Source organism: Nerophis lumbriciformis, linkage group LG16 (genome assembly GCF_033978685.3).
Source record: "Nerophis lumbriciformis linkage group LG16, RoL_Nlum_v2.1, whole genome shotgun sequence".
Taxonomy (NCBI): Eukaryota; Metazoa; Chordata; class Actinopteri; order Syngnathiformes; family Syngnathidae; genus Nerophis; species Nerophis lumbriciformis.
In genome coordinates, this window is record NC_084563.2 from 38,735,984 (window position 1) to 38,808,072 (window position 72,089).

Consider the following 72,089-nt stretch of genomic DNA (forward strand, 5'->3'; position numbering starts at 1 on the left):
AAAGACGAGTTAAAATGTAAAGACTGGAAAGCGGTAGAAATAACAAATCCAGATTTACTGAAATTTCTCGATGACTGGATATCAAAACATAAATTTACCGGATGCCTCAAAGTAGGTGATATTCTAAAGTTGCGAGAATCAATAATAGAAAAATGCGGAAGTAACAGAAAAAAGCTAGCCAGAATGGGGTGGGACCACACGGGGTGCTGGATGAGAATGGCTCAAAATAGAGAAGACGGAGAAAGACAGAAAAAAAAGGAAGAGCAGGAAGAAAGGAAAATAAAAGAAAGAGAAGAGGAAAAAGAAAGGGCTAAGAGAGAAAAAAAGCTAATGTTTCATAGAACAGAAGATTATGAAACAGGGCCAGTTAGGACAAGAAGTAGGCAGTTTGTAAGGGAAGACAGTGAGAATGAGTCAAGTGAGGAAGAAGTACAAATAGAAGCTGACTCACACAGCGCGCCAACAACAACAGAACACCAATCAGCGATATATCCAGACCTAAACAAAATACAGAATCCACCGCCATATAATGAAAGTGTAACGACACAACTAACAGTAAGATCAAAAAGGGACCCAAAAAACTCAGACCTGAAATGGTCCAAAAAGCAAGGGGTAATGTTTTCGCCCGAACCTAAAAAGCCAACTCAAGGCTATAATCTTGACGATGGGGAATTATATCCATTAATTGAAGTGGCTAATCCACGTGCAGGAGAACAAGGACAAGTCCCAACACTGTTAGTACACAGGACATGGACGTTGGTAGATGTTAAAAAGCATTAGAAGAGGTAACACCATACACCGAGGACGTAACACAGTTCCTCGAGGGAATGGAAAACCTCCGTAGATCCTATCACCTTAACGGGATGGAGACACAGACTGCCTGGATGACTGCATTGGGACCGAAATGGTACCAAGTAAGAGGCAATTGGGACCCCATGGGAATAGACATACGAGATGGAAGAGGAATACCATTACAGCACGACCACGACGACCTAAGAAATAGGGTACGAGACTTAATGACACGTGTTGAACAAAGGTTCCAAAAGAGAGCGAATTACACTGAATTGGGAAGAATAAAACAAAAAGATGAAGAAACATTTGAAGATTATAAACTAAGATTGGAAAAAACATTTAAACAACACAGCGGACTAAATGAAAATGCTGATCCACAGGGACCCTACCAACAACAACTAAAAAACATTCTGCATGCAAACTCCAGACAAGCCATACATGAGTGGGTAAACAAACATTACATTGGTTTCCCCACAGGAACATTAGATGAATATATAAATCATGCATTACATGCAGAAAAAGTTACAAACAGAAAAAAAACAAAAGTAAGCACTGACACATTCTACCACGAGGAGGAAAATAGCGAAATCTATTATACCCAAAATAAAGGGCGGGGTAGAGGACAGTTTAGAGGACGAGGGCGATCAGGTCTAGGGGGATGGAACTTAGATGGAGGACGACAAAGACAACAACAGCAGTTGTACTCTACTGCATGTTGGCACTGTGGCAGAGAAGGACATTTCGCACGTGTTTGTCCTGAGAGAAAAAATAACAATCAAGGTTACTCAGCATGACTAGATCAGGAGACATCCAAATCTCCAAAGACCACACAAAAAGACAAAGAAATTAATCAGAGTGATTGTAAGGACATACTAAATTATGAGAACTTAAGTAAAATAACAGCGAGTAAACCAGAAATAATAATTGAAATAAATGGCAAAGAAATCAAATTTTTGTGCGATACCGGAGCATGTAGAACTACATGTAGAGAACGTTTTCCAGGAATAAAACTAAGTGGGAATAACATTTCTGCAAGAGCAGCTAATGGTGAAATTGTGACAGTAGCGGAAACAGAAGTAGTATGGTTGCGAGACCCGTTAGGGAATTCGTGTAACATGCCAATTATAAGTTTCCCAGACTGTCCAGTAAACCTATTAGGACGAGACGTGATGACTGTGCTAGGTTTAGCGATAGTATCAAATTATGAAGGAGGAATGATGGTTAAAAGACGACACCAATTAGAGAGAGGAGACATATGCGTACTAGAAGGAGTAGGAGGACCCAAATATTTGTACTCCCTAGATCTGAAAAATACACCTCCATTAAACACAGCAACTGCATTGCTAAATGAGGGAAAGAAACAGGTAACAATAAAAGACAACAGGAATGTTGATGAATTGCATGTGACCATGTGGTACAGAGACGGACCAGATTTTGGCTATCAAAAGAATTTAGACAAAGAGACTCCAACAAAAGTAACACTGACATATCTGTACACTGACGGGGAAGCAGCAGCTGCAGTGGCTGTCAAGCTACCTGCACCCTTGTCTACCCTGTTCAGAATGTATACTGCACCACATATATCACTGTACAAAGATTATGACATGAAATGGGAAGATCTAGGGGCATTAGTAGCGAAAGGGGAATATCTGACTAATTGGGAAAAAACCTCAGACAAAACATGGGTAAATAGAGAAACTGGAATGACAAAAACAAGTCTGTTCTGGACTATAACTCTACAAAGTGGAGTACATCTGGAACCCGACACAAAATACTGACAATTGCTACTTACTGAAGCTGAAGAAGTATTTTTAGATGAAATACCAAAAGAATTATGGTCAAAAGGACCCACTGATGTGGGCAAAATTAAAAATATACAACCAGTACAAATCAGATCAAGAACAGAATATAGACCATGCATAAAACAATATCCATTAAAACCAGATGCATTAGAAGGAATAAAACCTGTGATAGAAGATCTAATTAAAGCCGGAGTCATAATAGAATGTGAGGATTCACCATGTAATACCCCAATATTTCCTGTAAAAAAACAGCCACCCTCAGTGGGATGGCGAATGGTACAAGACTTACAAGCAATAAACAATGCAGTAATACAACGTGCACCATGTGTACCAGATCCGTATACGTTATTGAACAGCCTAAGAACGGATGCGACACATTTCACAGTGATTGATATCAGTAATGCATTCTTCTCGATACCAATACATAAAAAAAGTCAATTTTGGTTTGCATTTACTTATAAAGGGAAGAGATACACCCATACAAGACTACCTCAAGGGTATGCGGAAAGTCCGACAATCTATTCACAAGCAATGCATGCAAGTATGTCTAAATTCGACCCTTCTGGAGGAAGTCAAGTCCTAATATACGTAGATGACATATTATTAGCATCACCGGATAAGGAAACCTGTAGAAAAGATACACTAGCGTTATTAAATCATCTACATAGTGAAGGACACAAAGTAAGCAAAGCAAAAGTCCAATTATGCAAAACAGAAGTAAGGTATCTAGGACATTCTCTTAGCAAAAATGGACGCACTATTGTGGAAAGCAGAAAAACAGCAATACTACAAGCACCAAAACCGCAAACAAAGAAGCAAATGATGTCATTTTTAGGATTAACTAATTATTGTAGAAGTTGGATACCAAATTACGCTGAAATAGTAGCTCCATTAAGTAAATTAATGTATGAAAAAGATCTAAAAATGTCATCACCTGTAGAGTGGAATCCAGAAGCTGAAGCAGCATTCTGTGAAATAAAAAGGACATTAGTGTCCAGCACGACATTAGCCTTACCAGACTATAGCAAACCATTCATACAAATGGTAGACTGCAGAGGCCATTTTATGACATCCGTGTTACTACAACAACATGGTGCTAAACAAAGGCCTGTGGCATATTTCTCATCTAGATTAGATAGTGTAGCATGTGCACTCCCTCATTGTGTGCGAGCAGTAGTGGGAGCATCTATGGCAATTGATAGCAGTAGTCAAATTGTACTGTTCCACCCATTAACCCTAAAAGTGCCTCATGCTGTGTCAGCACTGTTACTACAAACTAATTTAACGTTCTTATCACCAGCTAGACACTTATCCTGTATGGCAACGTTACTATCACAACCACATCTGACAATAGAGAGATGCACAACACTTAATCCAGCAACATTAATTCCTGACCCCAGTGATGGAGAACCACATGACTGTCAACAGTTAGCAGAACAAACATCTAAGCCCAGACCTGACTTACAAGACCAACCTCTTACGGGGGGAGGAGTATTGTTTGTAGACGGGTCAGCACGGAAAGGGGAAGATGGGAAAAATAGAATAGGATGTGCGGTTGTCACAGCAACTAAAGTGTTGAAAGCTCTCAAATTAACATCAAATTACTCCGCACAAGCGGCGGAATTAGTGGCACTAACAGAAGCATGTAAATTAATGAAAGATCAAATGGTTACAATATACACAGATAGTCAATACGCATTCTCAACAGTGCACACATTTGCACAACACTGGCAAAATAGAGGGATGATAACGTCAACAGGAAAACCTGTAACACATGGAGAACTATTAAAAGAATTATTAGAAGCAGTAAAGCTACCAGCTAAAATAGCAATATGCAAATGTGCGGCACACACAAACGGAACGGACACAGTAACACTGGGAAATGCGTTTGCGGACAAAACAGCAAAACAAGCAGCAGAAGAGGAAATGCAAGTTTTCAAACTGCAAACTTGTGACATAAATAATGATATACTAAAAGACATGCAACAACAAAGTACTCCAAAAGAGAAAGATAAATGGATAAAAAACGGAGCCACGTTGAACAAAGAAGATATCTATGTATGTCCAGACGATAAACCAATCTTACCAAAAAATCTGTATAAATGGGCAGCAGTTTTGAGCCATGGTTGTACTCATGTCTCAACAGGAGGGATGACAGGTCTTATACAGAAGTACTATACTACCTATGGTTTTAATTCTTATTCAAAAAATTTTTGTAGGGCATGCATGACCTGTGCGAGGCACAATCCACAAGGGAATATGCGCCCACAACGTGGCCAATTCCCCAAACCAGAACACCCGTTCCAACATCTATGCATGGATTTTATTGAACTAAATAAGAGTGAAGGAAAACAGTATTGTCTGGTCATAGTAGATGCATTTTCAAAATGGGTAGAAATATTTCCTACAGGGAAAGCAGATGCGCTAACAGTAGCAAAGGCATTATGCAAAGATATAATACCAAGATATGGTATACCCGAAAAACTATACAGTGACAACGGACCCCATTTTGTAAATCAATTGATCAAGAATATAGGATTGTTATTCCACATTAATTTAAAAAATCACTGTGCTTACCATCCACAAAGCGCAGGACTAGTGGAAAGGACAAACGGAACAATTAAAAACAGACTAAAGAAATGTATGGAAGAAACAAAACGTCCATGGACACAATGTATAGATTTAGTAAAAATGTACATGAACATTACAAGTACAACAGGACTAACACCATTTGAAATAATATTTGGAAGACCTTATCGGCTACCAAATTTCAAAAATCAATGTGAACCTAATGATGAACCAAATTTAGCAGATTATATGCGCAAGATGCTGGAGAAATTGAAAGAGACAGAAGCTAATAGAGACAAACCTACTGTGTTTCCACAGATAACAGACCTAGTGGAACCAGGAGAGTGGGTTCTGATAAGAAGCGTTAAAAGAAAACATTGGCATTCTCCAAGGTGGGAGGGACCGTACCAGGTACTGTTAACAACCCCGACAGCAGTAAAGATAGCGGAAAGACCAACCTGGGTACACTTAGTACATTGTAAAAAGGTCATTTCTGTTGAATTATCCAATAGGGAAAGGGAAGCCAAGTCTAGTGATAGTGTGGACACACACGATAACTAGAGTTGAGCCAAACCACTGACCTTAGTAGAGGAGTGAATCAGCAGAAATGACACCCCAATGGCTCAGACGGTCCATAACATACGGGTTAACGATATTGGTACTGGTCGGCCCTGCCCCCATAATATGGTTCACCTGGGAATCTGAGGAAAATGTAGAACTCAGGAAACAAAATGATACTGCGCCCATAGTAAACCCAAACCACAGGCGGAATCAAGAAGTAAAATACACTCACAGGGGAGGTCGTATTAGAAGACGGGTAATGGGAGGATTCGGAATAACCCCATTAGTGGAAAAAATGCCAGAAAACCCTTGCCAGAAAAACAGTAATGGACAAAAGTATTCGGGTTTCTATTTGTGTTATGAAAGGGACATGTTCACCAGCACACTGCAAATTCCACTGTCACAATTAGAAATAGGAGGACACAGGGGGATTGAGTGGCAAAGCTATCCGTGGTACATAGGAGTGAGTGGATATACTTCTGATTGGGGATGGGTTTCTCATACCACCGACTCGTGGGACACATCCACTTATGGGTGGCAACCAGAGGCAATCAAATGGAAATCCCGATTTAAATTGACTAAAACAGCCAATAGTCTAGTAATGAAATTCAATACTGCAGAGTCTCCACTCAACTCCACTCCACCTGTTAATAGACATGTTGCCCCTAAATGTTATCCTCTGGCTATTTGTGTCTACAAGACTGGTGAAGATCCCTGTGCTGTCATATCACTCTGCCCAAATGTGACCATTAAAGATGGAAGTAAACAATTTAGGAACCATACTGGGAAAACACACACAGGTCTAACAATAGGACCCCTGACCAAAAGCACTCTCAAGGTCCACATTGTCAATGGACCTTTAACAAAGGATGAATGGTTTACTATTACCACAGGAGTATCGGGGCAAAACAATAATTGGTTGCTCATGGCGGAGCAAGCGGGAAAGGCTGCTAAAATTGATTGTGTAGTATGCATGAGTCCCAGGCCATTACTCAAGATCATACCGGCACCTATGAGTGAAAAATGTTTAATTGAAGTAATGAGCAAAACAACTCCTGAAAAGAATTGCACTACATGGGACAAAATCTACCCTGTAACTAAGGAAACAAAGCAGAAACCAATATTTGATAAACATGTGACAAAAGCTAACTATACCTGCATTTACATGCTAGGCTCTGGACAACAGTTAGGAAATTTATCATTGGATAACTGCTTACACATAGTAAATGTATCAATATTTGTACCAGTATCACGAGGAGATGTGTGGTGGTGGTGCGGTGAGGAAAGAATCTATGACCGATTACCGCAAAATGTAACAGGATATTGTGCTCTGATCACACTGCTCCTGCCCACCTCCATATACCCCACAACAGCACAAGAATTGTTAACACGCCTGAACAGTTTGATACCTAAACATTGGAAAATAACTAAACGTGATATGACCTGGCAAAGTGTTGGAGATCCAACTTATATCGATGCAATAGGTGTCCCAAGAGGTGTACCTGACGACTATAAATTGGTAAATCAAGTTGCAGCTGGATTTGAATCATTTGTCTGCTGGTGGTGTACGATTAACAAGAATGTTGACAGAATAAACTATGTCCACTACAACGTACAGAGATTGGGAAATTGGACACAGGCTGGACTTGAAGCAGTCGCTGATCAACTCGCCGCCACCTCCCTTATGGCCTTTCAAAACCGTATGGCGCTGGACATGTTGTTAGCGGAAAGAGGGGGTGTGTGCGCAATATTTGGTGAACAGTGTTGCACGTTCATACCAAACAACACCGATGCAGAAGGTAGCCTGACCAAAGCACTGGAAGGCCTTCGCACCCTCAACGGTAAAATGAAAGAGCACTCAGGCATAGATACATCTATGTGGGATGGGTGGATGGACGGTTTCGGCAAATACAAGTCTTTGGTATCATCAATTCTAGTATCTATGGCCGTGTTTGTAGCAATACTGACGTTGTGTGGATGTTGTTGTATTCCCTGTCTGCGTTCTCTGCTTAACCGTCTGATTACCACAGCGATTAGCCCAGCAGATGATAAAGCTGTTCAGATGCACCTCCTGGCGGACGATAAGGAAGATGAATCTGATGATGGGGATATCTACCTGGATGGTGTTCCTGATCTGTTTCCAGACCCAAGTAACGATGAAAAAAAAAATTGATGTTGAACTCTGAGTGTAAACATAACTTGGCCCTAGGGAAATGAACCATTAACTGAAAATCGCAAGAAGAAGTTATTGGGGATGATGAGAGTCTGGGGAAGTTGTTTGATAAACAGGAGGGAAATGTCAGAAAAATTGTATTTAGATTATCAAAAAACTTTCCGTTCTGAGTTCTCAATGAACAGACAAGAAGCGGTCTTTGTTGCACCAAGCCAAACGCTTGGAAAATTCCGCTGTGGACGATGGAATGAGACGGGAGGGGTCATCCATTGTCTTGCAAACCTGCCCAAGCTGAATCCAGGATGAAACTTTCCGTTCTGAGTTCTCAATGAACAGACAAGAAGCGGTCTTTGTTGCACCAAGCCAAACGCTTGGAAGATTCCGCTGTGGACGATGGAATGAGACGGGAGGGGTCATCCATTGTCTTCCAGGGCCTGCCCAGGCTGGATCCGGGACGAGCCCAGGCCTGAGGGATCTTCTTCTTTTGTCTTCAATGTGACCGACAACAATGACTGTTTGCATACTCCCCATTCCTGCTGAGACATGTGTTGTTGTGTAAACATTGAAATCTCTAAATAAAAGAGGAGACGGAAACCTTCTTTGTCAGAGCGTGGTGCAGGACTGTGCAGAGAGTACAGTGACCATGTCTTTCCTCAATTGAGTCCAAATTGAATTCTGTCTCTGTTTGATTCCTTGCCTTTTGTCTTGTGTAACAGATGTCCTGTATTTGAACCTGACAGTTTTAATGCTCATATGTTTTCACAAAGTTTTCTATCCAGCAAGACGCACCTTTTCAGCCACATCCGTATCCTCTCTCCCCTCCTGCTCCCGGCCGCTTACTGTTAAAGACAACAGATGATTAGATTAACACGTACTACCTGTGAAATCTAATCACCTGCCAGCTGTGTCTCGCCGTCAGCACTGCCACTTCCCCGTCTGATGGTGCTCTGTCCTCAGCACCATGGACAGAGGCGGTGACCTTTGCTCCTGCAGACAGCGCTGGCCACGTCTCCCTCCACAATAAAATAAATAACTAAAATACCGGAAATCTATCTAAATAGCGCAGACCAACCTGAAATACATACTAGGTGTCACAGTCTCTATGTGTGTGTCTCTGTGTGTGTCTTTGTGAGAGGAGGCCTGTTTTGGGCATAGGCTTGGTTCCAGCTCTCAGCCTGGCACGGCTGATCCCAGCTCACGAATCAACTCACCTGCCTGCCATCAACTCATCACCTGCAGCCTATATATGTTTGGACTTCACTCGGCACGATGGCCAGATCGTTCACAGTTCTACACGTGGTAACGCTTCTTGACAGTTTTCCTAGAATTCTAACATTTTTGATGATCTTGCGGATCTGCTGTTTTTGTGTTTTTTGCTCCTCGACTTACCCCTGTTTTCCTCTGCCTTCAGTACTCTACCCACAGTGTGTGCCTGCCTCAGCCTGCTCTCCTGGACCACAAAAGCCAAGAACTACAAGCTCCCACCGTTCCCTCTTGGTTTTTCAATAATAACCCTTGGACTTTGATTCTGCCTGTCATTTCTGCATTTGGCTCCGCCAGTTATACCAATGGTGACACTAGGAAAAAAGGCTCTGTGGAAAAACGAAATTACTACACTTACCTGGTGAAGCTGAGAAAACACAAGAATAAATACTTCACTGAAATAGGTGATAGAATAGCACTTCGAATAATATTGGTATATACACTTGTGTGGCTCAGTTGGTAGAGCGACCGCTTCAATTCCAGCTTCTTCTGCCATCCTAGACGCTACTGTTGTTACCTTGGGCAAGACACTTTAACCTCCTTGCTCCGAGTGCCACCCACACTGGTTTAAAGGGGAACATTATCACAATTTCAAAAGGGTTAAAACCATTAAAAATCAGTTCCCAGTGGCTTATTTTATTTTTCGTAGTTTTTTTCAAAATTTTACCCATCAATATCCCTAAAAAAAGCTTCAAAGTGCCTGATTTTAACCATCGTTATATACACCCGTCCATTTTCCTGTGACGTCACAGAGTGATGCCAACTCAAACAAACATGGCGCATAGAACAGCAAGCTATAGCGACATTAGCTCGGATTCAGACTCGGATTTCAGCAGCTTAAGCGATTCAACAGATTATGCATGTATTGAAACGGATGGTTGTAGTGTGGAGGCAGGTAGCGAAAACGAAATTGAAGAAGAAACTGAAGCTATTGAGCCATATCGGTTTGAACCGTATGCAAGCAAATACGACGAAAACGACACGACAGCCAGCGACACGGGAGAAAGCGAGGACGAATTTGGCGATCGCCTTCTAACCAACGATTGGTATGTGTTTGTTTGGCATTAAAGGAAACTAACAACTATGAACTAGGTTTACAGCATATGAAATACATTTGGCAACAACATGCACTTTGAGAGTGCAGACAGCCCAATTTTCATCAATTAATATATTCTGTAGACATACCCTTATCTGCGCTCTTTTCCTGAAAGCTGATCTGTCCAGTTTTGGAGTTGATGTCAGCAGGCCAGGGAAGTTAGGGTCGATATTCTTCTCTTGATCATCTTCGGTGGCATAAGGGACGGTGTGAGCCAAGACATCCAGGGGGTTTAGCTCGCTCGTCTGCGGGAACAAACTGCCGCCATTGCTTGCCGTGCTACCGAGGTCCTTTGTCCCTGAATTGCTCACACACTCCGGCAGATTCAATGGGGGTCTGGCGGCAGATTTCTTTGACTTTATCGTTGAAAATGCATCTGCTTTGAGTGTCGCAGGATATCCACACATTCTTGCCATCTCTGTCGTAGCATAGCTTTCGTCGGTAAAGTGTGCGGAACAAACGTCCATTTTCTTGCCACTTTCGCATCTTTGGGCCACTGGTGCAACTTGAATCCGTCCCTGTTCGTGTTGTTACACCCTCCGACAACACACAGACGAGGCATGATGTCTCCAAGGTACGGAAAACAGTCGAAAAAACGGAAAATAACAGAGCTGATTTGACTCGGTGTTTGAGAAAATGGCGGATAGCTTCCCGATGTGACGTCACGTTGTGACGTCATCGCTCCGAGAGCGAATATTAGAAAGGCGTTTAATTCGCCAAAATTCACCCATTTAGAGTTCGGAAATCGGTTAAAAAAATATATGGTCTTTTTTCTGCAACATCAAGGTATATATTGACGCTTACATAGGTCTGGTGATAATGTTCCCCTTTAAATGCAGCTAAAAATGTGGATAATGGCTTTCCCGATGGAAAGCGCTTTGAGTCTTACCGAGAAAAAGTGCTATATAAATGTAATTCACTTACTTAGCTTACCTGACATACTTGTTACTAGAGATGTCCGATAATGGCTTTTTTGCCGATATTCCGATATTGTCCAACTCTTAATTACCGATTCCGATATCAACCGATACCGATATATACAGTCGTGGAATTAACACATTATTATGCTTAATTTTGTTGTGATGCCCCGCTGGATGCATTAAACCATGTAACTTTACTATGAATTGATTAACGTGGACCCCGACTTAAACAAGTCGTATTCGGGTGTTACCATTTAGTGGTCAATTGTACGGAATATGTACTGTACTGTGCAATCTACTAATACAAGTTTCAATCATCCATCCATTTTCTACCGCTTGTCCCTTTCTGGGGTCGTGTGGGGTCGCTGGAGCCTATCTCAGCTGCATTCGGGCGGAAGGCGGTGTACACTCTGGACAAGTCGCCACCTCATCACAGGGCCAACACAAATAGACAGACAACATTCACACTCACATTCACACACTAGGGACCATTTAGTGTTGCCAATCAACCTATCCCCAGGTGCATGTCTTTGGGGGTGGGAGGAAGCCGGAGTACCCGGAGGGAACCCACGCAGTCACGGGCAGAACATGCAAACTCCACACAGAAAGATCCTGAGCCCGGGATTGAACTCAGGACTACTCAGGACCTTTGTATTGTGAGGCAGATGCTCTAACCCCTCTTCCACCGTGCTGCCCAATCAATCAATCAAAAACAAGGTTTTCCAAAATAAGAGAACAACTTCAACTTCAGTTATGGAAAAAATGCCAACATGGCGCTGCCATATTTATCATTGAAGTCACAAAGTGCATTATTTTTTTTAACATGCCTCAAAACAGCAGCTTGGAATTTGGGACATGCTCTCCGTCAGATAATCCTAATACCCACTACCCACTGGGGCGGTATAGCTCGGTTGGTAGAGCGACCGTGCCAGCAACTTGAGGGTTGCCGGTTCGATCCCCGCTTCCGCCATCCTAGTCACTGCCGTTGTGTCCTTGGGCAAGACACTTTACCCACCTGCTCCCAGTGCCCACCCACACTGGTATGAATGTACAAACCCTGTTTCCATATGAGTTAGGAAATTGTGTTAGATGTAAATATAAACGGAATACAATCCATCCATCCATTTTCTACCGCTTATTCCCTTTGGGGTGGCGGGGGGCGCTGGAGCCTATACGGAATACAATGATTTGCAAATCCTTTTCAACCCATATTCAGTTGAATATGCTACAAAGACAACATATTTGATGTTCAAACTCATAAATTTTTTTTTTTTTGAAAATAATAATTAACTTAAGGGCATGTTCACCACTGTGTTACATGGCCTTTCCTTTTAACAACACTCAGTCAACGTTTGGGAACTGAGGAGACACATTTTTTAAGCTTCTCAGGTGGAATTCTTTCCCATTCCTGCTTGATGAACAGCTTAAGTTGTTCAACAGTCCGGGGGTCTCCGTTGTGGTATTTTAGGCTTCATAATGTGCCACACATTTTCAACGGGAGACAGGTCTGGACTACAGGCAGGCCAGTCTAGTACCCGCACTCTTTTACTATGAAGCCACGTTGATGTAACACGTGGCTTGGCATTGTCTTGCTGAAATAAGCAGGGGCGTCCATGGTAACGTTGCTTGGATGGCAACATATGTTGCTCCAAAACCTGTATACCTTTCAGCATTAATGGCGCCTTCACAGATGTGTAAGTTACCCATGTCTTGGGCACTAATACACCCCCATACCATCACAGATGCTGGCTTTTCAACTTTGCGCCTTTAACAATCCGAATGGTTCTTTTCCTCTTTGGTCTGGAGGACACGACGTCCACAGTTTCCAAAAACAATTTGAAATGTGGACTCGTCAGACCACAGAACACTTTTCCACTTAGTATCAGTCCATCTTAGATGAGCTCAGGCCCAGCGAAGCCGACGGCGTTTCTGGGTGTTGTTGATAAACGGTTTTCGCCTTGCATAGGAGAGTTTTAACTTGCACTTACAGATGTAGCGACCAACTGTAGTTACTGACAGTGGGTTTCTGAAGTGTTCCTGAGCCCATGTGGTGATATCCTTTACACACTGATGTCGCTTGTTGATGCAGTACAGCCTGAGGGATAGAAGGTCACAGGCTTAGCTGCTTACGTGCAGTGATTTCTCCAGATTCTCTGAACCATTTCATGATATTACGGACCGTAGATGGTGAAATCCCTAAATTTCTTGCAATAGCTGGTTGAGAAAGGTTTTTCTTAAACTGTTCAACAATTTGCTCACGCATTTGTTGACAAAGTGGTGACCCTCGCCCCATCCTTGTTTGTGAATGACTGAGCATTTCATGGAATCTACTTTTATACCCAATCATGGCACCCACCTGTTCCCAATTTGCCTGTTCACCTGTGGGATGTTCCAAATAAGTGTTTGATGAGCATTCCTCAACTTTATCAGTATTTATTGCCACCTTTCCCAACTTCTTTGTCACGTGTTGCTGTTATCAAATTCTAAAGTTAATGATTATTTGCAAAAAAAAAATGTTGATCAGTTTGAACATGAAATATGTTGTCTTTGTAGCATATTCAACTGAATATGGGTTGAAAATGATTTGCCAATCATTGTATTCCGTTTATATTTACATCTAACACAATTTCCCAACTCATATGGAAATGGGGTTTGTAACTTAGATATTGGGTTTCACTATGTCACTAGAGAAAAAGCGCTATATAAATATAATTCACTTCACTTCACTTCACTACAACTATGGGAAATACTATACTTTGACTTTCACAAAGTGCATTATTTTTTTTTTTAAACATGACTTAAAACAACAGCTACAAAAACAATGAAGGCACACGGCTTCAGTTCAGAGTATACTACGTCCGTATTTTACCGGATATGTACCGCTCCATACAACGGCGTTTTGAAAAAAGTCATTAATTTTACTTTTTGAAACTGTTACCGATAATTTCCGATATTACATTCTAAAGCATTTATCGGCCGATAATATCGGACATCTCTACTTGTTACAGTTGAAAAATATCATATGTATTTCAAAAACCAACCAACCCATGACTAAGATTTATTTTCTATAAATTTCAGGTGGATTGAACAAAACATGTGGTTCACTTTTACAGTGTTTTCCACTGGCTCATGATCGATCAGCTGTGGCATTTATTCGGGAAAAACAGGCACTGTTCCAGCACAGGATGACACCTTGTCTTTTTCAGTTGTTGACATGTCGTCTGTGGTACCAGCTGAGGACTCTGACATTGCATCCACTATTTTGAGAATGTCTCTAGCGTGGTGTTGGACCACAGCTTTTGGCAACTCACCGAGAATGTTGGTATGCATTGCAGGTTTTGTTGTCATGAGGTAGCTTTCATGTGATGTACAAAACCCAAAACCAGTGAAGTTGGCACGTTGTGTAAATCGTAAATAAAAACAGAATACAATGATTTACAAATCATTTTCAACCTATATTCAATTGAATGGACTGCAAAGACAAGATATTTAAAGTTCGAACTGGAAAACGTTATTTTTTGCAAATAGTCGCATTTGGAATTTGATGCCTGCAACATGTTTAAAAAAAAAACAGGCACAAGTGGCAAAAAAGACTGAGAAAGTTGAGGAATGCTCATCAAAGGTCACCACTTTGTGAACAAATGCGTGAGCAATTTGTCGAACAGTTTAAGAACATTTCTCAACTAGCTATTCAAGAGATTCAAGATTCAAGATGCTTTATTATTGTCCATTTTTTAACATGTACAAGACATATAAGAACTGAAATTTCATTTTCGGCACAGTCCCACTAAGAGCAGACATACGCTACAGGGGGACAAGACGGGACCGCCAACGGATCAGCCACTTACAGCGCTCCTTAAAAAAGGTGGGAAAAAGGTGATATTGGGAAAGGGGGGGAAGAGTAAAAAAAATATTAGTCTAAGGCTGGACCTTCGGGAGGGGTCCAGACTGAGTCCAAGGAAAAAACCTCACATAGCATAGCACACATAAACATGATACATATAATCACAACAACTCGCAACAGAGGGGGGGGATTTGGGGCCCTGGAGGCCGGCCTGCCGCTATAAAGCGCTACTCAGCCATCCATAACCCCGAAGAGGAATTAAGCAGTGGTGAAGGCGTTGATTGAGGAAGGGGCGAGTGCGTGCATGTATGCCCAATTAACTTGGGTGAGATGTTGAAATGTTTTTGTGGACTGGGGCCGATCTCAAAGTTCAACACCAGTTGTTGTTGAAAAAAAGGAAGGTCAAAAGCGTCCATCGTTGAGGAGTCCTCGGGGGAGTTTTTCAGAACATCCTGTTCCTGCGTCAAGGCCATTCGAGGGAGTCAAATTGTAGATTAGGATGTTGTTTTCTTCGAGCAGTCAGAACAATGACTTTCCTGCTCAATGTGTCCGTGCTGGTTCTCTCAAATTAAATTTAATTCTCCTTCTCAGCAAGCTTCTCCATGATGAGATTCATTTTGCGATTCATATCAGAAATCGTCACAGTCTGTGTTCCACAGCCCGGCCCAATACTTCCATTGCGACGAACAGCCGTTGGGCTCCTTGACGATACACCAGCGCAATGCCCAGCCCAATCAGCAGGTGCCCCGCGATCACGGTTCCAAATAGGTAGATGTCTTCCACGTCCTCGATGGAAAGGACTGAGAGGCACATGATTCTCCATTCATCCCAGGAGTCTCTCACGTACCCCGCAGCAATGGTTCCACCAGGGCAGCCAGGCTCCCCCGAACCTCTTTTCCTTGTCGAAAAGACTTTGTCAATTGCGTCGAGAGTCCAGCTGATCATATCCATGTTTGATGTTTAGATTTGAGGACAGCGCAAATAAAGAGACTTCAAAAAAGTTCAGACAAGACAAAACGAAGAAAGCAAGCAGGGAAGGAGGGAGCGGAGAAAAATGTGACCGCCCTCACCAAGAGGCAAGACAGAAATTGCAAGGAATTTAGGGTTTTCACCATCTACGGTCCATAATATCAAAAGGTTCAGAGAATCTGGAGGAATCACATCACTATCAATATTATTATCACATAAGTGATGATATTCCGGACCTTCGATCCCTCAGGCAGTACCGTATCAAAAAGCAACATCAGTGTCTAAAGGATGTCACCACATGGGCCCAGGAACACTTTAGAAAACTACTGTCAGTAACTACATTTTGTCGCTACATCTCTAAGTAGAAGTTAAAACTCTACTATGCAAAGCCAAAGCCATTTCAACAACACCCAGAAACGCCGCCGGCTTGGCTGGGCCCGAGCTCATCTAAGATGGACTTTTGCAAAGTGGAACAATGTTCTGTGGTCTGACGAGTCCACATTTCAAATTGTTTTTGGAAACTGTGGACGTCGTGTCCTCCAGACCAAAGAGGAAAAGTACCATCCAGATTGTTATAGTCGCAAAGTTCAAAAGCCAGCATCTGTGATGGTATGGGGGTGTATTAATGCCCGAGGCATGGACAAATTACATATCTGTGAATGCACCATTAATGCTGAAAGATACATACAGGTTTTGGAGCAACATATGTTGCCATCCAAGCAACGTCTTTATCATGGACGCCCATGCTTATTACAGCAAGACAATGCCAAGCCACGTGTTACAACAGCATGGCTTTGTAGTAAAAGAGTGCGGGTACTAGACTGGCCTGTCTGTAGTCCAGACCTGTCTCCCATTGAAAGTCTGTGGCGCATTATGAAGCCTAAAATACCTCAACGGAGACCCCGGACTGTTGAACAACTTAAGCTGTACATCAAGCAAGGATGGGAAAGAATTGCACCTGAAAAGCTTCAAAAATTGGTCTCCTCAGTTCCCAAACGTTTACTGAGTGTTGTTAAAAGGAAAGGCCATGTAACACAGTGGTAAAAATGCCCCTGTGCCAACTTTTTTGCAATGTGTTGCTGCCATTAAATTCTAAGTTAATTTGCAACAAAAAAAAAGTGTTTCTCAGTTCAAACATTAAATATCTTGTCTTTACAGTCTATTCAATTGAATATAAGTTGAAAAGGATTTGCAAATCATTGTATTCTGTTTTTATTTACGATGTACACAACTAACCAACTTCACTGGTTTTGGGTTTTGTATATTCTAAGTATTTTGGTGTTTTTAGGTTTAGAGTCATACTTGATGAGATGTGTCAAATACCAGTCCATATTATTATGTTGAGCACTTTTTAGGGGTATAAATGGAGTCTATCATTATGTGGTTTATTTCACACATGTGCTTCTCAACTATCTTGTTTTATTTATTGATTCATTGTTATTCCTATATAGTATGTATTATTATTATTAAAATATTTACTATTACATATATTAGTTATCGTTATATATCATTTTGTTTTGATATGCAAACAAATGAACAAGATTTCAATGACATCACACACTCTTATAATGTCTCTTTGTTTTGATATGAAAACCTGCCTTTTAGTTTTATCCAAATATGTCATATGATAATTATACTGTATGTCTGACATTTACAATAAACCAAAATAGTGCAATGAGTTATGGTTATTTTTTATCATTGATAGATCTGTATCTCAATTTACCTATGCAGTATATAAAAACTGTTTAAGATGGCGGCCGCATTGACGCGTCGTTCCAATGGACAGCAGAATTGTTTTCTTTAAGAACAATTGAACATACATATTAAGGCACTTTCAATACGATTCAATAATTTTTTTCAATATTTTACACGAGGTTGAGCAATTTACATAGAAATATAAAATACATCAAATTAAAATACAATCCTCATACAAACAAAACCTGTTAAAGTAAAAGTAAGACACAATACAAATTAGATTAAAATAAAAATACATATAAATGAATGAAAAAAAAATAAAAAAATGGGATAATAATTTAAGGACTTTTCTGATTTGTACCATCTTCCAAGATTTAGTTGTTAACTTGAAATCATTAAACCAATGATTTCCAACTGACAGCAGAGTCAGAGGCGGCCTCTTATGTTTTCATATCTTTGCCTTGAACACACCACGATCTGTACCGGAAGAGAATAATAATAATATTTTTATTTTTATTTTTATTGGAATAAAAATCAAATACAAACAAATATATTACGACATAACTTCCATCCATCCACGTTTTTCTACCGCTCATATTTCCAAATAATAACATAATCTTGTATTCGTAACTGTGCTGAAGTTGAAATTGTATTTTAGTAACAATGAAATACAAAACATAAATACATTATATTTCAAAAGTAAAATCTTACAGAACAATTGTATTGTAGTCATGGATAACACATTCAAATAACTCATTTTATTTTGCAACTCAACCGGAAGTTAAATATACGAACCAGGAAGTGCAATACTGCCTACGCATAAACACTTAAAGGCCGCTGTGCCTCGGCTGCCGTTTTGTAGCGTTCGTTTTGGCAACGGACGAAATTGTTTACTTTCTTAATTACTTTCTTTTTTGTCTGAACACAACATTTTCTCTCAAAATGGGGGGTGGCGACCTGGTAAGTATAATCTGTTTACATCTGTAAGACGAGACAGCCTGTGTTGTGTAAGGCTAGTTCACTCTTTGCTAACACTATCAATGTCCCCTTCTGTTCATATGATATATATATATACATATATATATATATATGCATATATATATAATATATATACAGGTAAAAGCCAGTAAATTAGAATATTTTGAAAAACTTGATTTATTTCAGTAATTGCATTCAAAAGGTGTAACTTGTACATTATATTTATTCATTGCACACAGACTGATGCATTCAAATGTTTATTTCATTTAATTTTGATGATTTGAAGTGGCAACAAATGAAAATCCAAAATTCCGTGTGTCACAAAATTAGAATATTACTTAAGGCTAATACAAAAAAGGGATTTTTAGAAATGTTGGCCAACTGAAAAGTATGAAAATGAAAAATATGTTGGCGGGCCAATTTAGAACAGAAATACCATGGTCCATAAACCAGGCACGGGTAGATTTTGCGCTGTGTGCAGGCGCCAAGTCCTGTTGGAACTTGAAATCTCCATCTCCATAGAGCAGGTCAGCAGCAGGAAGCATGAAGTGCTCTAAAACTTGCTGGTAGACGGCTGCGTTGACCCTGGATCTCAGGAAACAGAGTGGACCGACACCAGCAGATGACATGGCACCCCAAACCATCACCCAACCATGCAAATTTTGCATTTCCTTTGGAAATCGAGGTCCCAGAGTCTGGAGGAAGACAGGAGAGGCACAGGATCCACGTTGCCTGAAGTCTAGTGTAAAGTTTCCACCATCAGTGATGGTTTGGGGTGCCATGTCATCTGCTGGTGTCGGTCCACTCTGTTTCCTGAGATCCAGGGTCAACGCAGCCGTCTACCAGCAAGTTTTAGAGCACTTCATGCTTCCTGCTGCTGACCTGCTCTATGGAGATGGAGATTTCAAGTTCCAACAGGACTTGGCGCCTGCACACAGCGCAAAATCTACCCGTGCCTGGTTTACGGACCATGGTATTTCTGTTCTAAATTGGTCCGCCAACTCCCCTGACCTTAGCCCCATAGAAAATCTGTGGGGTATTGTGAAAAGGAAGATGCAGAATGCCAGACCCAAAAACGCAGAAGAGTTGAAGGCCACTATCAGAGCAACCTGGGCTCTCATAACACCTGAGCAGTGCCAGAAACTCATCGACTCCATGCCACGCCGCATTAACGCAGTAATTGAGGCAAAAGGAGCTCCAACCAAGTATTGAGTATTGTACATGCTCATATTTTTCATTTTCATACTTTTCAGTTGGCCAACATTTCTAAAAATCCCTTTTTTGTATTAGCCTTAAGTAATATTCTAATTTTGTGACACACGGAATTTTGGATTTTCATTTGTTGCCACTTCAAATCATCAAAATTAAATGAAATAAACATTTGAATGCATCAGTCTGTGTGCAATGAATAAATATAATGTACAAGTTACACCTTTTGAATGCAATTACTGAAATAAATCAAGTTTTTCAAAATATTCTAATTTACTGGCTTTTACCTGTATATATATATGCATATATAGAGACAGAGAGAGAGAGATGTCCGATAATATCGGCCGATAAATGCTTTAAAATGTAATATCGGAAATTATCGGTATCGGGTTTTTTTTTTATCGGTATCGTTTTTTTTGTTTTGTTTTTTAATTAAATCAACATAAAAAACACAAGATACATTTACAATTTGTGCACCAACCCAAAAAATCTCCCTCCCCCATTCACTCATTCACACTCATTCACACAAAAGGGTTGTTTCTTTCAGTTATTATTATTCTGGTTCCTACATTATATATCAATATATATCAATACAGTCTGCAAGGGATACAGTCCGTAAGCACACATGATTGTGCGTGCTGCTGGTCCACTAATAGTACTAACCTTTAACAGTTAAATTTACCCATTTTCATTAATTACTAGTTTCTATGTAACTGTTTTTATATTGTTTTACTTTCTTTTTTATTCAAGAAAATGTTTTTAATTTATTTATCTTATTTTATTTTATTTTATTTTTTAAAAAGGACTTTATCTTCACCATACCTGGTTGTCCAAATTAGGCATAATAATGTGTTAATTCCACGACTGTATATATCGGTATCGGTTGATATCGGTATCGATTGATATCGGTATGGGTTGATATCAGTATCGGTAATTAAAGAGTAGGACAATATCGGATCTCGGCAAAAAGCCATTATCGGACATCCCTATATATATATATATATATATATATATATATATATATATATATATATATATATATATATATAGTTTGTATATGTAGTGACGGGGGGTCCAAACTCGTATGTTGAAAAATTGGAGGATGCGGGAGCCATCTCTTGTATTTCAAATTTTATAAACATCCTAGTTCAATGTACCGTAATGTATTTGCTAAAAATGAGTAAACAGTCTGCATGATGGGCAAACATTTTTCTCATGCATTACGTTGTATTGCTCTCGTTACTTGTTTCGATCAGGGGTGTCAAACTCATTTTAGCTCAGGGGCCACATGGAGGAACTATATTTCAGCTACTCTTTAAACATCACTACATTCTCCAATAACATATAAAAGATATAAACATGCTAGATTTTACAAAGAAAACTTCACTCCAAAAATATAAATATCTCCACAATCAGATACATATAGGGGGAAAACCTGTAATAACTAGCTGCAGGCTGTAAAATGGCCCCCGGGCCGCATTTTGAACACCACCTCGTGTGTTATATGTTTCCCCTTTATCTTTGTCATAGAACTTGAAGAAGAGCTGGCATCCCCAGACTATGAAAAACATCGAGCGCGTTTGGAAAGCTGAGCAAAAACATGAATCCGAATGCAAGAAGATCGAAGAGCTTCAAAAGGAGTTAAAGAATGAAAGAGCACGGGAAGAAATAACCCGATACGCAGTGGAAACCGGTGCCATAAAGTGAGTTATTATGATATTTTCTCACGTAAAGACACATTGCACAATGTCAACGTGTCGTTTGTATAATTTACAGAAAGAAGGATGATCGTCTGGACTGGATGTACCAGGGTGCTTGTAATCAGGTGTCCAGAGACGAGTATCTCATGGGACGTCCCATTGACAAGCAGATCACTGACCAATATGAGGAGCCTGAAAGTGGTCCCTCAGCAGAGACTGGCCTTCTGCCTGGCTCAATCTTCAGCCCTGTCACCACTGCCTCAAATCTCGACATGGCCGCCAAGATCCGGGAAGACCCTCTCTTTGATATTAGGTGAGTGATCCCCGTTTTTTCATTACTGATGTTACAAACCCTGTTTCCATATGAGTTGGGAAATTGTGTTAGATGTAAATATAAACGGAATACAGTGATTTGCAAATCCTTTTCAACCCATATTCAATTGTATACACTACAAAGAAAAGATATTTGATGTTCAAACTCATAAACTTTATTTTTTTTTTGCAAATAATAATTAACTTAGAATTTCATGGCTGCAACACGTGCCAAAGTAGTTGGGAAAGATCATGTTCACCACTGTGTTACATGGCCTTTCTTTTTAACAACACTCAGTAAACGTTTGGAACTGAGGAGACACATTTTTGAAGCTTCTCAGGTAGAATTCTTTCCCATTCTTGCTTGATGTGCAGCTTAAGTTGTTCAACAGTCCGGGGGTCTCCGTTGTGGTATTTTAGGCTTCATAATGCGCCACACATTTTCAATGGGAGACAGGTCTGGACTACAGGCAGGTCAGTCTAGTACCCGCACTCTTTTACTATGAAGCCACGTTGATGTGACACGTGGCTTGGCATTGTCTTGCTGAAATAAGCAGGGGCGTCCATGATAACGTTGCTTGGATGGCAACATATGTTGCTCCAAAACCTGTAGGTACCTTTCAGCATTAATGGCGCCTTCACAGATGTGTAAGTTATGGCACTAATACACCCCCATACCATCACAGATGCTGGCTTTTCAACTTTGCGCCTATAACAATCCGGATGTTTTTTTTTCTCTTTGGTCCGTAAGACACAACGTCCACACTTTTCAAAAACAATTTGAAATGTGGACTCGTCAGACCACAGAACACTTTTCCACTTAGTATCAGTCCATCCTAGATGAGCTCAGGCCCAGCAAAGTCGACGCCATTTGTGGGTGTTGTTGATAAACAGTTTTTGCCTTGCACAGGAGAGTTTTAACTTGCACTTACAGATGTAGCGACCAACTGTAGTTACTGACAGTGGGTTTCTGAAGTGTTCCTGAGCCCATGTGGTGATATCCTTTACATACTGATGTCGCTTGTTGATGCAGTACAGCCTGAAGGATCGAAGGTCACGAGCTTAGCTGCTTACGTGCAGTGATTTCTCCAGATTCTCTGAACCCTTTGATTATATTATGGACTGTAGATGGTGAAATCCCTAAATTCCTTGCAATAGCTGGTTGAGAAAGGTTTTTCTTAAGCTGTTCAACAATTTGCTCACGCATTTATTGACAAAGTGGTGACCCTCGCCCCATCCTTGTTTGTGAATGACTGAGCATTTCATGGAATCTACTTTTATACCCAATCATGGCACCCACCTGTTCCCAATTAGCCTGCACACCTGTGGGATGTTCCAAATAAGTGTTTGATGAGCATTCCTCAACTTTATCAGTATTTATTGCCACCTTTCCCAACTTCTTTGTCATGTGTTGCTGGCATCAAATTCTAAAGTTAATGATTATTTGCACACAAAAAAATGTTTACCAGTTTGAACATCAAATATGTTGTCTTTGTAGCATATTCAACTGAATATGGATTGAAAATGATTTGCAAATCATTGTATTCCGTTACATCTAACACAATTTCCCAACTCATATGGAAACAGGGTTTGTATTTCACGCACTTCCATACCTAAACTTAGCCTTTGCAGTATATAAGTGTGTTGAAAAGTACGACAAAGTGCAGTGTGCCATCTATACCTGAATGTTGCACTTAACACGCAACAAATGGTACGTGTGTAAATTATGGACCACTCTCAATCATTGCCATCTAGCAAAAGAGGAGGAACTAACTCAAATGGTTTCAATTTTAATTGAATAATTGATCATCATTTCATGTAAGCAATAGAGTAATGGATTTGGTACAGCACCTCACTGTCAAAATTTGTGCCCTCAAGTACACAGGAGGTACATAGCAAGTATTCCATTTGAGACCCAGTCTTTAACAAATTAAATCACCTTGTGTTTGTTTTGTACCACAGGAAACGTGAGGAAGAAAAGAAGAGAGAAGTCTTGACGAACCCTGTGAAGATGAGAAAAATCAAAGAAATGGTAAAACATGTTATTTCGGTTTGTTGCATTCTGAGGGTCAACGCAAACCTGTTCTGTGATGGTGGTCGACTTGTTTGCATTTTGAGTCAGATTTTCCCATGGGAAATAATGGCGTAAGATACAGTGGAACTAGGGCTGGGCGATATGGCCTTTTTTTAATATCTCGATATTTTTAGGCCATATCGCGATACACGATATATATCTCGATATTTTGCCTTAGCCTTGAATGAACACTTGATACATATAATCACAGCAGTATGATGATTCTATGTGACTACATTAAAATATTCTTGTTCATACTGCATTAATATATGCTCATTTTAAACTTTCATGCAGAGAGGGAAATCACAACTAAGTCAATTGACCAACACTGTATTTATTAAACAGTTATTAAGCTGTGGCACAAACATTCTTGTCATTTCCAAAACAGAAAGTGCAAGATTGTCAGAGACATTTTAAAACAAGCTATAAGTGCACTTTTGTGCATGATGACGTACAAGATATTTCAATAAGTGTCACATAAAAATGAGCTGCATATCAAATAGTATATGTCCTACGGTGTTGATGTGGAAATAGTTGCTTCGGCATTTAGTTGGTGTGGCACCGAATGGAGATGTTGACATGATGTAAAGACCTATTCCCGCTTGAAGCCAAACCACCGCCAGACGATGGACCCCGTGCTGTTTTTCCTGGGAATTAATTATTCCTCCATTTGTTACCAGATTCGCACCTTCTTTCTCTCGTATTACCACTCAAACCACACCGTTAGCTGTTAGCATCACAGCTAAGGTTACCATGTCACTACCTCTCGCTCCGCGGGAGCGTGGGACGTTGCTCACGTGACAGTATGTGACGTATGTAAGAAGGTGCGCTGGTTTTAAAGTCTCTGTGAGAAGGAGAGACAGGAAGGAGTGATAAACGCATGCAGTTTAATGACCCTCAGCTAAAAGCAACTGCGTGAGAACGTATACTCATAAATCTTGATATAGTCATTTTCTATATCGCACAGAGACAAACCCACGATATATCGAGTATATCGATATATCGCCCAGCCGTAAATGGAACCCGCTTAAAGAGGACCTGTTAGGCAAAACCACCTTTTCTTACCTATGGGTATCTGTTTTTGTGTATTTTGGATCTCCATAAGTCCTGAAAATGTGAAATCAAACCATGGAGGCATGGCAGAGATAATTATAAAACAATCGTGCCTTCCTTCATACTTCCTCCAAACAAAGCGTTTAGAATTAGCCCAATTTGTGACGTTTTTTTAACATGTGACGTCAGCGGATATCTCCATATATGGTAAGGTTTTCCCCTAAGAGCTTGCACAAGTCCACCATTGTAGTCCAACGTTGTAGTCAATAAGTTCCTTTTTTTCTCTATCCTCTTATTGTGGGGCATACTAGCTTGTACATGCACATGCATGCTAAAATCCTGCCTGTCACAATTTTTAATACAAAGTAGCATATAGTTCTAACTTCATATGGAAGCGCTAAAAACTACAGCATGGCTGACGAAATAAGACGTTGTCGAAGTGGAAGCATGTAAAAAAGACAATACGGCGCATCATGAAGAGAGGGTCACAAAGCGGCTTGAAGATGGTCTGTAAAACATAATCTATGCAACATTTTGACCAAAGAACCACCATTACATGTTATGTAGACCACAAGGAAGTGTTTTGAATGGAGAAAAAAATCATAATATGACCCTTTGTGTCAATCCCGTTTACGTCAGCCTCCTGTCTGTCGACCAGCTCCTCAAGTCCTGATTAATCAAGCAATCAAATTGTATTAATTTAACAATTTTAATGCAAAGGCAAATTACAACACAAAGTGCTTTACACCTGTAAAAAAAGAAGAAATCACACATGCACACAAAGCACTATTGACAATAATAATACATGGTATGGCACTGAGGATTGAGTAAAAGCACCACTTTTGAGGCATCCATGTTCTTCTTGCTAAAAAGTTTGTGCTTTACATTCCATTTCATTATTAATGTTGACATATTTGCCATACAATATTGGACTGAGCAGTCAGGACGGAGACCTGCCATGGCGTTGCTTGATAACATGAGTTTTGTGCTATTGTAGATATGTATATTTCTCGTAATTCCAAATACCGTATTTTCCGGATCATGGGGCGCACCGGATTATAAGGTGCACTGCCGATGAGCGGGTCTAGTCAGGTCTATTTTCATACAAAAGGCGCACAAGATTATAAGGTGCATTAAATGGGTCATTTTTTATTTTTTTTTCTAAATTGAAAACACTTCCTTGTGGTCTACATCACTGTTTTTCAACCACTGTGCCGCGGCACACATTATGTGTTATTGTTGAGTGTCAGTGCTGTCTAGAGCTCGACAGAGTAACCGTGTAATACTCTTCCTTATCAGTAGGTGGCAGCCGGTAGCTAATTGCGTTGTAGATGTCGGGAACAGCGGGAGGCAGTGTGCAGGTAAAAAGGTGTTTAATGCTTAAACATAAGGTGAGTGCCCCTAAGAAAAGGCATTGAAGCTTAGGGAAGGCTATGCAGAACGAAACTAAAACTGAACTGGCTACAAGGTAAACAAAAACAGAATGCTGGACGACAGCAAAGACTTACTGTGGAGCAAAGACAATGTACATCCGAACATGACACGACAATCACCAATGTCCCCACAAAGAAGGATAAAAACAACTGAAATAGTCTTGATTGCTAAAACAAAGTAGATGCGGGAAATATCGCTCAAAGGAAGACATGAAACTGCTACAGGAAAATACCAAAAAAACAGAAAAAGTCACCAAAATAGGAGCGCAAGACAAGAACTCAAACACTACGCACAGGAAAACACCAAAAACCTCAAAAAGTCACAGCGTGATGTGATAGGTGGTGACAGTACACCTACTTTGAGACAAGAGCTACAGTGATGCATGCTTGGTTATGGTTTAAAGTCATATCCAACAATTGCGACAACGACTTTTTACTGTCAACTGAGTTTTGTTTTTTAATGATCTCAACTGGTGGTGTGCTTCCACATTTTTTCAACGCAAAAAATGTGCCTCGGCTCAAAAAAGGTTGAAAAACATTGGTCTACATAAGATGTAATGGTGGTTCTTTGGTCAAAATGTTGCATGGATTATGTTTTACAGATCATCTTCAAGTCGCTTTCTGACAGTCGCTTCAGGATGTGCCGTTTTGTGGGCGATCTTATTTACGTGGCTCACCTTCGGCAGCGTCTTTTCTCCGTCATCTTTGTTGTAGCAGTGTAGCGTGCAAGGACGGGGGTGGAAGAAGTGTCAAAAGATGGAGCTAACTGTTTTAATGACATTCAGACTTTACTTAAATCAATAACGGAGCAGAATCTCCTCATCTGTGGATCACTAGTGCAATAACAACGCCGAAAATGTGCCCCATTAAAAAAAAAAAACGTCCGATCGGAACTCTCTAATAACTAAAGTTCCTTGGGTGAATAATGTAAACTCACTACGCCGGTATGTTTTAACGCTTTCATGGCGAGTTTACTGACAGATATAAGTAAGAACTTTACACTACTTTATATTAGAAATGGCAACAGCGGAGGATGAATGTCCCATAACAAGAAGATAGAGAAAAAGAAGAAGCTTATCGACTATATCAGGGGTGTCAAACTCAAATACAGAGTGGGCCAAAATTTAAAACTGAACAAAGCCGCGGGCCAAGGTTGAACAAATTAACCTTTTAATAGGGACCCAAACGAGTTTTGCATTAAATATTGAACAAGCAAGGCTTATATAACTTTATAGTGACATGCAAAATCGAGTTTCAAATAATAAAAATTAAAAAATATCAATGGCATATCAAATACAATTTAAATAAAAATGTAATGCCTCTTTTCTATTTGCAGCCTTCTGAGGTAAATATCAACATTAACTTTTTCCACAGGCTAATAAATTAGAAAATAAAATAACAATGAATAAACCAACCATTCAGGACTTTAAACTGCTCAGTTTGCAACACACTGATCTAATCTGATGTGCCCAAGCCAGATACCTGCCATCTTTTCTTGGATGCTAGTTCATTAATGTCGGGGCTCAGGCTTTGAGCTGAGGCAACCTTCATTATCGAACGAAGGTGTTCATCAGTCATTATACCTCGTAGTCCACTCGGACCACAGTCTTGGGAGCGTGCTTTAAAGGCGCTGCGTTTATTGTCCTCTACAAGCTGTCGTCACGTCTGCTTTTCATCCATTCCAACAACGTGCCGGCCCGATCACAAACTATGTGCGACTTCTGCACGCACACACACGTGAATGCAAAGCATACTTGGCCAACAGCGATACAGGTTACACTGACGGTGCCCGTATAAATAACTTTAACACTGTTAGAAATATGCGGCAAACTGAATCCACACCAAACAAGAATGACAAACACATTCCGTGCGTCGGTTGAGGTGGGCGGGGTTGAGGGGGCGGAGTTTGGTAGTGGGGGGGTGTATATATATATATTTGGTGTTGTTTTCTTGAGTCATATTGCAATATCTTATGTTTGACTGCCATCTATTGGTCACACTTATCATTTCACCATGGACCAAATAAAATAGCTTTGAAGTCGGTAAGCACAACCTAAATTTTCCGTACATTAGGCGCACTGTCGAGTTTTGAGAAAATGAAAGGATTTTAAGTGCGCCTTATAGTCCTAAAAATACGGGAGTATGACCTCAGGTCATTTGACGACCACGGCGCATTACTGATGAATAACCTTTTACATCGTCCATCTCTCACAGCTGCGGCAAAATCTTGAAAAGAAAGACAAGAAAAAGAAGAGGAAGAAGGACAAAGAGCGAAGAAAGGAGAGGAAGCACAAGAGAAGACACTCAAGTTCTAGCTCAGATGAGGACGATAAGAAAAAACACAGGTACACAAAGTTTTTTAATTTCTAAAACTATATCAGTTATTTTACCAGCCAAATTTGTCTTTGTTTCTCATACTTTCATCTATTTGTGTTGTGGTGCCCGCTCGCACGCCATAAACACAATTTAATGGGACTTTTTGAATATAGCTTGTTAGCAAATTTGCATAATTGACCATTAGGATCAAGTGATGCTTCTAGGTATGCGTCCTTCATCTCTGATGCATTCAAATCCACGATCCGTGCGTCCTGGGTCCTCAGTTATTACTAGGATTGTCCTGATACCAATATTTTGGTACCGGTACCAAAATGTATTTCGATTATTTTCTAAATAAAGGGGACCACAAAAAAAATGTAATTATTATTTTTTTTGTTTGTTTTTTTAATCTTACGGTACATTGAACATATGTTTCTTATTGCAATTGAAGAACAATTTTGTCCTTAAATAAAATGGTGAACATACTAGACAACTTGTATTTTAGTAGTAAGTAAGCATACAAAGGCTCCTAATTAGTCTGCTGACATATGCAGTAACATATTCAGGCGCGCTATCTTTTGTTAGCGGTGACGCCGGTGTGCTATTGTATCCTCCTACGGTGTGTAGTGAAGCATGTTTAGCTATTCCTCGTCCTGCAGGGATGATACTTGTAAGAAACGTACTGTATTTGTCGCCATGGAGGCGAGGATTAGTGATTTAGAAGTAGCTAAAACACTGCCGACTGCGGATGGATGTTCACTGCTAGCTAGATAGCCATGTCTTAATGCACCTCTTCCTGAGGGTCATACTTGCCAACCTTGAGACCTCCAATTTCGGGAGGTGGGGGGTGGGTGCGGGGGGCGTGGTTAAGAGGGGAGGAGTATATTTACAGCTAGAATTCACCAAGTCAAGTATTTTATTCATATATATATATATATATATATATCCCTGCGACCCCGAAGGGTATAAGCGGTAGAAAATGGATGGAGATATATATATATATATATATATATATATATATATATATATATATATATATATATAAAAAGTAATTGACTTTCAGTGAATTCTAGCTATATATATATATTATAATATATATATATATATAAAAGAAATACTTGAATTTCAGTGTTCATTTATTTACACATATACACACACATAACACTCATCTACTCATTGTTGAGTTAAGGGTTGAATTGTCCATCCTTGTTCTAGTCTCTGTCACTATCTTTCTAACCATGCTGAACACCCTCTGATTATGCATTGCTGTGTGGCACGCACAAAAGTGCTTTCATCAAATGCACTAGATGGCAGTATTGTCCTGTTTAAAAGTGTCACAATATTGCTGTTTACGGCAGACGGACTGCTTTACTGTAGACGTTCTTTATATTGTGGGAAAGCTGGAGGGGGCGTGGCCTCCAGCTCCGCCTGAATTTCGGGAGATTTTCGGGAGAAAATTTGTCCCGGGAGGTTTTCGGGAGAGGCGCTGAATTTCGGGAGTCTCCCGGAAAATCCGAGAGGGTTGGCAAGTATGCTGAGGGTGTTTCAGTGTTATAACTTCACCTTTATCGTCAGTTTTTAGGCCAAAATGCGTCCGTTCTCCGTTTTCTGTCTACACACTGTATCTTCTTGTAAGTAATAATAATAATAATAATAACTGGGATTTATATAGCGCTTTTCTAAGTACCCAAAGTCGCTTTACATGTAGAACCCATCATTCATTCACATCTGGTGGTGGTAAGCTACTTTCATAGCCACAGCTGCCCTGGGGTAGACTGACGGAAGCGTGGCTGCAATTTGCGCCAACGGCCCCTCCGACCACCACCTATCATTCATCATTCAATTCACCGGTGTGAGTGGCACCGGGGGAAAAGGGTGAAGTGTCCCGCCCAAGGACACAACGGCAGCGATTTTTTGGATGGTAAGAGGCGGGGAGCGAACCTGCAACCCTCAGATTTCTGGCACGGTTGCTCTACCCACTACGCCATGCCGCCCCAATAAGTACTTTGTGATTGTGCGCTGCCGAACATGCTCCGTGTGCCAGCTTTTTTGAAACATGTTGCAGGCATCGAATTTCAAATGAGCTAATATTTGCCAAAAATAACAAAAGTTTTCTAATTTGAATGTTAAGTATCTTGTCTTTGCAGTCCATTCAATTGAATATATGTTGAAAAGGATTAGCTAATCATTGTATTCTGTTTTTATTAACGATTTAAACAACGTGCCAACTTCACCGGTTTTGGATTTTGTAAATATGTGCTTTCATTTAAGAGTCTCCAAAAGTCTCCACTAAATGTATCTCTAGTTGTATGTTTTTGTAAATGAATGAATGGCTTACTAAATATAGCCACTGAGTTGCTTCATTGGCGGCTCTAATAATCCCTTGTGCGTTATATTGTGTTAATAAGCAACTAATCCAGCAGTACCGTCCAAATGAATAAATGCATGAATCGGAATCAGTAAATGCAGATAAGACACAATGACCACATTTAAGTATTTCTTTCAGGTCACGAGAAGAAACGTCCCCTCACTCCAAATCTCATAATCATCACGTTCCAGGCTATGGCCTCCAGGTGAGTCACCAGCATTAAGACGATGTGACACATGCAGTGGGCCATAACTCTTACAGTACATTATTTTCTTTGTGCTGTAGCTCCCTGCTGGCAGACATCACCAGTCCTCTGCTTTAAATCACACAAGACGCAATGAGAGAAGTAGAAGCCAATCTCCTCCGAGGCAAAATGGGGAAAGCCGCTCCTCCTCTTCCTCACTCCGACAGGACAAGAAAGTGGAGGTCAGCGCTCGTAGCCCCCAGAGAGAACGCTACCAAAGGCAGCGGAACCATGTGTCAAAGTAAGAGATGAAGATATCTGACACTTAGAGTTTGTACTTGCGTAAGTCGAAATCTCAGAAGTCTGTTCAGGGATGCCAGTCAATCTTTAGTTTGTTTCAGTTTTTGAATCGTCCTACAATTGATCATTTAAATCAGCTACAATAGTACCTCACTTTTCAGTGTCAAAAGATGGAGCTAACTGTTTTAATGACATTCAGACTTTACTTAAATCAATAACGGGGCAACATCTCCTCATACGGAAACAACAAATGTCCCGTGAAAAATCGTCCGACCGGAACTCTCTAATAACTAAAGTTCCTTGGGTGAATAATGTAGACTCACTACACCGGTATGTTTTAGCGCTTTCATGGCGAGTTTACTGACAGATAATAGTAGCACTTTACACTACTTTATATTAGAAATGGCAACAGCGGAGGATGAATGTCCCATAACAAGATAGAGAAAAAGAAGCTTATCAACTACGGTGTCGGCACGGACTACAAAGGCGGATTCACCCAATTTTTCAGGACTTATGCAGATCCCAAATACGGATCAGCAGGTACCAGAAGGTAAGAAAAGTTGCTTTTGCATAATATTGCGAAACAAAACGCCAGATAATGTCTTATCTTATACACACCATAGTAATACTCGTATGTTTAATGCGCCGACAATCCATCAAGCGGTGCGGCTTCATAGCTTACCAAAGTCGTACTAAAACATTTTGATGGATTTTTGAGCGCCGTGTGTAATGTTCTATAATTTCAATGGAACATATAAAATGTTGGTGTTGTTTACTTTAATCATATTGCCATCATATCGCAGTCTACACGTATCACTTATGTCTGACTGCCATCTACTGGTCACACTTATCAATTCACCATGTACCAAATAAAATTGCTTCGAGGTCGGTAAGCACAACCAGCATTATTCCGTACATTAGGCGCACCGGGTTATAAGACGGACTGTCGAATTTTGATGGGAAAAAGGATTTTAAGTGCGCCTTATATACCTACTCAGTGGCCTAGTGGTTAGAGTGTCCGCCCTGAGATCGGTAGGTTGTGAGTCATACCAAAGACTTTAAAAATGGGACCCATTACCTCCCTGCTTGGCACTCAGCATCAAGGGTTGGAATTGGGGGTTAAATCACCAAAAATTATTGGCCACTGCTGCTGCTCACTGCTCCCCTCACCTCCCAGGGGGTGATCATGGGTGATGGGTCAAATGCAGAGAATAATTTTGCCACACCTAGTGTGTGTGTGACAATCATTGGTACTTTAACTTTAACTAACAGTCCGGAAAATACGGTATCAGACCAATATCGGATCAGGACACCCCGGGTTGTGCGAATTGGCAACACCGTTTAATCAGCCCCTCGTGTTTTTTTGCAGGAAGCTCTCTAGAGAGGAGCTGGAGCAGAAGAGAAAAGAGATGATGGACCAGGCCAAGCAGAGGGATGAGGACAGGGAGAACAATGTCAGAAGATACAGGAAGCAAGATGAGCAGGAAAAACAGCAGGAACAAAATTCCAAACGGCACCGCCATGTTGGCTTTATCCAGTATGTTTTTTTATATCTTGACACATCCTGAATTTGTGTGTGATGTCACAATGTATAGTTGATGTCCAATAATGCTACTCTTCCTCTCTTACAGTGACATGAAGCTGGAGAGTGCTGCTACATCTTCCTTAGAAGACAGAGTGAAGAGGAATATCCACTGCATTCAAAGAACACCAGCTTCCCTGGACAACTTCATGAAGAGATGAACACACACAGACTTTGTGCACACAGATCGAAAACATGTGCAGCAAGAATATGTCATTTACCTAAACTGGGACCGGTGATGTGATGAACAGGAAATCATAACGGCTCCATGTCTGTCTGTCATTGTAACATCACTTTGATTTATTTTGTGTAAACTCTGTATTATAAATATTTTCCCTTTTTCAGTTTTTACAGTCAAATAGGACTGACTTGTGATGCTTTTATGACAAATGTTATGTACTCCTACAAAGAAACTGCTGGAAATCTATCAATAGAATGGGACTCAACTTAAGTAGGAAAATATTTTAATAGAATTTATCGTTTACAACTACAATTGAAACCAGGACTTACTTGGCAACATAAACATACTGTAAATAATATACATTGGTTTTGAAATACATTCTTCCCCATAAGAAATCGACATCCAATGAATTTGTTCTAAACACTCAGAAATATTACAAAAACTTTTTTATAGAGAATCATTTTAGTTGTATACAAAAAACAATGTCAAATACATAATATAAATGATGAATGAACATTTAACATCACTTATGAAAGGCTCTTGTTTGCAAAGACTGTGGCGAGATGCCACCTTCGTGCTTTGCCATGAATTAATTATTTCTTGAATTCAGTAGTGCTTTTCACTGTGCTGATACTCGCCACTTTTTTTGGCCCCATTTTAGATTAATTTGGATTTGTGTGGAATTCTACGTTTGGGCACTGGAATAATAGTATACAGAGTTTGTTTAGCGCAACATTTATATTTAGTCGGTGTGTGTGTGTGTGTGTATGTATATATATATATATATATATATATATATGGATGTAGGCAGATATATAGATGTATATATATATGTGTGTGTATGTATATATATATATATATATATATATAAGCAGTACCAGTACATGTGTGTATATAGATCTGTATATGTATATATATGTAAAATGTTAAAAAAGACTATTTATATATATGTATATAAATGTGTATATATTTATATATACATGTGTATACATACATATGTTTATACAGTGATGGGCAGTAACAAGCTACAGTTAAGCTACATAGCTTAACTACATTTTCCAGTAGTATTTTAACAAGTAGTTTTTCTGTAGCTTAGCTACTTTTCGAGCCAAATAGTTAAGTTAAAGTACCAATGATTGTCACACGCACACACATTAGGTGTGGTGAAATGTGTCCTTTGCATTTGACCCATCCCCTTGCTCACCCCCTGGGAGGTGAGGGGAGCAGTGGGCAGCAGCAGTGGCCGCGCCCGGGAATCATTTTAGTGATTTAACCCCCAATTCCAACATTTGATGCTGAGTGCCAAGCAAGGACGTAATGACTCTCATGTTCATAGTCTTTCGTATGACTCGGCCGGGGTTTGAACTCACAACCTACCGATCTCAGGGCGGACACTCTAACCACAAGGCCACTGAGAAGGTAGTGAGGCAGCTTAATCAAAGCTACAAGCTACAAAGTGAGAAACTGGACTACAAATTCAGTTATGACAAGACAAAGAAGCAAGGACTGGAGATAAGGGAGTGGGAAAGAGAGTGTCCGCCCTCGATGAGAGCCAGTGAGAAAGGGCGCTCATCATCACAACTGTTCTCCTCATCTAAGACCTAACACAAATTTAGGAACACACAGTAGGTGAGTTGAGTTCTTGAAAAGTTTTACTGCACGTAACTGTTACTAACTAGTCCCAAACAACACACAAGTCACATTGTTTTTTTTGTCAAGGTATATATAAATATTGGGTTTTTTTTTTACTGTAGGGAGAGAAAATAAATAACATTATAGTGGTGGGCCAAGGAAAAGGCAAACTAAATAAATACACACACCTTTAAGGGTGCGTGGACACCTAGAGGTAGTTGTATGGTGTCCCCAGCTAAATGACAGATAGTTAATAGTAACGGACTCTTATTGGGTCCATTTGTACACTCTCCGTTACATTAACATTGATATTATACATGTGGGCCCATAGATATAAATGCCGTTAAATGTAGCTTTGATGTAGCAAACTACTTTTTCCGTGTAGCTTGCCCATCACTGAGTTTATATGTATCACACACTTCAGAATCAGAATCAGCTTTATTGTCATTACGCAAGGTAACGAGATTGAGGCCATTCCATACAGTGCGATGTGTGCATGCTAGAAAAACAATGTGCAAATATATAGAAATATAAAAAATGTAGAAGTGCAATGAATATGGTGTGAAATGAATATATACATGAAAAAACAAAACAAAAACAGGGTGTTGGTGGAATGGGTTATTGCACCGAAGAGAAGGCAGTTATGAGGGACAATGGGGCAGTCTGTTCAGGATGGTTATGGCCCTGGGGAAGAAGCTGTTCTTTAGCCTGTTTGTTTTGGTTTTAATGCACCTGTAGCGCTTCCCAGAGGGCAGCAGGTGGAACAGGTCAGAGCCAGGGTGGGTGCTGTCCTTGATGATGGCACTGGCTCTGTTGAGGCAGCGGGAGGTGTAGATGTCCGTCAGAGAGGGGAGAGGGCGGCCGATGATCTTCTGAGCCGTCTTGACCACTCTTTGCAGCCTCTCCCTGTCTGCTGCAGTGCAGCTGCCGTACCATACCGTAATACAGTAGGTCAGCAGGCTCTCGATGGACGAGCGGTAGAAGGTCAGCAGCAGGTCAGGCTTCAGGTTGTACTTCCCGAGGACTCTAAGGAAGTGTAGCCGCTGCTGAGCCTTCTTGATGATTGATGTGGTGTTGACTGTCCAGGAGAAGTCATTAGAGATGTGGACTCCAAGGTACCTGAAGGTGTGGACCCTCTCTACACGCTCGCCGTTGATGTAGAGGGGGGCAGGGTCGGTGCTGCTCCTCCTGAAGTCGACGATGATCTCTCTGGTCTTGCTGGTGTTGAGAGCGAGGTTGTTCTCCGAAGACCAGGCCGTCAGCTTCAGGACCTCCTCTCTGTAGGCAGCCTCGTCACCCCTGGAGATGAGCCCGACCACTGTGGTATCGTCGGCGAACTTGACGGTAAGGTTGTCACTGTGGGCCGGACTGCAGTCATGGGTGTAAAGGCAGTAGAGGAGGGGGCTCAGCACACAGCCCTGTGGGGAGCCGATACTCAGCGTGCGGGAGGATGAGAGGTGCGGGCCAAGTCTCACATTCTGGGGTCGGTCCGTTAGGAAGTCCCTTATCCAGGCGTTTGTGAGAGGGGGGAGGCCAAGAGTGTCCAGTTTATTGCAGAGTCTGTCCGGGATTATTGTATTGAAGGCAGAGCTATAGTCCACAGAGAGCATCCGGACGTAGCTCTGCTGCTGCTCCAGGTGGTTCAGAGCAGAGTGGAGAGCAACAGCGATGCGTCCTCTGTGGACCTGTTCGCCCGGTATGCGAACTGGTGGGGGTCGAAGTCTGGAGGGATATGGTCCTTGATGTGCTGGAGAACAAGTCGCTCGAAGCACTTCATGATTACCGGAGTGAGGGCCACTGGTCGGTAATCATTCAGGCTGGTGATGGGAGACTTCTTCGGCACCGGGATTATTGTAGATGACTTCAGGCAGGATGGGATGACTGCCTGAGCCAGGGAGAGGTTGAAGATCCTGGTGAGGGGGGGAGCGAGCTGGTGGGCGCACGTCCTGAGCACCTTTCCAGGTACTCCGTCTGGTCCGGTAGCCTTCCTGGGGTTCACAGCCAGGAGCACTCGTCTGACACTGTGCTCCTGTACAGTGAGTAGAGTGGCGCCGGAGCCCGGTGGGGGCGGGGGCAGGGCTGGAGCCAGGGGCGGATTAAGAAATTTTGGCCCCCTGGGCCTGACATGGTCTTGGCCCCTCAACTCCGCGCGTGCACGCGCACACACACGCACGCACTATGCAAGAAATACTGTATACTGTGAACAGACATGCACACTGTACTGTACAGAAGAGTGCACATACTGCACACACACTATTAGGTATACCACACAGACAAGCACAGGTTTCACACAGACACAGGTAGGGGGAGGGGATAAATGGCCTAAAAATAAAAATTTTGGAAAATGATTACACCCACTTCAGTGATGGTGCATTGGGTCATTTGAGAGATATTATGTATTGGAAGTTGGTACCTATCATGAAATAAACCCCCCACCCCACCCAAAAAACTAAATTGGACATGATTTTTGCCCCCTTTTCCTCCCTTCTATCATTAAAAATAAAATAATATCTTAGGAAAACACTTTGGCATAACGGCAGCTGTGCAGCAAATTGAGGCTCAAAGTCTGTATCTATTTTGTGGGAAAGCTTGAGGAGGAGAAGGAGAAAAGTAAAATGATAACACATGCATCGGAGAGCACCACAAAGAAAGGTGTAGGCCAGTTCATGGTACAAGGGCTGCATACAGGTCAAGATAGCCCATTTCCTCTGCCTGTCTTACCCATTCACCGAGAGACCACTGAGGACATAGAAATGCAAGTGGATATGGGGTTCGAAATACTGGCGTCGGTCAGAGGAGTCAATGTGGAGGATGTTTATAAACTTGTAGATGCACATATGACTGACAGCACAGAGCACAACAAAGGCTTTTCAAAGCTGTTGGCAGAGATGAACAACTTGGAAAAACCAGCAGGGCAGATCTTTTGTGGCACCCACACTACACTGGGCTTCAGCAGTGCCATGAATAAAGTGATGCGGTTGGCGGAGGCCGATATGAAGATGGAGCAAGTTCTACAGAGTTTCATGGTGGATCTGGATGTAGACAGCAAGAATGCTATAGTGGCTGGACAGGCACTGGACATGTCCTGAACTCAGTGTCAGACGTGGCTGCCGAATACTTGGATGAAGTGAAGCAGCTGACAGATCTCATGCTGCCCCATCTGAAGACTGTCCTGGCCAGGCAGAGGATGGACTATGGGATGGATGAGGAGACCTTCCCAATGGACCCTGTCAGTGAACAGGCTAGTAACATTGATGGCACCCCTGTGCACAACATTGGGATGGAGAGACAATGTGGCAAGGTGGACTACAGACTGAAGAAGTTGGGCACACTGAACGCAGTCAATAGGTCAATAATTTTACAGAAGAGCCAGGAGCTTCAGAGGTTTCAAGGCAGCAGCACAAGCAAAAAGAGAGGTTGAACTCAACTGGAGTAAACTCATGAAGGCAAAATTCGAGAGTTGGGCTGACGAGAAACAAGAGATGGCTCAAAGACAGGAGAAGAAGAGACTAGACATGCTGGACACACTGAAATCTTTTGGTGGCCCCTTCACGATAGTGGGGAAGTTGAAAAGTTCCTTGTCGATGAAAGTCTGAACAAGAATGCAAAGCTGCAGAGAATGAAGCTTGAGGTTCAGTTTGCCGGAGAAAGCACCATGCTTCTGCCTAAAGTCAATCCTATCTTCAGAATCCAGGTGACAGACAGTTCCCAGAAATGGCGAAAGTGCAATTCTCCCAGTCATAATGGATACTTAGAATTTTATGGTGGTGGTAAGTATTCATGAAAACAGGTAGCCTAACATTAGTGAATGGGTGAATTCTGGAAATAACAACCTAAAAATCTTACACAGTGCACCTTTAAGCAAGGGGTTTCTTTCGTGCTTTCAATTTCGCAAAATCATCCACCACATCATTGAAGTCCAACTCTCTTGTCAGCTCACTCTCAATTGCCATTAGAGATAACGCATTTAATCTTTTCTGAGTCATTCTTGTGCGCAGCTCATTTTTGACTCTTGACAAAAGAGAGAATGAGCGTTCTCCCTCACAGTTACTGACCGGTAGAGTGAGAAAAATCTGTAGCGCAATGTATGTATTAGGAAACGTAGGCTGTAGTCCAAAATGTATTATTGTTTTGAGCAGTCCTGAAGGGGTCCTCTCCTCATCAGTGTTGTTGAGCTGTATAAAAGATTTGAACTGTATAAGCTCCTGTCCAAGACTTTCATTGAGGTCAGATGAGTATGATTCAGTGAGAATCTTGGCCTTGTGAAGGACTGAAGCATTGGACTCTGTATCCAAAGAGAAAAGGACACTGAACAAATTGTTCAGATGTTTGTAGGCCTCCAGACGGTGATTAAGGCTTGAACTCAATCAATAGAGGCAATAAATGTCTCTATTTGAAACAGTTGCCTTCCCTCAAGCACAACATCTGGGGATGCTGATTCATCAGCAAACTTTTTACGTTTCTTCGTCCGTTCAGCCCTGTAAGATGGGGTGCCACCCAACATGTTTAAGGCTTTCTGCTCAAAATGATCAAATAGATCTCTTTGGGAGAGAACAAAGGTGCGCAGAGATTCCAGCAATCTAACTGCTGTACCAAGGTCCATGTCTGCTTTTTGAAGTTGCAGACTTGTGGCCTGAAATCTGGACAGAACAGTGTCCCAAAAGCCTGCCATGAAGGCCATCTCAAGTGAATCCAGCTTCCGCACTAGACTGTCAGCTTCAGTTTGTGTGTCTCGTTTCTCTGTGTCATCAGTGGAAATACCCTGTAGTGCTGCTCTTATTTTACTGTAGTTCTGCCACAGTGCTTTGGTAGATTCTGCACGGCAACTCCAACGCGTGTTGGATAAAGCTTTAAGTGTGAGATCTATGTTGGAATTGCCAAATACCCTGTCCCATCGGTGTGTGGATGCAGTTGTGAAGTTGTAAATAGACTGAATCAAGTCAAAATACTTAGAGACTTCATTTCCACATCTGTCAATGCTGTTGACTCCCACCAAATTCAAAGAGTGAGCTGCACATGGAATATAGTGTATTAATGGGTTGCTTTTCTTTAAGTGAGCCTGCAACCCATTATACCTCCCTGACATGTTGCTGGCATTATCATAAGCCTGCCCCCTGCAATTTGACAGCTCTAACCCTAGATTTTCCAACACAGACATGACACAGTTAGCCAAACGTTCACCTGTATGGCTAGTAATGGGCTCAAAACCCACAAAGCGTTCAACAACACTGCCCTCTTTGCTAACAAAACGGAATATGAATGTCAATTGGTCCACATGAGATAAATCTGGGGTTGAATCCACAATGATAGAGTAGTATTTGCTTGCTTGCAGTTCATCTGCTATAGCCTGTTTGGTTTTTGCACCCATCAATTCAATGAATTCCTCACAAATGGTGGAGGACAGATATGAGGTATTACCTCGACCCATCTGCCCAAACTTTCTGATGTGATCCTTTAGAAAGAGATCAAATTCAGCCAGGACCTCCAGAATACCAAGGTAGTTCCCATTGAGAGGAGACCCTAACGATTCATTTTTACCCCTAAATGCAATGCCCCTTTCTGCAAGGAATTTAATGACTGCAACAACTCTTTGTAACACCTGCCTCCAATAGCTGCTCTCTGCCTGAAACTGTTTGAACAGGTCTGCATCAACTGTGGCACCTGTGGCGCGGTTCAAGACTGCTTGCATGCAGGTTATGTGCTCAGCACTTCGCTCATGTTCACCAAATCTTTCTGAGTGTTTCCAATCACAATAGCCTGTCACAAAAGAATGCGTTTTTGGGGAAAACAGTTTGCATGCAAAGCAGTAAACATTACCAGTAGAGGGAGAGTACATCATCCACTCTCTTTGTACTCGTTGTCCATTGGGCAGGTGTGAAGTAAAATGTTCATTGTTTAGGCATCGGGTTTTGCCTCCTAGCCCACTGTTCCTCACAGAAGCTGGATAATGGCTGTGACGGTTGTGAAATGATTTTGCACCTCTTTGAATAAGAACTTCCTTCATTGACTCAGTGAGGGTATCAGCCCATTTAGCGGGATCACTAGGTAGAGTTGTCACTGTAGATGGTGTTGAAGAAAGATTCAACTCATTTTCTATGCTGTCCAGAGGTGCAGTGACCTCACATTCATCCGAGCAACTGGCTACTGCTGAGTTGGTTGAATCATTAGCATCCGAAGCATTTGGTTCAGTGCGTACACTTGTAGTGGTCTCAGGATCTTGGGAGCTACATGCTAGCTCAGGTGCATTGCTAACCTTAGCTGAATTTGCAGTAGCATTTATAGAATTGCTTTCAGCAGATGTCTTTGTACTGAAGAAGCTGGAGATATTTGGAACACTCTCAAGTAAAACTGATTCCTTTTTTTTCTTTTCTTGCTGAATTTTTTTTCTAGCTCCTCCACTTAGACGTTTATGATCCATATTTCCCTTCTTTCTGTGCACATTGGCTCTTTGCCTATCACAACAGCTTAACCAACTATGTGTGTGTGTGTGTGTGTGTGTGTGTGTGTGTGTGTGTGTGTGTGTGTGTGTGTGTGTGTGTGTGTGTGTGTGTGTGTGTGTGTGTGTGTGTGTGTGTGAGTGAGTGATGCAATTTTCAAAACTAGCAATCTAGCATTAACAGTCAAAAGCAGAAATCAGCTGATTTCTATAAGAACTGATAACAGATTTCCAATCAATGCTAAACTCAGACAGCGAAAGTCACTAGATGACGTTTTGAGTCGCCAGTCATGTATGGCCAAAAGTCTCTAAATCGAATGCCAACGTTGCTTAATCGCCAACACACTGGGACTCACTGAAGGACTGACAGTGAATAAAAAAAGATGATTAAGATATTTGTGTACTTTTCTCTTCTGATATTTTCACTAAGGACCCTAAGCTATCTGCATGCAGCAACAATGTCTGACAGACAGGAGAGCGGAGTGGTCAGTGATGAATGGCAAGGGAACAGACTGATTTGTACTGAGGAGAAAGAGAAAGCCAATTACAGTGAAATAAATTCCAAAAGAGCCAAGTGACTAGCTGAAGGCAGGGACAAATGCCTTGGAGTGACCAACAAGAGTGCAAAGTACCAAATGGCAAAATGTGGGAAGACCAACAGGCAGATCTGCTTTTACCACTTATCTTCACAACCAAAAAGTCGCTAAATGATGTTTTCAGTCGCTAGCCAGGTATGGCCAAAAGACGCGAAATCTAGCGGTAAAGTCGCTCAATCACACTGACAGTGAAACAAATAATTTAAAAAAAGATAGTAATCGTACAATGTCTTGTACTTTTGTCTTCTTTCTTAATATTTCTCAAAGGACACCAAAATGTCGCTATCTGCAGGCAGCTTGCTAGCTATGATGGCAGCAACAATGTACCTTAGAGTGACTGACCAACAAGAGCTCAAAGTACCTAATGGCAAAATGTGGAGAGACAGACACAATAAATTGCATTAAGATGAAGAGAACTGTTGCTATTATTAATTTTAACAACAACCAGAAAGTCGCTAAATGTCACCAGCCAGGTATGGCCAAAAGTCGCTTAATTGGCCACACACAGTAACAGAGAAACAAACAAACAAAAAAAAAGATCATAAAGATAATAGTTGTACAACTTTGTGTACTTTTGTCTACTTTCTAAATATTTTCACAAAGGACACCAAAATGTTGCTATCTGCAGGCAGCTTGCTGGCTATGATGGCAGCAACGATGTCTGCCAGACAGGAGAGAGTGGTCAGTGACGATCGAATCGAGAAAATGACAAAATGGGTCAAAGACCAAAAAGTTATTAACTGACAGCAGTGACAAATGTCAGACTGTAAACTTTTTTGAAAGAAAAGGACAAAATGGGAAGATGCTGATAATAACAGCAAAATGGAAAATATAAGAATTTCCAAGTAATGCTCAACTCAAGTGTGTGTGTGTCGTGTGTGTGTGTGCGCGTTAAACTTCTTGTGGAATGATTTCAAATTATCTCTGAGTCTGAACTGAGGGAAAGGAAACCAAATTTTGAGCAGTCACTCACGAGTTCAAAGTACCAAATGAGGAGATTCTAAAAGAACAGACCGGTTTATGAAAGACTCGATGGGGGAGGGGCACAGCTAAGAATACTTGAGTGAGATTCTGTGATCCAAATTCGAGATAGAGCTTTTTGATAATGATAATTTGTCAGAGTAAGGTTGTGTAATCAAAATTTGAGAATGAGCTTTGCCAATCAATCAAGAATATTTGCATTAAGTTCTGTGATCAAAATTCAGAAACAACCTTTAATAATTGATAAAGAATATGTGAGTGAGGTTCTGTGATCCAATTTGAGAATTAGCTTTGATAATAATGATTGAGAGCCTCTGGCCCTCTGTGGATCGTGGCCGCGGGGCCAAGTTGGCCTGGCCCCTTGGGGCCTCTGACCCTCTATGGATCGGGGCCAAGTTGGCATGACCCCTCGGGGCCTCTGGCCCTCTATGGATCGTGGCCGCGGGGCCAAGTTGGCCTGACCCCTTGGGGCCTCAGGCCCTCTGTGGGTCGCGGCCGCGGGGCCAAGTTGACCTGGCCCGTTGGGGCCAAGTTGACCTGGCCCGTTGGGGCCTCTTACCCTCTATGGATCGTGGCCGCGGGGCCAAGTTGACCTGGCCCCTTGGGGCCTCTGGCCTTCTGTGGGTCGCAGCCGCGGGGCCAAGTTGGCCTGGCCCTTTGGGGCCTATGACCCTCTGTGGGTCGTGGCCGCGGGGCCAAGTTGACCTGGCCCCTTGGGGCCTCTGACCCTCTATGGATCATGGCCGCGGGGCCAAGTTGGCCTGGCCCCTTGGGGCCTAAGATTATTATTTCTGCAAAAGTAGTTTTGCATGCGTCGCGGCCGCGGGGCCAAGTTGGCCTGGCCCCTTGGGGCCTCTGGCCCCCTGGGCCTGGGCCCGGTAGGCCCGTTCATTAATCCACCTATGGCTGGAGCAGATGAGTGTCGCTGGGGGGTTTCGAAACGGGCAAAGAAACAGTTAAGCTCCTCTGCCAGTGTCGCACTCTGATCCGCAGTTGTCATATTGCAGCCTCTGAAGTTCGTGATGTCATGAATGCCCCGCCACACCTCCTGTGAGTTTTTGCTGGACAGATGGGACTCTATGCACCTCCTGTGGTCCGCCTTTGCTTTTTTAATCCCTCTCTTCAGGTCGGCTCTAGCAACACTGTACAGTGCCCTGTCCCCTGACCTGAAGGCTGCGTCGCGGGCCCTGAGGAGTGTGCGGACCTGGCTGGTCATCCAGGGTTTCTTGTTATACATATACTTATACATACACCCCGCCTTCCGCCCGAATGCAGCTGAGATAGGCTCCAGCACCCCCCGCAACCCCAAAAGGAACAAGCAGTAGAAAATGGATGGATGAAAAAAAAAATATATATATATATATATATATATATATATTTTTTTTTTTTTTTTTTTTTTTTTTTTTTGTATATATATTATAAAAACTAGACTCATAATTAGGACATAATTAACAATTTTGCGCCGTTTGAGGCGCAGTGGCAGAGTGGCCGTGCGCGACCCGAGGGTCCCTGGTTCAATCCCCACCTAGTACCAACCTCGTCATGTCCGTTGTGTCCTGAGCAAGACACTTCACCCTTGCTCCTGATGGGTGCTGGTTAGCGCCTTGCATGGCAGCTCCCTTCATCAGTGTGTGAATGTGTGTGTGAATGGGTAAATGTGGAAGTAGTGTCAAAGCGCTTTGAGTACCTTGAAGGTAGAAAAGCGCTATACAAGTACAACCCATTTATCATTTATTTATTTCACTTTAACACAAGTCAAGCAAACTATGTTGGCTCACGGAGACAGCCAATGGGAGCGATGTACGTCAGCCAATCACATTTGAGCATGCATGACGCACCCAGCACGGTTGTGTGATTTCGGTGGTTCCTATAAAATTGTGTAGTCACCCCACGGAATAGCTCTGCTTTCATTCGTTAAGGCGTACTTTAAAGTTTTATTTTGTGCTAAATCCACACTAACGGCTTCACAATGGTAAGAACCCTACACATTGTGTTGTGTGTCGCTATTGGTTGAAACGTGAACGCACTTCTACCGGTCGCTAGAGTCTGGCTTATGCTAATGCTAGCATCTTTAGCAGGTTTTAACATGAAGCGTTGCCGATAATTTATGCAAAGGAGTGTAGTTGTAGAAATGCATGATAATGTGTATAAACATGTCATAAAGTAATTATAAAATTGCTTTAAATGAGTAAAAGCTGCACTATTAGCATGTAGTTCACGAGCCGCTATGTCATTGTTAGCTTAGCAGTGTTGTAAAAGCCTGCGTTGATATTATTGCCTGAATAATATCGATTTAATCTCGCTACTTTTAATTTGTATTTGTAACATATTGGTGCCACATATATTGGGCCATGAGAAATGATGAAATGTTTACCTTTATTACTGCGAAATGGGTCCCTACTTGTCACTTCCTGATTTACTGAGGTGTACGATCTGTTTGCGCATGCGCCACATTTGCAAACACATAATTCGTGTATTTGACGTTACTAGTAGATACTTTCGCTAAATATTTTATTAAAATAAGATTAAAATGTATACATTTTGGAAAAAAAATGGCTTCGAGGAGCAGAAGTCGCCGACTTTTCGTGCTAACAGACCCTCCAGTGATTGCTAAAAAGAGAAAATCGTTGTTTTTGGTGCTGACGTCATGTACAATAAACGTGTCAATTACTTGGATGAACACAATATTCCCAAGTAAATATTTTTAATGTTTTTTATTTCCTGTCTATTTGTTTCCTAAGACAGTAGAGGGTGTGTGTTTTTTCTACGTTAAATAACATCTATTGTTTGTTCTTTTGTCCAAATGTCGCATAGATTATGAGTCACAGACCATCTTCAAACCACTTTCGGATCCGACCGTTTTGTGGGTAGTCCTATTTACGTGCCTCCACTTCAACAGCGTCCTCTCCTCAAAAGCCATGTTAGACTTAGACTTAGACTTAGACATAGACTTAGACAAATTTTAATGATGCACAAGGGAAATTGTTCCACACAGTAGCTCAGTTACAATTATGGAAAGTGTAAGGATGGAAAGGACAATGCAGGTATAAATAGACTAAATATAGTGATATAAAATATAACATATATATATATATACACGTAATATCTACATAATATATGTACAGTATATTATATATACTGATGTATTATATTATATCTATAGGTTGATTGGCAACACTAAAAATTGCGCCCTAGGTGGCGACTTGTCCAGGGTGTACACCGCCTTCCGCCCGAATGCAGCTAAGATAGGCTCCAGCACCCCCCGCGACAAGCGGTAGAAAATGGATGGATGGATATATCATATATACAATATATGATATAGATGTATAGTTGTAGTTGGTAGTGCTTCTATATCAATTCCATTGACAGATACAAGTTAGAACTATACGCTACTTTTTATTAGAAATGGCAATAGCGAAGGATGCATGTGCATGTACGAGACAGTCTTCCCCACAATAAGAGGATAGAGGAAAAAGTCAGACTACAATGGTGGACTTGCGCAAAGCACTTGGGGTAAAGCGATACTATACGGTTGTACGGTATACCGGTACTAGTATAGTATCGCGGTACTAATGATTGAAAAGTACCGGTTCCCGGGCATGACGGCGCGTCGTCTTGTCGTGACATTGCTGGTTTTACCAGCAGAGGAGCATGTTCGGCAGCGCACAATCACGGAGTACACTCAAGCAGACAAGGTGTGTAGACAGAAATGGGAGAACGGATGCATTTTGGCCTAAAAACTGACGATAAAGGTGAAGTTATAACACTGAAACAGCCTCAGGAATAGGTGCTTTAAGCCATGACTAGTTAGCTAGCAGCAAACATCTATCCGCAGTTTTAGCTACTCCGCAGTGTTGAATCACTAACCCTCGCCTCCATGGCGACGAATAAAGTGAGTTTCTTACAAGAATCATCCCTGCAGGACGAGGAATAGCTAAACATGCTTCACTACACACCACAGGAGGATACAATAGCTCACCGGCGTCACCGCTAACAAACTCTAGCGCGCCTGAATGTAAACAAATACCATTGGTAGATCTACACCTGACATCCACTGTAATGATACCAAGTACAATAGCGTATCTAGTCAATACTACTGTGATTACATCAATATTTTTTATCGTCACAAAATCTTTTTTCCTTTTTTAAAAATTCATATTATGTTTATTAACTCAGTAAATACGTCCCTGGACACATGAGGACTTTGTATATGACCAATGTATGATCCTGTAAGTACTTGGTATCGGATTGATACCTAAATTTGTGGTATCATCCAAAACTCATGTAAAGTATCAAACAACAGAAGAATAAGTGATTATTACATTTTAACAGAAGTGTAGATAGAACATGTTAAAACAGGAAGTAAGCAGAAATTAACAGTAAATGAACAATTTTTTACAGCTTGTCCCTCATAATTCTGACAAAATAATAGAATGAGAACAGACACAATATGTTACTGTATACGTCAGTAGACAAATTAGGAGCCTTTGTCTGTTTACTTACTACTAAAAGACAAGTTATCTAGTATGTTCACTATTTTATTTAAGGACAAAATTGTTCTTCGATTGCAATAAGATATATTTGTTTATATACTGTAAGATTTGTTGTTAAAATAAAGCCAATAATTAAATTTTTTGTGGTTCCTTTTAATTAGAAAAGTATCAAAGTATCGAAATACATATGATACTTTGGTACTGGTACCAAGATATTGGTATGGGGACAACCCTAATCTCTACCACAGTGGTGTCAAACTCAAATACAGAGTGGGCCAAAATTTAAAACTGAACAAAGCCGCGGGCCAAGGTTGAACAAATTAACCTTTAACGTACTCTACGAGCTATCGTCACGTCCGCTTTTCATCCATTCTAACATCGTTCAGACCCAGTCACAAGATATGTGCGGCTTCTGTATGCACACATGAGCGAATGCAACGCATACTTCATCAACAGCGATACAGGTTACACTGAGGGTACCAGTATAAAAAACTTTAACACTGTTAGAAATATATGCCACGCTGTGAATCCACACCAAACAAGAATGACAAACATATTTTGTGAGAACATCCGCACCGTAAAACAACATTAACACAACAGAACAAATACCCAGAATCCTTTGCAGCACTAACTCTTCCGGGACGCTACAAAATACACACCCGCTACCACCAAACCTCCACACCACACACACACACCTTTTAGCGTCCCGGAAGAGTTAGTGCTGCAAAGGGTTCTGGTTTGGTGTGGATTCACAGTGCGGCGTATATTTCTAACAGTGTTAAAGTTTTTTATTTGGCTACCCTCAGTGTAACCTGTATCGTTGTTGATGAAGTATGCGTTGCATTCTAATGTGTGTGCGTGCAGAAGCCGCACATGTTATGTGACTGGGCCAGCACTCAATGGGCTGGCTGGCTGGCTGGCTGGCGTTTGGAAGACTCCCGGGAGTATCGGCGGGCCAGCTTTAGTGTTAATTTGATATCGCCTCAAGGGCCAAGTGAAATTACACGGCGGGCCAAATTTGGCCCGCGGGCCAGAGTTTGACACCCATGCTCTACCAGATATGGAGATATCTGCTGACGTCACCAATGGGAAAATTCCAAATGACTTGATGGGAGAAAGTATGAAGGAAGGCAAGATCGTTTTATAAATGTATAATGTAACATTTTCGGGACTTGTGCAGTTCCCAAATACACAAGAACTAATGGGTAAGAAAAGTTGGTTTTGCATAATAGATCCCTTTTTAAAATAATGAACCTCTCCATGCAGTCTATTATGTCGTATAACGGAGGGGCCGTCATGGCCATGCGGGGGAAGGACTGTGTGGCCATTGCATCGGATCGGAGGTTTGGCATTCAGGCTCAGACGGTCACAACGGATTTCCAGAAGATCTTCCCCATGGGCGAGCGACTCTACATTGGTCTAGCTGGGCTGGCCACAGACGTCCAGACAGTGTAAGTGTGTGTAACTTGATTTTTCTACCGCTTACGTCATCCTCACAATAACACGGATTGTGACTGATGTCGTTGATCCACACAAAGATCCCAGAGGCTTAAATTCCGATTGAATCTGTATGAGTTGAAGGAGGGGCGCCAGATCAAACCCAAGACCTTCATGAGCATGGTGTCCAACCTACTGTATGAAAAAAGGTGAATGCTGTTCACTGATCAACTTCAGGATTCATGTTGGATTCATGGGCCTGACACGATTGTTCACTTATTGTAGGTTTGGGCCGTACTACATTGAGCCTGTCATTGCCGGACTCGATCCAAAAACCTCGGAGCCGTTTATCTGCTCCCTGGATTTGATTGGCTGTCCAATGGTGACGGAGGACTTTGTTGTGAGCGGGACCTGCTCGGAGCAGATGTACGGCATGTGCGAATCTTTGTGGGAGCCAAACATGGTAAGTAGTGTGTCCTCTGCCAGTAATCAAGAGGGGTGTCTCCGTCCAATATTGATATTGGATATTGCTCCAGCAGCCGCAAAAAAACTCAGTATGGAATTATATGGGCTTGCATGTAAAATATCCGCTCTAATATATCTTGCAAAGATATCTGACCAAATTTAGCTATTTAAATAATGAATATATTTTCTTTTGTTAATATAGTTCGAGGGCCAACAAAATAAATGACTAGTGTATATACACATAGTACATACAATAGTGTCTTTATTGTCGTTATTCCAGCACATCCGCTGAAATTACTACTGTTACTACTACTTTTATCGTTGCTATACTACTATACACACATCCATTGAAACTACCAGTGTTACTCCCACTACTGCTCTTAGTACTACTACCAGTGTTATTACTACTACTGCTATTATTGTTACTATACTACTATCCACACACATCCACTGAAACTACTACTCTTACTACTTCTACCAGTGTTACTCCCACTAATACTCTTATTACCGGTACTACTACTATTGTTACTATACTGCTATCCATACATCCACCGAAACTACTACTCTTACTACTTCTACCAGTGTTACTCCCAATAATACTCTTATTACTACTAGAGATGATGTTTGATAAGAAATGATCGAGTTCGAGCCTATTATTGAATCCTCTTATCGAACCGATTCCTTATCGATTCTCTTATCAAGTCCAGATAGGTTGTAGTATATGGTAAAAAACACACAATATTTGGTTTAACAAAAGCTCACTTTTATTATATAAGAAAACAATTGTATCTAATAAATAAATAAATATTGACTGTTACCCCCCTAAAAAAATAAAATAAAATAAAATAAATATTGACTGTTGTTACCCAAAGTATATTACCGGGTAAGTGGGATTTTTCAGAAAAACAAATATATACAGTAACACAAAAACAACCTGTCTCTGTGATCACTATAGGTGTATAAATAATAATATAGTGTTAAATAAAATCAGTCCCTTGGGCACAAAACTGAAAATAATACAGCTCTCCAAAAAGTGCAATTCTGCTGCTATATGACATAACTGTTTGTTATGATGTTTTGACATTTTTGCACTTTATTTCTTTATTGAAAGAAAATTCTATGAATAGAAAAGTTGTTTGCAAATGTGGTTACAATGCTAAAAAAATGAAAAGTTAAAGCTAAAAAAGAAATACACTTTATTATAAATAAATGATAAATGGGTTATACTTGTATAGCGCTTTTCTACCTTCAATGTACTCAAAGCGCTTTGACAGTATTTCCACATTCACCCATTCACACACACATTCACACACTGATGGCGGGAGCTGCCATGCAAGGCGCAAGGGTGAAGTGTCTTGCCCAAGGACACAACGGACGTGACTAGGATGGTCGAAGGTGGGGATTGAACCCCAGTAACCAGCAACCCTCCGATTGCTGGCACGGACACTCTACCAACTTCGCCACGCCGTCCCTATTGAGTTAACATTATTTCTTTATAGGGGGAAAGATGTTATGAGCTAGGGAATATAACAACTACACTACCCAGCATGCAACGGGAGTGACGAGCATGCGCGGTAGCCCCGAAAAGTGTTGTTGCATGTCCCACCCTGCAGCTAAGAATGAGGTTATGAGCACGCTGTGAAAGTAAACGTCAAGAACTCAGCCAACACGCCTCATCTGCACTATTTATAATTAGACAGACAACACATATACAGTGTGATTTTTTTTGTTTACAAGGAAAGAAAAACAAAAGTTAAAAAAGGGAGATATGTTATATATATGTATGTGCTGCGGTTGCTTTAAGAACGTTGCGACAGCTGCCGTAAAGGAGGTGCGTTGCTAGCCTGGTTGCTATGTTTCCGGTTGGTCGTAAAAGTGTTCGTCATGTGTTTGTACCCTGCTCAAATCTCTTAGTAAAGTTATTCATTGGATTATGCCTTTTGTTTTGAACTTTATTACACCTTGGAGCGCTTTTTCCGGTCCATTTTTTTCCTGCTTTCGCTATCTGTGCCTAATGACTGAGCTACGTGACGTCATTTCTTGTGATGTCACACGGAGCATTTCTGGTCGGGACGGGATTCGTTCCGAGGGATTCGAATAAAGAACCAACACTTTTTCTTTACTATAGTGGTCTCGATAACGGGTACCGGTTCTCAAAAAGGGATTCGAGTCCGAGGACTCGGTTCTTTTCTTATCGAACAACTGGTAAAATCGGTTTTGAGTATCATCCCTAATTACTACTACTATTGTTACTATACTACTATCCACACATCCACCGAAACTACTACTCTTACTAGTTCTACCAGTGTTACTCCCACTAATACTCTTATTACTACTACTATTGTTACTATACTGCTATCCACGCATCCACTGAAACTACTAGTGTTACTACTTCAACCAGTGTTACTTCGACCTCTGTTACAAGTACCACTGTTACTACAAGTCGTACTGTTATTACTACTATTGTCACTACTAGTGCAGTGCACTCTGTGCAGTACAAAGATTAACGTGATACTCATATGACGTGTTCAAAAGGTAATACTGTACATTTATAATTGTTTCAAATAAAAGAATACAAGTAAAATGCAAAGTCTGAAAATATTATTTATTCCTGATTATTCCAATCCTGCACAGTTGCTATTATTTACATTGTTTTATGCATTTTATTATGGAATTGTTTATGTAGTGTGATATCGTGCATATTTGATAGTGAAGGCTGTACGGTTGAGTTAGAAGCTTTGATAAACAAACGTTTGTTGTATTTGTTTGTACACAGGAGCCAGAAGATTTGTTTGAGACCATCTCACAGGCGATGCTCAATGCAGTCGACCGTGACGCGGTGTCTGGCATGGGTGTTGTTGTACACATTATGTAAGTACTTTGTTTTACTAACTTATTACTTTGTGTACACAGTACACCTAATGTAAGTATGCAGTATGTTCACTAACTTACTATCGTATTTTTTGGACCATAGAGCGCACCGGATTAAAAGGCGCACTGGCGATGAGCCGGTCTAGTCAGGTCTATTTTCATACAAAAGGCGCACCGGATTATAAGGCGCATTAAAGGGGTCATGTTAGAATTTTTTTTTCTAAATTGAAAACACTTCCTTGTGGTCTACATCAGTGTTTTTCAACCACTGTGCCGCGGCTCTAGTGTGGCGTGAGATACAGTCTGGTGTGCCGTGGGAGATTATGTAATTTTACCTATTTGGGTTCAAACATTTTTTGCAAACCAGTAATTATAGTCTGCAAATTATGTATTGTTGTTGAGTGTTGGTGCTGTCTCGAGCTCGGCAGAGTAACCGTGTAATACTCTTCCATATCAGTAGGTGGCAACCGGTAGCTAGTTGCTTTGTAGATGTCGGAAGCAGCGGGAGGCAGGGTGCAGGTAAAAAGGTGTCTAATGCTTAAACCAAAAATAAACAAAAGGTGAGTGCCCCTAAGAAAAGGCATTGAAGCTTAGGGAAGGCTATGCAGAACAAAACTCAAACTGACCTGGCTACAAAGTACAAAAAAACAGAATGCTGGACGACAGCAAAAACTTGCTGTGGAGCAGAGACGGCGTCCACAAAGTACATCCAAACATGGCATGACAATCGACAATGTCCCCGCAAAGAAGTATAAAAACAACTGAAATATTCTTGATTGCTAAAACAAAGTAGATGCGGGAAATATTGCTCAGAGGAAGACATGAAACTGCTACAGGAAAATACCAAAGCAAGAGAAAAAGCCACCAAAATAGGAGCGCAAGACAAGAACTAAAACACTACACACAGGAAAACAGCAAAAAACTCAAAATAAGTCAGGGCGTGATGTGACAGGTGGTGACAGTACACCTACTTAGAGACAAGAGCTATATTGATGCATGCTTGGTTATGGTTTAAAGTCATACCCAACAATTGCGACAACGACTTTTTACTGTCAACTGAGTTTTGTTTTTTTAATGATTTCTGCTGGTGGTGTGCCGCCACATTTTTTCAACGCAAAAAATGTGCCTTGGCTCAAAAAAGGTTGAAAAACACTGGTCTACATAACATGTAATGGCGGTTCTTTGGTGAAAATGTTGCATAGATTGTTTTACAGATCATCTTCAAGTAGCTGTCTGAGTGTCTCTTCAGAATGCGCTGTTTTGTGGGCGGTCTTATTTACGTGGCTCACCTTCGACAGCGTCTTCTCCCCGTCATCTTTGTTGTAGCGGTGTAGCGTGCAAGGACGGGAGTGGAAGAAGTGTCAAAAAATGGAGCTAACTGTTTTAATGACATTCAGACTTTACTTAAATCAATAACAGCAGCATCTTCTCATCCATGGCTCAATAGTGCAACATCAATGCTGGAAATGTGTCCCGTGAAAAACCGTCCGACCGGAACCCTTTAATAACTAAAGTTCCGTGGGTGAATTATGTAAACCCACTACAGTTTTTAGCGCTTTGATAGCTAGTCTACTGACAGATATAAGAACTTTACGCTACTTTATATTAGAAATGGCAACAGCGGAAGATGAATGCCACATAAGAAGATAGAGAAAAAGAAGAAGCTTATGCCTACAGTGTCGTCACAGACTACAATGGCGGACGCACACACATTTTCAGGACTTATGCAGATCCCAAATACACATCAGCAGGTACCAGAAGGTAAAAAAAGTTGGTTTTGCATAATATTGCGAAACAAAACGCCAGATAATGTCTGCTAATAGGTGCCATTTTGCGCTCCTTATACACACACCATAATAATACTGGTATGTTTAAAGCGCCGACAATCCATCAAGCAGTGCGGCTTCATAGCTTACCGAAATCGTACTAAAAACATTTTGACGGATTTTGTAGTGCCGTGTGTAATGTTCTATATTCTCAATGGAACGTTTAAAGTTTTGGTGTTGTTTACTGGTGTCATCTTGCAGTTTACACCTATCTCTTATGTGTGACTGCCATCTACTGATCACGCTTATAATCGCACCATGTACCAAATAAAATTGCTTCGAGGTCGGTAAGCACAACCAGAATTATTCCGTACATTAGGCGCACCGGGTTATACGGCGCACTGTCGATTTTTGAGAAAATGAAAGGATTTTAAGTGCGCCTTATATTCCGAAAAATATGGTACTAAGTCTTTTGGCTTTACTATTTGGCATTTATCGGCCGATAATATCGGCAGGCCGATAAATGCTTTAAAATGTAACATCGGAATTTATCGGTATCGGTTTCTAAAAGTAAAATTAATGACTTTTTAAAACGCAGCTGTACGGAGTGGTACATATCCGGTAAAAGACGGACGTAGGGCATACTTGCCAACCCTCCCGATTTTCCCGGGAGACTCCCGAATTTCAGTGCCCCTCCTGAAAATCTCCCGGGGCAACAATTCTCCCGAATTTCTCCCGATTTCCACCCGGACAACAATATTGGGCACGTGCCTTAAAGGCACTGCCTTTAGCGTCCTCTACAACCTGTCGTCACGTCCGCTTTTCCTCCATACAAACAGCGTGCCGGCCCAGTCACATAATATATGCGACTTGTACACACACATAAGTGAATGCAAGGCATACTTCATCAACAGTCATACAGGTCACACTGAGGGTGGCCATATAAACAACTTTAACACTGTTACAAATATGCGCCACACTGTGAACCCACACCAAACAAGAATGACAAACACATCTTGGGAGAACATCCGCACCATAACACAACATAAACACAACAGAACAAATACCCAGAACCCCTTGCAGCACTAACTCTTCTGGGACGCTACAATATACACCCCCCAACCCCTGCCTCACCCATCTTGTGACATTTTATTTGTGTGCTGCTTGTTTGAGCAATTTGACATGACCGTAAGGAGGTACATTGTATTTTCAAACATTTTGTAAAAACATTTTTTTAAATGGGGTCTGTGAATATCGTCGATCTACCATACATCAAGTACTAAGTCACAACAAGCACGAGTTTCCATCTAATGAGAACTAGTGAAGGAAAAAAATCACATCTGATATGCAGGACATTAGTTTAATGTTAACCATGTAAGAATAGTATGTCGCTTGTGCGATTAGTTGCATGAATGACCGTTGACCTCTTCTCTCTGCTAGTGAGAAAGACAAGATCACCACCAGAACTTTGAAGGCCAGGATGGATTAACTCAACACCAAATGTTTTTGTATGAAAACAACACCTGTACTGATTTTTCTTGCTATTGTTCAATAAATACTCACCTTGAAACACTTTGTGTCTGATTGGTGACGTATTCACAAAGTGTGTCAGACTTTCAGGACTGATGATGCGAGTTCTTGCTACAGGAACAGACAATTTTCCAGTACAACCTCAAGGAGATCCTGCAGCGTTGACTTTCAAAGAGGCGAGAGTTGTGGCAGGACAAATCAATGTCCCCGGTTGAAAAGAACATCGCTGAGCTTGAGCAACCTCCATACTCACCCGACAGGACTGTGTGAATTTTTTCCTCTTTGACTCAAGGAGGTCATCAAGGGCATTGTTTCTTAACCATAGTGCCCCCCTAAAGGGTTGCTGTGGTCTGTATGGGCAGCTGCAGTACTCATTTGCCTGGGCTTGTGCAAAGTTAACATTTTAAATAGTGTTTTTTTCAATAATGAGATGGCTTGAATCAAGTTCAGAATGTCTAAAACTAACTACACCTTGTTTCACGTGGATATCAGCTAACCTAACTTGGAACATTTCACTCAACACAGACTCATGACGTTTGATTGATTGACTGAAACTTTTATTAGTAGATTGCACAGTACAGTACATATTGCGTACAATTGACCACTAAATGGTAACACTCGAATACGTTTTTCAACTTATTTAAGTCGGGGTCCACGTAAATCAATTCATGGTAAAATGTCATCAAAGCTCACCTTTTAGCATTCACACAGCAACATTTTGGAAGAAGGATGAGGCGATAGAAGAAAGGAAAACACGATACATCAGTTTGTGACAGCTTTAGATAGTTACGTACACCTTTCACTTTTGCATCTCATTTCTTAAACTGGTGTGTTTAAATACCTTTGATTAAAGTGAAATACCAAGTTTTAAAGAAGGGGAGACTTGACTAGTTTCCAGGAGCTGCACTAAGAATATAATCATGATTTTTTTTTTTTTATGATTCGTATTGTCCACTGACGATAATTCTGTATCAGCTACCGTATTTTTCGGAGTATAAGTCGCTCCGGAGTATAAGTCGCACCGGCCGAATCTGCATAATAAAGAAGGAAAAAAACATATATAAGTCGCATTTTTGGGGGAAATTTATTTGATAAAACCCAACACCAAGAATAGACATTTGAAAGGCAATTTAAAATAAATAAAGAATAGTGAACAACAGGCTGAATAAGTGTACGTTATATGACGCATAAATAACCAACTGAGAACGTGCCTGGCAGGGGCGTCACTAGCTTTTAAGGACAGGGGGGGCTTAGCCCCCAGGAGATGCACAGGATGCGAGCGAACGTAGCGCACGAGCACAAAACTTCACAAACGGCTAAAAAAGACTTTAATTATTCATTGTTATTATTATTATTTCAGTCGGTTTATTTTCAATCTGTGTTCAGTACAACAACAAACATGGGTTTGCACAGTGACATTTTGTTTACAGCATCAACAAGAAACAATTACTTGCATGATCCTTCAAGATACACTGAAACACAATGAAAGTCATGGCATTAGCCTCTATGTTATTACTTCACAACATAGAGGCTAATGCCACGACTTTAGCTCACAATACAATAATTGTTTGTTCCCAAATATTTTGAAGTTGCACAGATTACATTTTGGGCACATATGTGACTAACCTGGTTGTAAATTCAAGCCCTGGAAATATTACTTAATTACTTGAATTAAAGTAATATCTGGATCGGGATGATTTGGCTTGTATATAATATATAATATATATATATATATATATATATATATATATTATGGTAAGCAGTTAAGGAAATTAAATATATATGGAAGTTTGAATAGAAATGAGAAACGTTTATATATACTGTAAATAAGAAAGACTTAAGAGTCCGTCCGCTGATCTGAAAAAGAGCCAAAGCCGTCAAAGAGCTGAGGGACCATCTTCAAAGTGCAATGCTGAAACAAATAATGCAAACAATAAAATGTAACTTCCAGGGCTTGAGATTAATGTAGTCCCGTCGTACCGTCGTCGGTAAAAAAAAAATGCACGGTACGAAATGAAATGCTCCCCGGGACGATGGCTTTTAACCATTTTTATTCTTTTTCTTTTTATGTATTTATTCATTTTACATTTTATATTAAATGTCTTGGTTTTTCCTCCCTCTGAAAATCCTATGAGATGTTTAACAAGCCATCCTATAATAATACAACAGCTATTAATGTAATAATACAATACAACAAATATATTTAATGATGCTTTTTCCATTATTTTAACAATAGGCTAATGTATATTACTTTATATAGATTCTACAAGAAACACAAAACTTAATAAAAACTACATTATTTACAATTGCACACACAAGGTTTCGTGCAGCTTCACTCATTGTAAAGGAAGACGGAAGTCCACGCAGGAGAAAAATGACTACAATGATGGTGTATTTAGAGCGGGAACATTTATGTCATCTTACTTACTAAATCAGTCACAGTAACAATCTACTATAAATGTTATGTTATCACTGCAAATTAACTGCAAACCTGAACACTGAAGTGAAGCACCACCCACGTCGAGAATGATGCACTCAGCAGATGTTTGCTGCAGGGATGTCACCTCTTCTCACGGCAAAAAATAGTTGGTTCTATGTTTTTGTATCGCCTCAATCGTAGGTTACTAGTTTACTAGTTCACCATTACATCAGTGAAGAAAACCCAGGATAGAACAGTGGTTAAGACAGCTACCTCTGAGTCTGTAGTACTGAGTTAAAATCCTTGACTTTTAAAGTTGAGGAATTTGTTTTACCTCTATCATATATCACTGATTGCATTTGTAAATAAACAAAAATCATGAATCAACAAGATTCTGGATAGTTTAATAGTCAACACTGTGGGCTCCCCAGAATCCCAACTCAGCAAGACCTATGATAACTTTGTGGTTAAGACTGCTGCATCTCAGTTAGTAGTGGTGGCTTCAAATCTCTTACTTTGAAAGTTTAGTTGTTTTGTTTTACCTCTAGAATAGTTCACTGATTGCATTTGTATATGAACAAAAATGAGGCTATACCAAGACTCTGCATAGCATGGTGATTAAGACTGCTACCTCTCAGTCAGTCATATGAGGTTCAAATCCATGACTAGGAAAATGTATGTTTTTGTTTCATTTCTATCATAGTCCACTGATTGCATTTGTATATGAGCAAAAATGAAGTTATACCAAGAACCTGCATAGCATGGTGGCTAAGACTGCTACCTCTCAGTCAGTCGTATGAGGTTCAAATCCATGGCTAGGAAAATGTATGTTTTTGTTTCATTTCTATCATAGTCCACTGATTTCATTTGTATATGAGCGAAAATCAGGTTATGATGGGACCCAGAATAGCTCAATGGTCAACACTGTGGGCTCCCAATACAGGGGTACTTGGTTCAAACCCCAGACAAGTAATCATTAATTTGGCTGAATGTCGTCAAAAGGACATAAATTGAGTAATGTTATGTGCTCGTTGCTTGAATAAAATAAAGTTAAAAAATGAAGTCAATGCTAAAGATAATAATAATTGTCAAATAGTCAATGAATACACCTCAGGGGTTACCTGTGTGTGTGTGTGTATGAGAGTGAGCGTGTGAGTGTAATTCCTGAGGTGGGGGGACTAGGAGTAAAACTTAATAATAGAGAGCGTTGACCAATGAGCTCTCCTGGGTACGATTAAAAAAAAAGTTAATTGGAACAGTTAAAAAAATAATTAAATAAGTTAATTATTATGTTTTCATTACACATGGAGGTGAAATATATCATCCAACACTTCCAATCAAAGCTTCAGAAGATACAAGTCAATTTACTGGATTTGAACCCAGCACCCTTTATTCCAAGTCAACAGCCTTACCCACTGTGCTATCCCGGGTCTTGAGAACACTTGTATTCGGCTTGTATAGAAAGCTAATCAGAGACTTTTTGCTGGGTAAACTTCACTATAAACCAGTGGAATAAAATACTGTCAACCCAACTGGTATTGAACCCAGGACTGTTTAATCCTATTCAAGAGTCTTAACCACTGGGCCATCCTGGCACTGGTAAGCAGTTCTTTCCGACTCATATACAAAGCTAATCAGAGACCTAAGGTGGAACAAAATAATAGCAATTTACCTGGGATTGAACCCAGCACCATTCATTCCAAGTCAAGTCTTACCCACTGTGCTATTCTGGGCCTTGTAAAAAACCTCTATCCGGCTTGTATAGAAAGCTAATCAGGGACTCTTTGCTGGGTAAAATACACAAGAGGTGGACCAAAATACTGTCAACCAGACAGGTATTGAACTCAGGACTGTTTATTGCATGTTAAGAAACGTAACCACTGGGCCATCCTGGGTCTTGCGAAGATTTTCTTTCTGGCTCATATAGAAAGGTAATCAGGGACTTGTTGCTGGGTAAACTACACTATAAAATAGTGGAATAAAATGCTGTCATACCGTCTGGTATTGAACCCAGAACTGTTTAATCCTAATCAAGAGTCTTAACCACTGGGCCATCCTGGCACTGGTAAGCAGGTCTTTAAGGCTCATTTAAAAAGCTAATCAGAGACCTAAGGTGGAACAAAACACTCGCAACTTACCTGAGATTGAACCCAGCACCCTTCATTCCAAGGCAACAGTCTTACCCACTGTGCTATTCTGGGACTTGTAAAAACCTCTATCTGGCTTGTATAGAAAGCTAATCAGGGACTCTTTGCTTGGTAAATTACACTATAAATCAGTGGAATAAAATACTGTCAACCTAACTGGTATTGAACCTGGGCTGTTTAATGATAATCAAGAGTCTTAACCACTGGGCCATCCTGGCACTGGTAAGCCGTGTTTTCCGGCTCATATAAAAAGCTAATCAGAGACTTAAGGTGGAACAAAATACTACCAATTTAGCTGGGATTGAACCCAGCAGCCTTCATTCCAAGTCAACAGTCTTACCCACTGTGCTATCCTGGATCTTTTGAAGTACTGTATGCGGCTTGTATAGAAATCTAATCCATCTTCCGCTTATCCGAGGTCGGGTCGCGGGGGCAGCAGCTTAAGCAGGGAAGCCCAGACTTTCCTCTCCCCAGCCACTTCGTCCAGCTCCTCCCGGGGGATCCCGAGGCGTTCCCAGGCCAGCCGGGAGAGATAGTCTTCCCAGCGTGTCCTGGGTCTTCCCCGTGGCTTCCTACCGGTCGGACGTGCCCGAAACACCTTCCTAGGGAGGCGTTCGGGTGGCATCCTGACCAGATGCCCGAACCACCTCATCTGGCTCCTCTCGATGTGGAGGAGCACCGGCTTTACTTTGAGCTCCTCCCGGATGGCAGAGCTTCTCACCCTATCTCTAAGGGAGAGCCCCGCCACCCGGCGGAGGAAACTCATTTCGGCCGCCTGTACCCGTGATCTTGTCCTTTTGGTCATAACCCAAAGCTCATGACCATAGGTGAGGATGGGAACGTAGATCGACCGGTAAATTGAGAGTTTTGCCTTCCGGCTCAGCTCCTTCTTCACCACAACGGATCGATACAGCGTCCGCATTACTGAAGATGCCGCACCGATCCGCCTGTCGATCTCACGATCCACTCTTCCCCCACTCGTGAACAAGACTCCGAGGTACTTGAACTCCTCCACTTGGGGCAAGATCTCCTCCCCAACCCGGAGATGCCACTCCACCCTTTTCCGGGAAAGAACCATGGACTCGGACTTGGAGGTGCTGATTCTCATCCCAGTCGCTTCACACTCGGCTGCGAACCGATCCAGTGAGAGCTGAAGATCTTGGCCGGAGGAAGCCATCAGGACCACATCATCTGCAAATAGCAGAGACCTAATCCTTCAGCCACCAAACCAGATCCCCTCAACGCCCTGACTGCGCCTAGAAATTCTGTCCATAAAGGTTATGAACAGAATCGGTGACAAAGGGCAGCCTTGGCGGAATCCAACCCTCACTGGAAACGTGTCCGACTTACTGCCGGCAATGCGGACCAAGCTCTGACACTGATTATACAGGGAGCGAACTGCCACAATAAGACAGTCCGTTACCCCATACTCTCTGAGCACTCCCCACAGGACTTCCCGGGGTACACGGTCGAATGCCTTCTCCAAGTCCACAAAGCACATGTAGACTGGTTGGGCAAACTCCCATGCACCCTCAAGGACCCTGCCGAGAGTATAGAGCTGGTCCACAGTTCCACGACCAGGACGAAAACCACACTGTTCCTCCTGAATCCGAGGTTCGACTATCCGGCGTAGCCTCCTCTCCAGTACACCTGAATAGACCTTACCGGGAAGGCTGAGGAGTGTGATCCCACGATAGTTGGAACACGCCCTCCGGTCCCCCTTCTTAAAGAGAAGAACCACCACCCCGGTCTGCCAATCCAGAGGCACCGCCCCCGATGTCCACGCGATGTTGCAGAGTCTTGTCAACCAAGACATCCCCACAACATCCAGAGCCTTAAGGAACTCCGGGCGGATCTCATCCACCCCCGGGGCCTTGCCACCGAGGAGCTTTTTAAATACCTCGGCAACCTCAGCCCCAGAAATAGGAGAGCCCACCACAGATTCCCCAGGCCCTGCTTCCTCATAGGAAGACGTGCTGGTAGGATTGAGGAGGTCTTCGAAGTGTTCCCTCCACCGATCCACAACATCCGCAGTCGAGGTCAGCAGAGCACCATCCCCACCATACACGGTGTTGACACTGCACTGCTTCCCCTTCCTGAGGCGGCGGATGGTGGTCCAGAATTGCTTCGAAGCCGTCCGGAAGTCTTTTTCCATGGCCTCCCCGAACTCCTCCCATGTCCGAGTTTTTGCCTCCGCGACCGCTGAAGCCGCACACCGCTTGGCCTGTTGGTACCTGTCTGCTGCCTCAGGAGTCCCATGAGCCAAAAGAACCCGATAGGACTCCTTCTTCAGCCTGACGGCATCCCTCACCGCCAGCGTCCACCAACGGGTTCTAGGATTACCGCCACGACAGGCACCAACTACCTTGCGGCCACAGCTACAATCGGCCGCCTCGACAACAGAGGTACGGAACATCGTCCGCTCGGACTCAATGTCCAGCACCTCCCTCGTGACATGTTCAAAGTTCTTCCGGAGGTGGGAATTGAAACTCTCTCTGACAGGAGACTCTACCAGGCGTTCCCAGCAAACCCTCACAATGCGTTTGGGCCTGCCAGGTCTGTCCGGCATCCTCCCCCACCATCGCAGCCAACTCACCACCAGGTGGTGATCGGTAGAAAGCGCCGCCCCTCTCTTCACCCGAGTGTCCAAAACATGAGACCGCAAATCCGATGACACAACTACAAAGTCAATCATGGAACTGCGGCCTAGGGTGTCCTGGTGCCAAGTGCACATATGGACACCCTTATGTTTGAACATGGTGTTTGTTATCGACAATCTGTGACGAGCACAAAATTCCAATAACAGAACACCACTCGGGTTCAGATCCGGGCGGCCATTCTTCCCAATCACACCTCTCCAGGTTTCACTGTCGCTGCCAACATGAGCGTTGAAGTCCCCCAGTAGAACGAGGGAATCACCCGGGGGAGCACTCTCCAGTACTCCCTCGAGTGAATCCAAAAAGGGTGGGTACTCTGAGCTGCCGTTTGGCGCGTAAACGCAAACAACAGTCAGGACCCGTCCCCCCACCCGAAGGCGGAGGGAAGCTACCCTCTCTTGAGCCGAGGGGCAACAAGAATTGCCACCCCAGCCCGTCGCCTCTCACTGCCGGCAACGCCAGAGTGGAAGAGAGTCCAGCCCCTCTCAAGAGAAGTGGTTCCAGAGCCCTTGCTGTGCGTCGAAGTGAGTCCGACTATATCTAGCCGGAACTTCTCCACCTCGCGCACTAGCTCAGGCTCCTTCCCCCCCAGCGAAGTGAGAGCCAGCTTATGTAGCCGAGGATCGGACCGCCAAGTGCCCTGCCCTCGGCTTCCGCCCAGCTCACACTGCACCCAACCTCTATGGCCCCTGCTATGGGTGGTGAGCCCATTGGAGGGGGGACCCACGTTGCAGGGAAGCCCAGACTTTCCTCTCCCCAGCAACTTCGTCCAGCTCCTCCCGGGGGATCCCGAGGCGTTCCCAGGCCAACCAGGCGCTCGCCATCGTGCCCCATCCCCGGGCCTGGCTCCAGAGGGGGGCCCCGGTGACCCGCGTCCGGGCGAGGGAAATCTGGGTCCTTTGTTTGTGTTCTTCATCGAGGTCTTCGAGCTGCTCTTTGTCTGATCCCTCACCTAGGACCAGTTTGCCTTGGGAGACCCTACCAGGGGGCATAGAAACTCCCGGACAACATAGCTCCTAGGATCATTGGGACACGCAAACTCCTGTACCACGTTAAGGTGGCAGCTCAGAGAGGAGATCAGGGACTCTTTTCTGGGTAAAATACACAAGAGGTGGACCAATATACTGTCAACCAGACAGGTATCAAACTCACGACTGTTTATTGCAGGTCAAGAATCTTAACCACTGGGCCATCCTGGGTCTTGTGAAGATGTTTTTCTGCCTCATATAGAAAGGTAATCAGGGACTTGTTGCTGGGTTTTTGTATCACCTCAATCGTAGGTTACTAGTTTACTAGTTCACCATTACATCAGTGAAGAAAACCCAGGATAGAACAGTGGTTAAGACTGCTGCCTATGAGTCTGTAGTACTGAGTTCAAATCCTTGACTTTTAAAGTTGAGGAATTTGTTTTACCTCTATCATATATCACTGATTGCATTTGTAAATAAACAAAAATCATGAATCAACAAGATTCTGGATAGTTTAATAGTCAACACTGTGGGCTCCCCAGAATCCCAACTCAGCAAGACCCATGATAGCATAGTGGTTAAGACTGCTGCATCTCAGTTAGTAGTGGTGGGTTCAAACCTCTTACTTTGAAAGTTGAGTTGTTTTATTTTACCTCTAGAATAGTTCACTGATTGCATTTGTATATGAACAAAAATGAAGTTATACCAAGACCCTGCATAGCATGGTGGCTAAGACTGCTACCTCTCAGTCAGTCGTATGAGGTTCAAATTCATGACTAGGAAAATGTATATTTTTGTTTCATTTCTATCATAGTCCACTGATTGCATTTGTATATGAGCGAAAATCAGGTTACGATGGGACCCAGAATAGCTCAATGGTCAACACTGTGGGCTCCCAATACGGGGGTACTTGGTTCAAACCCCAGACAAGTAATCATTAATTTGGCTGAATGTCGTCAAAACGACATAAATTGAGTAATGTTATGTGCTCGTTGCTTGAATAAAATAAAGTTAAAAAATGAAGTCAATGCTAAAGATAATAATAATTGTCAAATAGTCAATGAATACACCTCAGGGGTTACCTGTGTGTGTGTGTGAGAGAGAGTGTGTGTGTGTGTGTGTGTATGAGTATGAGCGTGTGAGTGTAATTCCTGAGGTGGGGGGAATAGGAGTAAAACTTAATAATAGAGAGCGTTAAACAATGAGCTCTCCTGGGTACAATTTAAAAAAAAAAGTTAATTGGAACAGTTAAAAAAATAATTAAATAAGTTAGTTATTATGTTTTCATTACACATGGAGGTGAAATATATCATCCAACACTTCCAATCAAAGCTTCAGAAGATACAAGTCAATTTACTGGATTTGAACCCAGCACCCTTTATTCCAAGTCAACAGCCTTACCCACTCTTGTATCCGGCTTGTATAGAAAGCTAACCAGAGACTTGTTGCTGGGTAAACTTCACTATAAACCAGTGGAATAAAATACTGCCAACCCGACTGGTATTGAACCCAGGACTGTTTAATTCCATTCAAGAGTCTTAACCACTGGGCCATCCTGGCACTGGTAAGCCATTCTTTCCGGCTCATATAAAAAGCTAATCAGAGACCTAAGGTGGAACAAAATACTAGCAACTTACCTGGGATTGAACCCAGCACCACTCATTCCAAGTCAACAGTCTTACCCACTGTGCTATTCTGGGCCTTGTAAAAAACCTCTATCCGGCTTGTATAGAAAGCTAATCAGGGACTCTTTGCTGGGTAAAATACACAAGAGGTGGACCAAAATACTGTCAACCAGACAGGTATTGAACTCAGGACTGTTTATTGCATGTCAAGAATCTTAACCACTGGGCCATCCTGGGTCTTGTGAGGATGTTTTTCTGGCTCATTAAGAAAGGTAATCAGAGACTCGTTGCTGGGTAAACTACGCTATAAACCAGTGGAATAAAAATACTGTCAACCCGACTGATATTGAACCCAGGACTGTTTAATCCTAATCAAGAGTCTTAACCACTGGGTCATCCTGGCACTGGTAAGCTACTTTTTCCGGCTCATATAAAAAGCTAATCAAAGACTTAAGGTGGAACAAAATACTAGCAACTTACCTGGAATTGAACCCAGCACCCTTCATTCCAATTCAACAGTCTTACCCACTGTGCTATCCTGGATCTTTTGAAAACCTTTATCCGGTTTGTATAGAAATCTAATCAGGGACTCTTTGCTGGGTAAAATACACAAGAGGTGGACCAAAATACTGTCAACCAGACAGGTAAACTATACGCTATAAACCAGTGGAATAAAAATACTGTCAACCCGACTGATATTGAACCCAGGACTGTTTATTGCATGTCAAGAATCTTAACCACTGGGCCATCCTGGGTCTTGTGAGGATGTTTTTCTGGCTCATTAAGAAAGGTAATCAGAGACTCGTTGCTGGGTAAACTACGCTATAAACCAGTGGAATAAAAATACTGTCAACCCGACTGATATTGAACCCAGGACTGTTTAATCCTAATCAAGAGTCTTAACCACTGGGCCATCCTGGCACTGGAAAGCTCCTTTTTCCGGTTCATATAAAAAGCTAATCAAAGACTTAAGGTGGAACAAAATACTAGCAACTTACATGGGATTGAACCCAGCACCCTTCATTCCAATTCAACAGTCTTACCCACTGTGCTATCCTGGATCTTTTGAAATCCTGTATCCGGTTTGTATAGAAATCTAATCAGGGCCTCATTGCTGGGTAAAATACACAAGAGGTGGACCAAAATACTGTCAACCAGACAGGTATCGAACTCAGGACTGTTTATTTCATGTCAAGAATCTTAACCACTGGGCCATCCTGGGTCTTGTAAGATGTTTTTCTGGCTCATATAGAAAGGTAATCAGGGACTCGTTGCTGGGTAAACTACACTATAAATTAGTGGAATAAAATGCTGTCAAACCATCTGGTATTGAACCAGGACTGTTTAATCCTAATCAAGCGTCTTTACCACTGGGCCATCCTGGCACGGGTAAGCCATTCTTTCAGGCTCATATAAAAAACTAATCAGATACCTAAGGTGGAACAAAATACTAGCAACTTACCTGGGATTGAACCCAGCACCATTCATTCCAAGTCAACAGTCTTACCCACTGTGCTATCCTGGATCTTTTGAAATCCTGTATCCGGCTTGTATAGAAATCTATACAGGGACTCTTTGCTGGGTAAAATACACAAGAGGTGGACCAAAATACTGTCAAACAGACAGGTATCGAACTCAGGACTGTTTATTGCATGTCAAGAATCTTAACCACTGGGCCATCCTGGGTCTTGTGAGGATGTTTTTCTGGCTCATTAAGAAAGGTAATCAGAGACTTGTTGCTGGGTAAACTACGCTATAAACCAGTGGAATAAAAATACTGTCAACCCGACTGATATTGAACCCAGGACTGTTTAATCCTAATCAACAGTCTTAACCACTGGGCCACCCTGGCACTGGTAAGCTTCTTTTTCCGGCTCATATAAAAAGCTAATCAAAGACTTAAGGTGGAACAAAATACTAGCAACTTACCTGGGATTGAACGCAGCACCCTTCATTCCAATTCAACAGTCTTACCCACTGTGCTATCCTGGATGTTTTGAAATCCTGTATCCGTTTTGTATAGAAATCTAATCAGGGACTCTTTGCTGGGTAAAATACACAAGAGGTGGACCAAAATACTGTCAACCAGACAGGTATCGAACTCAGGACTGTTTATTGCATGTCAAGAATCTTAACCACTGGGCCATCCTGGGTCTTGTGAGGATGTTTTTCTGGCTCATTAAGAAAGGTAATCAGAGACTCGTTGCTGGGTAAACTACGCTATAAACCAGTGGAATAAAAACACTGTCAAGCCGACTGATATCGAACCCAGGACTGTTTAATCCTAATCAAGAGTCTTAACCACTGGACCATCCTGGCACTGGTAAGCTCCTTTTTCCGGCTCATATAAAAAGCTAATCAAAGACTTAAGGTGGAACAAAATACTAGCAACTTACATGGGATTGAACCCAGCACCCTTTATTCCAATTCAACAGTCTTACCCACTGTGCTATCCTGGATCTTTTGAAATCCTGTATCCGGTTTGTATAGAAATCTAATCAGGGACTCTTTGCTCGGTAAAATACACAAGAGGTGGACCAAAATACTGTCAACCAGACAGGTATCGAACTCAGGACTGTTTATTTCATGTCTAGAATCTTAACCACTGGGCCATCCTGGGTCTTGTAAGATGTTTTTCTGGCTCATATAGAAAGGTAATCAGGGACTCGTTGCTGGGTAAACTACACTATAAATTAGTGGAATAAAATGCTGTCAAACCATCTGGTATTGAACCAGGACTGTTTAATCCTAATCAAGCGTCTTTACCACTGGGCCATCCTGGCACTGGTAAGCCTTTCTTTCCGGCTTTTATAAAAAGCTAATCAGATACCTAAGGTGGAACAAAATACTAGCAACTTACCTGGGATTGAACCCAGCACCATTCATTCCAAGTCAACAGTGTTACCCACTGTGCTATCCTGGATCTTTTGAAATCCTGTATCCGGCTTGTATAGAAATCTATACAGGGACTCTTTGCTGGGTAAAATACACAAGAGGTGGACCAAAATACTGTCAAACAGACAGGTATTGAACTCAGGACTGTTTATTGCATGTCAAGAATCTTAACCACTGGGCCATCCTGGCTCTTGTGAACATTTTTTTCAGGCTCATATAGAAAGGTAATCAGGGACTTGTTGCTGGGTAAACTACACTATAAAATAGTGGAATAAAATACTATCAAACCGTCTGGTATTGAACCCAGGACTGTTTAATCCTAAGCAAGAGTCTTAACCATCGGGCCATCCTGGCACTGGTATAACATTCTTTCCGGCTCATATAAAAAGCTAATTGGAGACTTAAGGTGGAACAAAATGCTACCAACATACAGGGACATCACTAGCTTTTAAGGACAGGGGGGCTTAGCCCCCAGGAGATGCACAGGATGCGAGCGAATGTAGCGCACGAGCACAAAACTTCACAAACGGCTAACAAAGACTTAGAAATTATTAATTGTTATTATTATTATTTCAGTCGGTTTATTTTCAATCTGTGTTCAGTACAACAACAAACATGGGTTTGCACAGTGACATTTTGTTTACAGCATCAACAAGAAACAATTACTTGCATGATCCTTCAAGATACACTGAAACACAATGAAAGTCATGGCATTAGCCTCTATGGTATTCATTCACAACATAGAGGCTAATGCCACGACTTTCGCTCACAATACAATAATTGTTTATTCCCAAATATTTTGAAGTTGCACAGATTACATTTTGGGCACATATGTGACTAAACTGGTTGTAAATTCAAGCCCTGGAAATATTACTTAATTACTTGAATTAAAGTAATATCTGGATCGGGATAATTTGGCTTGTATATATAATATAATATATATATATATATATATATATATATATATATACATATATATATATATATATATATATATATATATATATATATATATATATATATATTATGGTAAGCCGTTAAGGAAATTAAATATATATGGAAGTTTGAATAGAAATGAGAAACGTTTATATATACTGTAAATAAGAAAGACTTAGAGTCCGTCTGCTGATCTGAAAAAGAGCCAAAACTGTCACAGAGCTGAGGGACCATCTTCAAAGTGCAATGCTGAAACAAATAATGCAAACAATTAAATGTAACTTCCAGGGCCTGAGATTAACGTAGTCCCGTCGTCCCGGGGACGGTAAAAAAAATGCACGGGACGAAAATAAATGCTCCTCAGGGCGATGGCTTTTAACCATTTTTTTCTTTTTCTTTTTATGTATTTATTCATTTTACATTTTATATTAAATGTCTTGGTTTTTCCTCCCTCTGAAAATCCTATGAAATGTTTAACAAGCCATCCTATAATAATACAACAGCTATTAATGTAACAATACAATAAAACAAATATATTTAATGATGTTTTTTTCATTATTTTAACAATAGGCTAATGTATATTACTTTATATAGATTCTACAAGAAACACAAAACTTAAAAACTACATTATTTACAATTGCACACACAAGGTTTCGTGCAGCTTCACTCATTGTAAAGGAAGACGGAAGTCCACGCAGGAGAAAAATGACTACAATGATGGTGTCTGGGTTTATATATATACAAGTAAAAGCCAGTAAATTAGAATATTTTGAAAAACTTGATTTATTTCAGTAATTGCATTCAAAAGGTGTAACTTGTACATTATATTTATTCATTGCACACAGACTGATGCATTCAAATGTTTATTTCATTTAATTTTGATGATTTGAAGTGGCAACAAATGCCATCTATCCATCCATCTTCTTCCGCTTATCCGAGGTCGGGTCGCGGGGGCAGCAGCCTAAGCAGGGAAGCCCAGACTTCCCTCTCCCCAGCCACTTCGTCCAGCTCTTCCCGTGGGAACCCGAGGCGTTCCCAGGCCAGCCGGGAGACATAGTCTTCCCAACGTGTCCTGGGTCTTCCCCGCGGCCTCCTACCGGTCTGACGTGCCCTAAACACCTCCCTAGGGAGGCGTTCGGGTGGCATCCTGACCAGATGCCCGAACCACCTCATCTGGCTCCTCTCGATGTGGAGGAGCAGCGGCTTTACTTTGAGCTCCTCCCGGATGGCAGAGCTTCTCACCCTATCTCTAAGGGAGAGCCTCGCCACCCGGCGGAGGAAACTCATTTCGGCCGCTTGTACCCGTGATCTTGTCCTTTCGGTCATAACCCAAAGCTCATGACCATAGGTGAGGATGGGAACATAGATCGACCGGTAAATTGAGAGCTTTGCCTTCCCGCTCAGCTCCTTCTTCACCACAACGGATCGATACAGCGTCCGCATTACTGAAGACGCCGCACCGATCCGCCTGTCGATCTCACGATCCACTCTTCCCTCACTCGTGAACAAGACTCCGAGGTACTTGAACTCCTCCACTTGGGGCAAGATCTCCTCCCCAACCCGGAGATGGCACTCCACCCTTTTCCGGGCGAGAACCATGGACTCGGACTTGGAGGTGCTGATTCTCATCCCAGTCGCTTCACACTCAGCTGCGAACCGATCCAGTGAGAGCTGAAGATCCTGGCCAGATGAAGCCATCAGGACCACATCATCTGCAAAAAGCTGAGACCTAATCCTGCAGCCACCAAACCAGATCCCCTCAACGCCTTGACTGCGCCTAGAAATTCTGTCCATAAAAGTTATGAACAGAATCGGTGACAAAGGGCAGCCTTGGCGGAGTCCAACCCTCACTGGAAACGTGTCCGACTTACTACCGGCCATGCGGACCAAGCTCTGGCACTGATCATACAGGGAGCGGACTGCCACAATCAGACAGTCCGATACCCCATACTCTCTGAGCACTCCCCACAGGACTTCCCGAGGGACACGGTCGAATGCCTTCTCCAAGTCTACAAAACACATGTAGACTGGTTGGGCAAACTCCCATGCACCCTCAAGGACCCTGCCGAGAGTATAGAGCTGGTCCACAGTTCCACGACCAGGACGAAAACCACACTGTTCCTCCTGAATCCGAGGTTCGACTATCCGGCGTAGCCTCCTCTCCAGTACACCTGAATAGACCTTACCGGGAAGGCTGAGGAGCAACAAATGAAAATCCAAAATTCCGTGTGTCACAAAATTAGAATATTACTTAAGGCTAATACAAAAAAGGGATTTTTAGAAATGTTGGCCAACTGAAAAGTATGAAAATGAAAAATATGAGCATGTACAATACTCAATACTTGGTTGGAGCTCCTTTTGCCTCAATTACTGTGTTAATGCGGCGTGGCATGGAGTCGATGAGTTTCTGGCACTGCTCAGGTGTTATGAGAGCCCAGGTTGCTCTGATAGTGGCCTTCAACTCTTCTGCGTTTTTGGGTCTGGCATTCTGCATCTTCCTTTTCACAATACCCCACAGATTTTCTATGGGGCTAAGGTCAGGGGAGTTGGCGGGCCAATTTAGAACAGAAATACTATGGTCCGTAAACCAGGCACGGGTAGATTTTGCGCTGTGTGCAGGCGCCAAGTCCTGTTGGAACTTGAAATCTCCATCTCCATAGAGCAGGTCAGCAGCAGGAAGCATGAAGTGCTCTAAAACTTGCTGGTAGACGGCTGCGTTGACCCTGGATCTCAGGAAACAGAGTGGACCAACACCAGCAGATGACATGGCACCCCAAACCATCACTGATGGTGGAAACTTTACACTAGACTTCAGGCAACGTGGATCCTGTGCCTCTCCTGTCTTCCTCCAGACTCTGGGAC

At 41.8% G+C, this 72,089-nt stretch overlaps 2 protein-coding genes across 2 annotated transcripts; both read left to right on the forward strand.

Annotated features, from left to right (window-relative positions):
• The first annotated feature begins 18,478 nt into the window (after positions 1–18,478).
• Positions 18,479–33,628, forward strand: cwc25 (CWC25 spliceosome associated protein homolog). Its single transcript, XM_061977138.2, has 9 exons — positions 18,479–18,643; positions 21,401–21,573; positions 21,647–21,883; positions 23,845–23,914; positions 28,657–28,787; positions 31,265–31,331; positions 31,412–31,611; positions 32,980–33,147; positions 33,242–33,628. Exons 1-9 carry the CDS (start codon positions 18,626–18,628, stop codon positions 33,351–33,353), a joined length of 1,176 nt encoding a protein of 391 aa, XP_061833122.1. The 5' UTR covers positions 18,479–18,625; the 3' UTR covers positions 33,354–33,628.
• Positions 33,629–44,824: 11,196 nt separating this feature from the next.
• On the forward strand, positions 44,825–55,620 carry psmb3 (proteasome 20S subunit beta 3). The gene is made up of 6 exons (XM_061977139.1): positions 44,825–44,990; positions 48,778–48,962; positions 49,050–49,157; positions 49,234–49,411; positions 52,190–52,284; positions 55,491–55,620. Exons 1-6 carry the CDS (start codon positions 44,988–44,990, stop codon positions 55,537–55,539), a joined length of 618 nt encoding a protein of 205 aa, XP_061833123.1. The 5' UTR covers positions 44,825–44,987; the 3' UTR covers positions 55,540–55,620.
• Positions 55,621–72,089: the final 16,469 nt, after the last annotated feature.

Excerpts from the sequence above, each read along its gene's own strand:
- psmb3 (XM_061977139.1), top strand. Across the intron at positions 49,412-52,189 it reads CTTTGTGGGAGCCAAACATG|GAGCCAGAAGATTTGTTTGA; the intron begins GTAAGTAGTGTG and ends GTTTGTACACAG. Across the intron at positions 52,285-55,490 it reads GGTGTTGTTGTACACATTAT|TGAGAAAGACAAGATCACCA; the intron begins GTAAGTACTTTG and ends TCTCTCTGCTAG.
- cwc25 (XM_061977138.2), top strand. Across the intron at positions 23,915-28,656 it reads TGAGAAAAATCAAAGAAATG|CTGCGGCAAAATCTTGAAAA; the intron begins GTAAAACATGTT and ends CATCTCTCACAG. Across the intron at positions 28,788-31,264 it reads GACGATAAGAAAAAACACAG|GTCACGAGAAGAAACGTCCC; the intron begins GTACACAAAGTT and ends TATTTCTTTCAG.